Below are 72089 nucleotides of genomic sequence, written 5' to 3' on the forward strand. Positions count from 1 at the left end.
AATAATTGTTTATTCTCACACTAGAGTTCGCTGCCCCCACTGACATACAATCCCTTTACAGGCTAAAAATTCAGTGTATTATAGGCTGTTTTTGATTTTGCACACTCAGTGTTAAGGAAGGAAGGAAGGAAGGAAATCAACTTTATTCGAGGTCCTGCAGGCCATGAGAGCTTTGGGCTCTCATGGAGTGGGCGTCTCCCACGACGGAACCGGGAGGTTGAGTTTCCTGGCGGCGTCGTGGGCCTGCTGGAAGGCCCAGAGTTGGGGAGCGACTTCTTCGCTCCGGATTGCTTCTTCAAACTTACGCTTGTCCTGTTCGTAGTTTACGTGAGCTTGCGAGCATGGCCAGAGTAAATGATATACGTTAAGATATCTATTGCAATTGGTGCAATAAGACTTGTCGTAGAGCTCAGGCATTTAATGGTGTAGTCTGTTTTGCGTGGGGTATGTGTCTGTTTGTAGCATTCTGAGTGTAACTGCTTGAGCTCGAGTGAGCGTGCGGTGTGGCGTGGTATACTCTCTACGTTGTAGGTAGTAGTGTTTAGTGATTTCATTGTATGTACTGGGGGCGTCCTTGTTCTCCGAGTGGTCGAGTGAAGCAGCGTGGTCTGTAAGCGCGCGCGCAGTCTCGTGTGCCGCCTCGTTAAGGTTGGCGACGTCGCCGATCTTTGGTCCTAAGTGTGCCGGAAAGCAGTATATGACGTGTTTCTTAATCTCGTCCTTCGTAACGATTCTTAGAGCCTGTGCGCAGACCGTGCCCTTTTCGAAAGCTCTGATAGCGGCTATGGAGTCGCTGTAGATATGGCAAGGATTGTCGTCGGTGAGCGCAACAGCGATCGCAACCTGTTCGGCCTGTTCAGGCTTCCTTGCGATTACCGTGGCTGCATGTTTTGTGGGTACGCGGCCGTCAACAACCGCCACTGCGAAAGCTTTGTTTCCTGCGTATGCAGCCGCGTCCACAAAAGCTGAGCGTCCGCGGTTTGCCAAGGCTTGGTTAAGGAGGAATTGTCCTCTCGCTTGTCGTCTGCCCTTGTTGTTTTCGGGGTATACGTTTCTGGGTACAGGTCGTACCGGGGTGTTGGCACGGATGTCCCGTGGGAGGTCCGCAAACTCTTTTTCTATGTTTCCTTGAGCGAAGCCTAGCTTCCCTAGGATCGTGCGCCCCGGAGATGTCGTCGAAAGTCTAGCAAGCTTGGCGCGCTGCTCGGCTTCGGCAATTTCTTCCAGGGTATTCTGCATGCCCAGGTGCTCCAGCTTCTCGTTGCTGGTCCTGGTTGGAATGCCGAAGGGCTTGCTTGGTGACCTTTCTGATTTGGGCATAAAGTCTGTCTCTTTCGGATCGTGACCAATTGAGCATTGCCGCAACGTATGCGAAGTGACAGGTGACGAACGCGTGCTTGAGTTTGATGAGATTATGTTCGTTGAGGCCCTTGTGTCTACTTGCAATTCTTGTGATGAGCCCCATACCCACGATCATACCCAGGACTCTGATTTTGTCGACTCAGTGTTAAGGGAGGCAAACGGTGACATACAACAGAATGCGAAAAATAACTAAGGAATGCAAGCAGGGCGTGGGGCTATTTAGGCAGATGCGTGCATGTGCTATTTATAAAACTCCCTATGGTATGCCTCAAGGCATTTTCTAAGCCTTTGGTAGAAACACTAACACCCACTTATTAAGGGAAAGTGCTCCTCGAAACACCTTTTTTTTAGTTTTTTGTACTAGAGACTTTAATATACTGCCATTCATATGTAATTTTATGTACATTTTAATTGTCATTGGTTTTTGTGTAGCTGGTGTTCTTTATTTATGTCCTACATAGTGGCAAAATATTTTTGTAGGCACTTTCTTGTGTGTAAAGTTTTCACAAATGGTTTCATGCTGTATTCTATTTAGCTGGTTGTATACCGCAAAGTGGCGATACCTATCCAAACAGCTTGTACAATTACTGGAACTATGCAAAAAATATTAGGCCAGTTTTAAGGGGGTATGGTAGGTAAGCTGCCCAAAAAATAGAATTTGCAATTTTTGCGCAAATAAATCGACTGTACTCGCACTGCATAGGGTTAGTTGTAACCCTGGCATCGCCATTTACAGCAATGAGGCCAACATTGGTCGTACACACGCCACCGGTAGCTTTCGCGAGTCTCATTCTGCCTCCCGCCACCTACCGAGCCTAGGCCGATTGTACTATGAGGAAGAAACCTGCGGAAGCGCGACCTCGAGCGCCCGCTCAAAGCGGTTCAAGTGTCGTGCCGAAGTTTGCCACGAGCCTTGGCTTTAAAGATGGTGGACGGAGGCCGGTTTGTTTATCATTGTTGTTCGCGGTTTCCTTCGTTATGGTTGGTTTTTATTTTTTTTTTTGCTTGTGTGTGTGTGGTAAGTAAATGATTTGTACTAAAATATAATGTATTAATTAAAATAAAATGAGACATCTACCCAATCGTAGCAATTGCCGCAAAGGAATGCCATACGGGTTCCTTGAAAGAAAAGCATCGGAGTTGAAAAATGTGTCCTGCTCCGGGGCTCGAACCCGAAACCACCGCCTTTTTGGGACAGCCGCTTTACCATCTGAGCTAACCAGGTTGCTAGCAGATGTCAGGGTGAAGCCGAATTTGTTGACAACTCGCAGCAGGAGTTTGACAAATTAGTCCTTTGTAGAAATGAACTATTTCGTCAAACTCTTTGTTTGGTTCCGTGGTTGTGGTCGTCTCTGTTTCGAGTTTCACACGTTATACTTGACCAGGAGATCACACGATCGTCCAGCAAATGGAACAGAAAGTGAACTTGAAAGGTTATCGGTCTTTTGAGCAAATGTATTCATGGGGCAAACACAGAACACCAAAGAGTCTCTCGACCAACTCTTCTGTGTCGCTGCCCTATGAAAAATTTGTCAGTGCTAACACAATTAAGACAGCAACTAACAATGCTGTAGTCTGCTACAGTGACAGTAATTCTGCAGGAAAAGCTGTTCTGGAGGCCCATGGAACTTTTCTAGATCTGTTTTGTAATATTGCCCTCGACAAGATGGACAAAAAGCTTGTTGACAGGGCATAATTCTATGACTCTGCCGAGAGCAAGGAAGGACGACGGATAAAAATGAGCACTAAGAAGGCTTTTGAAAACACCTGCAAGGAAGTCAGCAGTGAAATGCAGTCTCCTGGGGCAATTTGAGCTTCCACAACCAGTATTGGAACAAAAAACTTCATTTTTCTCAAATTGCATTTTTTATGAATTTTTCAAATTCAATGTACCTTGTCTCAGAAAGTGTTCATCGCATTCCAGTGAAGCTTTGTACACGTGTACTACAACCAGTCGTAAATATTCCGAACTAAAAATCTCTGATGATATGAATGATAACACTGGAACAATTTACGCTGCAGGAAAGCCCCCTTGTGGTTTTGTGCAAGCAGAGATATTATATTTTATTGGGTGGGAACCCCAAAGTCGATGTGATATCTCTTTAGTTCAGATATAACCTATCGGTATTTATAATAAAACTGTGTAATACCATCCCATTCCTCTGCGTGGTTGCGGAGAAAGGGCACATCAAATAATTAAACACACCCGAAATTTGGGACTGGGCCAAAGGAAAAGTAAACCATCTAGACACAAACAAAGTGCCTCGTGTTGTACCCAAGAACCTCTTTTGTTAGCGCAAGAAATTGGGTGCGAATATCTGCAGCCATTTCTAAAATATTACGTTAAAGCTAATATGTACCATTTACCCTACCATACCTACGTAAATAATTTTTACAGATTGCAATGTCAATTATATATCAGTATTCTGCATATCTTGAAGCGTATGTATGACAAATTTCATTTGTATAGGACAATTATAAGTGCACAAGGTTATTCTCATGCTATTGTGAGAACAAATTATTGAAATATTCTCAATAATGTTTTTTTTTCACAACACATGAGAAGTATGCAAGATTAGTAGGCAGGCCTGCCTGCCAACTAATCTTGCATACTTCTAACTTTACATGCTCTTTGAATAGATATCGGCACTTTGCAGTCTACAAAGAGCTGAGTTAGTTACAGCACACTGATTTTGTGAAAATTTAGTACACAAGTGCCCGCAAATATCACTATGTATTTTGCCGTTGTGTAGGACGTATCTCAAGAAGCAGCTAAACAAAAACTATTCGCATATATGAAATCTGCATGAAGGACTCTACAATTGGCTATCTTTTCAAACCTCTAGTACAAGTAATAGAAATATTTCGAGTAGTATTAAATCAGCAAAACGTTGCCCTGCTACAGTGACCTACAACATAGAGACGCAAAGTTTAAGGCAACTCGTCTTGTCGAAGCGACTCTGGGCTGTCTTCCCAAAGGCTTCTGTTAAACACTCAATTTTCCTGCATTTGCCAGAAGTGCAATACTAAAATGTTTGTTAATGTGTAATTGGTATTGGCACACTAACAAAAAACGACTGTTTTGTGACATGTAGAATCGACTATAAATTTGTTCGACATTTACATTTTGACTCCATATATTTATTTTGTGTTTTGTACTGAGTGTTTCAGCGGTGACTGCCGCTAATTATTGAACATAACTGCTTCATGACTGCGACGATTTTCACTAACACAACTTTATAGCACTGGCAGGCATTCGAATCACAGCACTCAATAACGTCTTCTCAATAACCTGTTCTTGCTTTCTGCCCTGCTCTGGTGTTTTCGTAACCTAGCATTGGTGCAATGGCCGGTCTGCACCTGCAGAAAAGTAGTGAAGTGGCTAAAGTTAAAAGTCGACAACATTATGAAGATACAAAGCAACACTATAAGTTTGCAATTGTCCCCTATAACCAGAGTTTCACTTAGAATTTGAAAAAAAAATGACATCATGCTATGGTGTGAAAGTTGCTTTGGGCGCCAAGTGAACTGCGTAGCACCTGTGCTAAGTTAAGCGCAGATGTTTTATTTCACGCACCATTATTGTGGCTTATCCTCTGCTCCTGTTTTGTGGGAACGCATACATTGGGAAGACAATTTTTTTTGCGCCAATGTTACCTTAGAGGGACACCAGAGAAAGGTAGAAATCAAGAACTGGTATTCACACTTGGTTGCCCCCAGTGTATTATCTAGATGTGTTTCACTCTACAAAGGCTACTGTGGTAGATAATCATAAAGACAAAGACAAACGTATTAAAAGTGGTACGCGTCAGTAATCCTTTCGTGGCCTCCAGTGTTTATAGAAACACTTCTTTCTGTATATGTGCCAAGCCGTACGGATGCTTTACGTAACTCAGTCATGCTTTCTAAGTTAAAAATCGGAATAAGGACAATCACAAGAACATTGTAAGAGTGATTTGTAAATTTGGCACCTAATGTAACTTATTCATGTATGTGTCGAGGGTAGATTACCGCAAGTGCATAATCTTCTCTTACAGGATGACTTGTGATGAGTAAAAGAAGCCTTCCTCACATCTTCCTCTTTGTTTCTTTTGGATCTTGGTGCACCATGTGTATTGTTACAGCCGCGTGCATGCAGCTGACGTTAGTTTATGTGTTCTGCTTCTTTCCTTGTCCTCAAGTGCTATCTTTGCCGTAACAAAATACAGTTACCTGTGCTACATATTTTGTTAGCGTGGTAATTATGGCAAGGTTTGTATTAGTGGTTATTGCAATCTGTGAAATTGTCTGTGCCAGCTATTATACTTTGTCTTGGAAAATAATGTTTGTCAACATAAATAAACGATTAGTAGAAATGTCGCTGTACTTATTTCTTCAATATTGTCAGTTATTAAGTTTTTATACACTGTTGGATGTTGTATGACAGAATAAAATTGATGCACAACTTTTTATTGTGGTATTTTTCATATCACTTTTCAACTGACGTTAACATGCACAAGTTGTGTGGGAAAAGTGCCAACAAGAGTACCATAAGCTAAGACAGCTCTTTTTACTGTTAGATTGGATTATAAATTGCCAACCAGTTGTTTTAGCAAGCATAGTATAACGCATAGATTATGTAACCTAAGTTGGAATATTGTTTTTATTGCACTTCATTATCTGGATCTCCTTCGTACATAAGTGCAGCCTGTTTTATTTGTTATGTGTAGCTTACTTGTTTTGGATGTTAAATCATTTGTTGTAAATAAAAACACGTCTCGCAGAACAGTGAAATAGGTTTAACTTATAAATGTTTTGACATAGTATAAGAGACTTGTGCAGTGGTTAATTAAACTTCTGCATTAATTACATAATATTTTGGGGTGCTATTATGGTTCTGAGTGGCATTGCAGTGTCACGCATATGCACCTGCAGGCTACATATTGGATGTTTATTTAAGACTGTTTTGCTTGGTTGGCTATTGATTCCAGTTTAATAGTAATGAGGACTGTCTTGCTTTCATGGTGATTCTTTGCTGACTGATACATTTGAATTTTCTAGAAGACAATAAGAAAGGGTGATGAAATATTAACTTTTTTGTTTCTAACCTGCCATGTCCATTTTGGCAAGTTTGCTATGGATTCTTTCTTATCATATGTTGTCTTTTCACAGTAGTCATCTTGAGAACTAGCCGTAGTCGTGTGTACTTACAGCGACAGTTGGTGACACATTTTGAAACGCGGCTCGACACTGCCATCCGAGAGTGAAAGGACTTAAATGGATTAGTTATTTTACCCTATTTGCAAGAGTCCTGCACCACGCACTAAGGGTAACTTGACACACACTGCTGGAGTCACCAGACTCATGAAGAATTGTTACCCGAATCCTTCATCAGTGGTCATGGGGTCATCTTTAGTCGTCTGACTCATATAGAATAGTTAACGGACTCTCTCAGCACTAGTCTTGTAACCCTTTTGAGAGGGTTAGGAGACTGCTACAACAGAGTGTGCATGACTATTGTGTGTGAAGTCACGTAACCACCTTGTATCGAGCACAGATAGTCTCGGGACTCTCTGCTGAAAGAGAGTTCGGGTGTCTCCCACAAAGAGTGTCCTATACGTGGGGAGCCCAGACTCTCCGAAAAAAGTAAGAGATACTCTTTTTTTTTTCGTAGTGTGGACGACTTTCGGGCGAAACTGTGACTTTTTACAGACGTGATGTCAATACGAGAGAAATTCAGAATATTCAGAATTTTATTGACCAAATTAACATGTAGAAATGTGGCCAGGGCCAATTACCGATTCAGACCCACCCAAAGGTAAATGCTGCTTTCGGCCCGTACGCTATGGCGTCATCCATGGTTTCCGGCAGCACAGACGCACTCTTTACCATCTTGCGAGCACAATTCTGCAGAATAGCAAAGAAAACACGGCAATGACCACAGTGTTTATGCTTTCCTGAAATTGATTCTTGTCCACCACTAGCAGCGCTGTAAACCTTCAGATCAATGCGTATTCTTATGTTCACACGTTACTCTACTGTTTTTCATCATTTACGCTTCCATATAGAATTTGGCTGCTTAAGCATTCTTTATATATCAACGAAAGGACAGTGCGCAGGAGGGCTAATATTTAAATGTCGAAGTTAACTTTTACGATTACAACCACAGAAATAAATAAATTTAAGTTGTGGATTTTGTACCAAGTCCACTTTTAGGCATTAATATGAATATATCGTGCAAGAAAATGATATGGGCATGTATTTTTATAGGCCTGTCTTTATCAGAAATTATTTTAGTCACCCATACGGTGTGAAGAATAGTTTCATAAGTATGAAAAAAATTAAAAACTTGAACACAGTTCAAATCAAACTTTCTGAATTCGCAGGTAAGGCTTTTATCGCGAGTTATCGCTTTGACGCCCTATGACGTACTTCTGTATCAACATGTATGCGTAAATGAATAAATATAGCATTGCAACATAACATTGAAACCAATAATGTGGACTTTCTTATGATCCGATAATATGGAATTACCTGATGACGAAGTTATCTAAAACTCGTTTTCTGGCTTAAGCGCAATATTAGGAAATGCACTTCTTAAACGTCAAATCGGCAATCAAGAATTCTGAAAGAGGGCACCTTCGGTGTGGCGACTCTGATATTGTGTAGGATTTAACAGTGCTAGGTTGGGAATCGCGAAGAGATATTTTGCGACCAGCACATCGCACCTCCGATCCATCACTTGAAATGCGGGAGCATTCGGCAGATTGCACTACAGAACAATCAGTATAGAACGAACGCTGAATGGGGGCTTGCCATGGTAGTTGCAAAGAAAAGTGTACAATGACTACACTTTACCGTTGCTAAGATACAGTGTAGAAACTTTAAAGTTAACGAAGAAATTAATAACAAGGGCCGCACAAGAAGCGATGGAATGACAAATGTTAGGAAGAGGCAGGAATAAAGCTGTGTGGGGTCTGACAGCGAACGGTGACATTCAATATTCTAGTTGGCGATAGTGCAAAATAAAATGGAACTGGGCATGCCATGTAATGGGTAGCGCCGATATCCAATGCACCTTAAGTATTACACAATAGGTGCTAAGGGAAGGGAAGCGTTGTCGAGGATGGCAGAAAATAATATGTGGTGATGAAGTTGAGAAATTTTCAGGCGCACGTTTCAATCAGCTATTGAAAGACACGGACAATTGGAGACCGCTGGGAGGGCCCCTCGTACTTGAATGAACATAAAATAGGCTGGCGATTAAGAATGGGCCAGAAGCCGACCTGTTGTGCTTCCTGCTATGCTGCTATTTCAAACAGAGGCATTCGAAAAATATGGAAATGTCTGAACAAACCAGGCCACACAAAAGAACAAAGCAAACGAATTCTGTCGGACATAAGTGCTAAAATTGCTTCTGGCCACTTCATAGAAACCACAATTGTTAAAGAATGCTTCTCTTACTTCCACTGTTTCTTAACGGCATGTTTGAACCGGCACGCAGCTGGTGCAAGGCGCTAAACATCTGCTTGAGTATTTTGTCGAAGTCTTAGTCTAGCGTGAAGTGTTTCAGTCAGCTTTAGCAGGTGCCGGAACGCTAACGCTATCGTACCCTGCAGATCACGGTACAAACTAGTCTCCCTTTCAACTTTAGCGTACAATGTTGTAGAAGCTGCGCAGGAAGTTTTGTCAGTAAGGGGGGACACTCCGCTTCTTTCACTGCACACCAACAGCATATGCCTGCGCAAACCAGCTCATTATTCTGTCACGAAAGCTAGAAATCCAAAAAACAAACAAAAAACCCCGCAAACTTGCAGTAGAAAACAACGAAGAGCAAGCTTATCTGAAAAAAAAAAGCCTCTTAGTAGCGCCATAACGTTGTTCCTTCGTATTTGAGCAATATTGGTTGATTAATTCAGTTGTCATATTATTTAGGAGAAATACATAACAGCGTGCGCAAAGCACGCAAATATTCTTTTCTTCGTGTAAACGCAGCCAATGGAATAAGTATTGCTATCCTCCACAGTTTTGTACGCGATGTGCGAAAGGAAGCGTAGTTTTCTAGAATGTAACAGGGAACATCTTAAGCATGCCATTCTAGCATTGAGGCCATGCTAAGATTTTTCCTCAAATAGGAGGAATACCACGCTTCCGAGTCAAGGCTGTTGCATTTCGCACAATGGAGAGGGTACAAAAACAATGCTTAGTCTTTCAGCCTCTTCCATGAAATTGATACGAAGTGACGGGCAGGCTTAAAATTTGTAGGTGTATTCTACGCTCATAATGAATGGGAGTGTGGGCGAAATGCGAAAACACCCATGTAATTAGATTCAGGTGCACGTTAAGCCCAGGCGGACAAAATTTCCGGAGTCCTCCTCTGTAGCGTGCCTCATAATAAGAGCGTGGTTTTAGCACGTAAAAACCACATAATCTAATCTTAATCTAATGGTAATGCGTTTCCTTCACCACACACTGAAGCTGCTACTCGGTATGAGAATACTTTTACTTCGCCAAACAGTTTTTTTACCAGCTTCGGGCATTCTCTCAGGTCATTATGGTGTTATTTTTTTTTTGTTTCTATCACGTCACGCTTGGTCACGGCTAGCACCACAGCCAGGGCCAGTGGCCTGGCCTGTGCAGACTGCTCTGACGTGACCATGCTTCCAGCATTGGCAGGGGTCGCGTTACATGATACCGCGGTGGGAGTCTTGCATAATTCACCAGTACATATCAAGGCAAGGGGTCATTTTGAAAGGTAATATTTATGCTCGGCAATACGGTGCGCCAACGGAACTCGTGCAACTTAGACAGGGAGGACAACAGCGCTTGTAAATACAATAAAAGGAGTAGCAGTACATTCCTAAAAGTTTGAACCTTTGGGAGATTTTCTTGTCCCACAACAACAATCGTCATCTCCCTTGCTTGCGTATCCTGGAGCATTTGCGCTCGCTATTTCCTGTGGAGAATACTATCGTATGCTCATAACGGTCACGTCGTTCGTGGCTTCAAAGTAGCGGGCTTGTCGCGTAAAAGAAAGGAACTGCAAGGAAGGCAGTTGACAATTACTCTTGTGGGTCACAATAGGGCCGAAGTCGTGCAAACTTTTTAAATAATGTACTACATATATCGACGTCGTAAGTAGCATGAGCCGTAGTGTTAAGTTCTGTACATAGGAAATCGCATGTAAGTGCATTTAATAATCTTCATTGCTGTCGGCGTATTCTGTATAGCCTGCTTGGACAGGTCACGAGTGAGAATGTCGTTCCATGCCCTGTTGGCACCTTTGTAATTTTACTTCCAATAAGTTCGACTTAGATTGCCGGCCCTGCCAAGCGCGTCAGTGTTGATATTCTGAAGCGAAAAGCATCCCGACATCGTCTCATCAACGATGTTCAACAAATTTGGGCAAGCTATCATTAACTGCTAAAGCGGGCGTTATCAGCAAATCATCGCTGCTGCTCCCAAAGGGTGTGCATTGTTGGCCTGAGAGCCTTTACTGCAGCCGCCCAAAGAAGAAATATTTTACATTCAATGAATGAATAACTGCGTTATAAAATTTTGCTGCTTTAGTGCAAGTCTTGCTTTGATTAGCGCACATCAGAAAAAGAGCTTATTGTGTTGTTTAAAGTTCAATTTCTATGTCGGGGACATCAGGTGTACACTCAGGCTGAGGAAATTGTGTCCCCTTTTCTCAATGAGACTGCTGCTTATGCGGTGGTTAGTTCCTGCATATAGCTTTCTGCTATGGATATATTGATATCGGTGTTCAGGATCTCACCATCGCCAAAATTAGAGTAGCGCAGGAGGTGATACTTCCTGACTTTAATTCTCCCGGTGTACTCACCCTAGCACTGACCAATGCGTGCCTATGAATGTTAGTGTTGAAGGCATATTTATTATACTTGAGCGAAGATTAGACAACCTTCATAGACTGAACAGATTTAGCCTGATAACAGCAATGTACGATGTTTTATAGAGGATAACAACGGGACAAGAGAAGTGTTTCGGACAGTGTCGGCCATTGCTCGTCCTTCCAAGCGGATGGTGGGGATCTCCTAAATTAAATGCCTGATATTTTCGTGAAAACAATATCACAGGCTGCCAGTGAAGCAGGAGGTAAGGCACCAAGAGATCAACCAGGCAATTGATTCAAAATAAAATAAAAGGTGCGTTATAAAAAATCAAATCTTGTGAATGTGTCTCACCCAAGAAATAGGGCCTTATCCGTTGACCAGTCAACACTGAGCAAATAAAGTTATGTATAATTTGAATGGAGAGATGATCATCCAAGGACGGTCGAACTTCAATAATCACGGAGACTACATTGCAGGAATGAATGCGTCAAGTAAAACAAAAGTTAGGCAAAACTAAGAGAAATTTGGAGGATATACATTATGCATCGATCAGCATCTTTGATACCAAATGGCACATTGCCTGGAACTATGACGTAAGGAAAATTCTATCTAGTGAAACAGGCAACGAAAACTTCGATGTTTTACTTTGGTATGAAGGTACACGGGCTTGGCCATATATACGTAAGAAAAACAAAAGAGGTGCAACAGTTGTTCTCTTAAATGATGACAAAGGAATTGCACTCGAGAACCTCGCCACCACCATTAAGCAATTATTGGTGACTTCAAGTGTTCGCAATACATATTCAAATGCTCATGATATATAGTAAAGGAGGCTTTAAAATATTCAAGGTTGCGAACCGGTCTTTATTATTTTGGAAGTTTGCCATATGGCGACTACTGCAAAATCGCATGCGCCACCGTTGTCAGAGTCTGCGTTGAAGAGAAAACATTTAACAAACTGTCACTCCCAAATGTGGTGTAGTAACGCAGTCATTGGCGCCTTAACCTCTGTGAGGAGCATTTCAACAGATACATAACTTTAATGCATTGCGGTGATTGATGGGCATTGATTATTTTGAGCGCGTAGGCGCTTATGTGATACCATTTGGAGGTTTCGCTCTTTGGCATGCGGCAAGAAATCTTTTGCGAGAAGAGTTATGGTGTGCTGATATAACGGAGCTTTTGCATATTACGCAAGTCTCACAGGAAGGTTGCCGGTAGAGATGTTACTGTGATATGACTGTCTTGATATGGCAAGTTGGCACTTTATTCCTAAAATGAATAGCACAAGGACAACACAGACAAGACCAAAATGAAAAACATGGCGCTCAAGGGCGCAATGGCGCCCACAGTGTATTGTTCTCGTTGTATACCTCTTAGTTCAAAAAGTGACTTGTAGTTCCTTAAATAGCGTTGCTTTCAAAAGTTCTGCCTTGGTATTTCTATCGAAACTCCATAACATTGATTCAGCTTATGGTCGCATCCTGACTCGAAGCGGTGGCGAGCGCTACATTAAGTTACGACCTATAATTTTCGATTTGAAATCCTGAGGCTGAACTGAAAATTTCAGTCGTCGTGTTAAATGGCATTAGGAACTATAGGGAGCGTTCCCGAGACTCACAGCGCTTTTACTTCTCTAGCCCACGACAATGACCGAGTATTCTGTCTAATGACGACGTTTTACCACAGCTCTATTTCTTTCTCTTAATGTCAATTAGAATATGGGCTATCCCTGTTTGCTCTATGATCCACAGTGCTTTTCATCTGTCTCTGAATGTTACGCCTAAAGTTCTTCGTTCCATCGTTCTTTGCGCGGTGCATAACATGTTTTCGAGCTTCTTTGTCAGGCTCCATACTTCATACCCATATGTCCGCCCCGGTAGGATGCATTTCTAGGGGAGCGCCATTTATTGTTCCAAAGGAAGTGAGATGTGGGAAATCAGATTTCATCAATGAAGACTGCGCGAAGGTATTTCTACTTGTAGGTATTTTTAATCGCACAGCAGCGATGAAAGCTGGCGTAGGTAAAATGGCAATTAGAGTATCATCGTGGGATGCTACTGCGAGTCCGTCTACATATTTGTTTAAGGCTAGACCTTTGTGGCCTGGCACCTGCACTAAAAGAACGAGACGTAAGTGTCTCGGGAGAAGAGAATTGGAAGTTTCTAACGCACCTCACAATTTGGATGCGGTTAGTGAAGAGGAGGCAAACAGGCAATCAGTTAAGATTACGACTCATAGGGATGATGGTAATTTGCCCAAAGTCAAGAAACTGCCATTAATACCACTGGCAACATAAGCGTAAGGCCTGGAAGCAGAATCGAAGAGATCAATTTACATGTGGTGATACATTGCCCAAACGTGTTCTTTCTTCACAGACGGAAGCATCATTTGCTTTAATGGTCTTGGTATCCACACTCTAAAAACTAGGGCAGGTATCGCAGGGGTGAAACGGCCGATTTACTCTTCAAAGCTTTGTTTTACTCTCGCAAAATGTCGAGTGGGGTGAAATGCATTGTTCACTCCATCACCAAGGAGAGAGTAAAATTTACTTTTCACTCTGTCCTTCCGAGAAAGAGTAGAATGCCCGTTCTACTCTTGCGGCAATGGAGAACAAAACGTTACGTAATATTCTGCTTTAACTGTAGGAAGCTGGCCCAGAACATGGCAATGTATCACTCACGCACGCTGAGCATAGAACACACCGTTCTGCTTCTGAGAGAACAGTCAACCACAGCCCAAAGGAACGCGGAGTGAGTGCTCTACTTTTTCACTCGGAGGTGCTCAACTGCGCGCGCCCTCAACATCGCGGAACAGCACAGCACAGGAGAAAGGTGATCCGTCCAGCGAGCAACAATGAAGGCCATCCAAGGAAGATCGTGTGTCAGCCATCTTGCGTCGCCGCGAAAACACGACAGTCGTTCGTCATTCGTTGGATATAACAACAAATCATCCACGGTAAGTGAATTCTGAATTAGGTGCACATTCTGCGTATTTGATATGATATCGCCAGAAAGTCGTCGTGGCGCTTAGCCGACGCGATTGACAACGGACTAGGCAAGCGCGCTGTGTCTCTCGATCTCAGTCGATGAAGCCAGTCGTCGCGATAACTGCATGTGATTTGATCACTTCCCAATATCCGTAAGAGCTTTGAAAATACCAAACGCTGTCAGAACCATGGTATGTTCAATAAGACGTTAGGCGAGAGGACGCTTAAAATGTTTTGTTCACCAGCCCATGATTCCGAACCTATGCGAAGCGTGCTCAGCGTACGTTTTGCGTGTTCGAATTTATTCAGTTTGGCAGTCTACTCTGTACGGAACGCTGTTGAAATAAGGAGTCACATAAGAGTAGGCGTCATTTTCCTGGTGGCATGCTTTCGTTATAGATAAGCCGCGCGCTTGACGGTGTCTCGCCCATGGGTAATCTGCCCCCACTGAAGTTACGTGCAGCACCAGTACTAGTTAGAAACTTAGCCGCAGGCATTCAGCTGCATGCTGCAAGAGGTCAATTGGGCGCGTTATCTTGAACTTGCTGAAAACGCATGAAGAACCCATGTTTTATGCTGAATAAAGCATGAAAACCATATAAGCGATCTTGCGCGCGACAGTTACAAGCGATGCGATTGAGTTGGCCGTCACGTTCGCTCGTCGCCTGCAAGTCGTACTCCGTGCGAGCGATGATTTTGGGCGACGCCTCCCTGGTGTTGCCGCTATGAGGGGTGCAAATACGCGTCGAAACTAGCTTGACGCCGCCTTTAGTAATTTAAGTTGATGTATTTTACTGTAAAGAGTAGCATAACATAATTCGGAGGGTCTTGCAGTAGGTTCTGATCCTTGCACCTATAAAAATTCAGTCGTTTGCTCGTTCAGCGCGACAATCGGTAGTATTCCAGCAATGTACATACATCCATTTCCGGCTTCGCGCTATTGGCTATAGTCTCTCAAAGCACTTCTGGGAGACGAGCGATGATTTCTACATTTCCAGAACCGCGCGATCCGTTCAAGCGACAGCCCGTTTTGACGCTCGAAGCCGTCGCTCGACGCCGTCGGGCACTAAATCGCTCTCATTAAAAAAAAAATTAAATTATGGGGTTTTGCGTGCCAAAAGCACTTTCTGATTATGAGGCACGCCGTAGTGGAGGACTCCGGAAATTTCGACCACCTGGGGTTCTTCTTTAACGTGCACCTAAATCTAAGTACACGAGTGTTTTCGCATTTCGCCCCCATCGAAATGCGGCCGCCGTGGCCGGGATTTGATCCCGCGACCTCGTGCTCAGCAGCCTAACACTACAGCCACTTAGCAACCAAGGCGGGTAAATCGCTCTCATGGTGTTTAGCCCTAAGACTGAACTGTTCTTGCTCATGTATTGAAATGGTGTGATTATGTGTCTGATTTTTATGTCTCCAGTTGTGGTTTTCGAGCCCGGTGCGAATCTAAAAAGGTGCTTATTTCTACGAATTCGGTGAATTGTCAAGCAGCGAGTAATGCATGGGCATCGAATATAAAGGCTGCTGTGTAGAATTACAATTGCAGGGGCGCTTTGCGTACGCTTATTGTTTTGGACATGCCTGTGCATTTGCTAATATGAGTTGGCGTTTCAGAGTTATGTCATAGGAACAGCTAAAACACCCTTCCTCATGGGGTTACAAAGCGTTATGTGTGCATCTTGCTACAGCATGGCAGATCAAACTGCGTTTATCGCTTTATTATTTTTAGTAGAGATAGAAAGCGTAAAAATAAAACATTGCTTTAATTCCGTGTTAGCAGTCGTCTGTCGTACACAAAACAAAGAGTTGCTCCAATAAACTATTACCTGCGGTCTAAGTGCAACTTTTACATGCCTTCAAGAATGTAAAATGCTAGATTTCAAACTCCAGCAGTAGTCGAGTCTGTCAAAAATGAACTCCACTGCGCACCACATAAAGGAAAATAAGTTCATGCCTTTTAGTAAGTTTAGATGCAGGCCGCAGTGAACTTTCTTGTTATTATTGAAATGTGGGTAAGCTTGCCATAACAAGCCTTGTTGCCCTTTCTTATAGGCACTGGAGGGCCATATTTTCATCCCTACTGAACATCATGTTTGCAGATATGATCCTTAAAGTATGGCTTGAGCAGTGGCACAACCAGGTATGGTGTGGGGGGCACACTAGGCACGTGCTTTGAATGCGTCACAAGTAGTGTTTGCGGCACACCGGACTAATGACAGACCTGTAACATCTGACATTGACCAATATTCTGTTTATTAGCAGGAGTGTTTTAACATTGGTGCCGAACGAGGACGAACTGTCGTTTATTTGATTTTTGTTTGAATACGAAAGTGGAAGTTAGTTTAGCAATTGATTGTTGCAGTCATTTGGATGTCTCGAATGCATTTCAGTAGGAAGACTAAGAGCTAAGACTTTCATTTAGTGCCATGACCTTGACTGTCTTGATGTTGTTTTACACCATGTCCTCGTGTTGACTTTTGCACACGATGTTTTTCAGGCACCCGCTTTATATAACGCAAGAAGGCAGCTGCAAGGACACAAGGATATCAAAGAGCCAGCCCAGCGCGACTTCACGTAGTGAAGAGGAGCGCACGCCAAGGAATCAAAATACATTGCCATGCAATTTGGACAGGAAAACTAGAATATGGTTATAATGGGTGTACCATTTGACTAAATGTCAACAAAATCAAAATACAGTATGTCACACCAAGATGAAAATTATCATGTGCTCTAGGCAGTCATCTTAACATGCTCTACTTATGTAACGTCTCCGATGAGAAAGTCAAAATCAAGTATGCTCTGTGGAAACAAACACATAGGAGCAAGTGTGATTGAACGGTTAGAAATGTGTTAAGAAAAGCTGATTAGTTTTTTGTCTCGCCTCTCAACATATATATCCATGTGATAAAAAAATAGTGGTACAATGAAATTGCATACTTGTTTAGTGAAATGATACATACTTGCGATGAGCACGGTGCCTGTGTTCACTATAAAAGCAACAGCTCATGCTTGCTTAGGTGCTTACATACATTTAACAGCTTTAATAGCTAACATTTAACAGCACGTGAATGCAAGGGTGCAAGTACAAACCACTGATTCTGTATGTTAAATGCTGACATGAAGCAGGCAGATTTTCATGTCTTCCTTTGTATGTATATTTTACAACTGATGTTAGAACTATGGCTTCTTTTAGGTACCAGAAACGGGAAGCATTGGGGGAGGAGAATCCCATGTTTAAGAAGTCCTTAACGCTTACGTGCATGCTCACGAAACCAGTTCATTGGAACCGCTCGGGCCTCCCGAAGCGAAAGCAAGGATCAATTAGGGCCTTTAACTGTGTACACCGTGGTTGAAGCCTTACGTCGTTAAACCGGAGAGTCACTTGGAATTGAAAATTATTTTAAAATATAAAATTGTGGTTTATCTAATTTACTTACCAACCAAATATACTAGTAGAGGTAGAGATGCATTCAATGCAAAGAACTGAGAGCATCTGAGTAGGAGACTTGTTCATCCATTGGCGGATGTGAACATATAGGGTTAAGCAATATCACCTTAGTTTAATGGCTTCTGTAGACATTATTCTTTTGGAATTAAGATAGAGTGCACAGTGAGGCGAGGCATTAATCTTCCTACACACATATGCACTTCTTTGAGACGAAGATTCTGTGAAGTGCAATAATTTTTTTTTTACTTTCACGCATCTTAACCACATCAGTAGAAAAAAAAAACGCTTTGGTTTCAGGTAGTTGGTTCATTGTACAAGTCTATCCATTGTCGCATGCAAAATCCACGTGCATGGAAGGCATATGTGAAACAGGATGGTGCCATTCTCAATTTCTGTCTTGCTTCTTTGTTTGTCTTTTTCGTGCACTTCCCTGCCTGTATGCTTATGTCACATTTGATGCATCATATTCATCAAATCTGATTTTTGGTTCACATCTGAAGCCATGCTGTACTTTAGTTAGATTTCATATTCGATGAGTCACAATAATTGATCATGTACTTATGAAAGCTGCTCCTCAGAAGTATTGCATTCTTACCCTAATGGGAATCAAAAGCTACCGTATATGACGGGAAATTTGATGCGCAGGATTTTAATGCCAATGCTCCTTGCAGTTCTATACTCATTTGCTACACGCTAGATAATATGGTAAATTTTATTTTATTTACTTGTGAGAAAGTGTAACGGATGAATCCCAACAGCACGAGGAACCTCCTTTCGTTAGGAGGCCAACCGAATAAGAAATATGATATGCCTCTGTACCGGTTTGAGACCGGGCCGGATATTACTGCAGAACAACGACAACACACACTTAAAAACAATAGGGTGCAGCCCATACATGAATAACTTTATGTCAAATATAAGCAAAGCTAGCTAGACCTGCAGAATCACATGAGAATATACAAAACAGTTCTAAATGCACTGTACTCTCGGTCAGGAACATCCATACGCTGTACAGGACGTTATCAAATGAGCTGCTGTCTTAGAATATGGCACACAAAAAATGTTTCTTGCACAATGTATCTACATGACGAGCCCCGTGCTTAGCAGCTCAACTGGTAACCTCTGCCATGTAAGTGCACGCGTTTTGTGGCAGAAATGATTTTGCTGGCCAGTAATGTGCCCTATATTTCTCTTCGATCGCAGTGTCAATTTTTTGAGTTTGCACATGTTTGTTCTATGCTTAACTTTCAATTGTATTCTTTATTTTTGAAAAGAAGGAGCCAATTGAAATTAGAGGATATTGATACAGTGTAATACTGAAGACACTTTAGAGAATGTGCGTATGTTTTATTACAAGATGTGTTCTAAATTTCATGGGCATCATTTTAATCTGATGTAAGTATTGTACATCAATGTACAATGGTTACATCAATATGTAAGTATTGCGAATCCCTTCAAACGTGACCATGGATCTACATCGTGCTTTCACACTCTTGGGAAGAGTACTAGCACTCTGTTCTGAAGGAGTACAAGCACTCTGTTTGAGGGAGTAGAAACACTCGGCTTGGAGGAGTAGAAGTACTCGGTTTGGAGGAGTAGAAGCACTCTGTCTGTAGGAGTACTATTACCCCTGTGGGGACAGTATTAGCACTCAGCGGAAGTGTACTAGCACTCCATGTCAGGATAGTATTAGCACTCCTTTGCGGTGGAGTAACAAAGCTCTGTCGGGAGGAGTTGACCTATTCTCTCTCAAAAAGGCTCGATCTACTCTCGAAAAGAGAATGAAATATGGGACAAGCAGATACTTCCTCAAAGAGAGTGCCCGGAACTCTGTTTTTTACAGTGCAGGTGTGCAAGGTGGTCTTCCAAAATACTATTGAGATAGTGGTAGGGAAGAAGTTTTGCATTATTTGGAAATATATCATCAAATTCAAATTTAGGGACTCAAACCGAGGAATTTAGTAAGGCCACCTTACATAGGCCAACATAAAATATGTCCAATAGGTTTTGTACGAAAACAACATGAGAGCAACGTGAGCCATACCATGGATGGTTCAAAAATGAGGCCGGTTGATTAAAGAAAATTTCTTGTGATCTCATATGTGGTGACGCATATTTCTTTAGAAAAGTTTGTACGCTTAGGATATGAAATAGCATGAAAAGAGAAGGCAGGCGTGCTTCTTGAAGTAGGATATCGTTAGCGTCAAATTTTGGAAGCCTAAGACAAAAACGTAATGCCTCTCGTTCTTATAGAATCATAGCCCGAATTTTTTATACCGGTCAGCCAGAAAACAAAGCGCAACCGAACTCTATTATCGGGCGAACATTCATGCCAGTAGATCAACATGAGAGCACGCAGACGCAACCCAGATCAATTGCTGCTACGTCTAGGCAGCATTCCTACTGCGCACGCTAACTTTGAGGCTACATATGTTCTATATTCGGACTGCAGGGAAGCTTTTCGGTGTACATTACACCTAAATATTTAAGTGAATTAGCCTGTGCGATACTACCTTGTCAATGAGGAACGATAATTTGCTCAGGAACGCTTTGAGGGAAATCTAGGACGGCGCTTTTTCTGATATTGGTAGAGAGCTTAATGCCATCAAGCCTCATTTCGAGGGGGCTCATATAAGACTGTAGAATTTCGTACAACGCGTGAAAGTCTGCCAAATCAGCAAAGAATACAATGTCGTCGGGATATAAGGACGCATGCATATCCTTTTGCAAAGGTCCACTACTCAGTAAAATATTAACAAGCAATGGTGATAGGACTCATCGCTGCGGTATACCTCTTGACTGTTGATACGTTAATGAGGACAATCCGCATAGAGAGCAGTAAAATTCCCTGCCGTTAGAAATTGTTCTGAGCAGGAATAAGGTATCAAGGAATCATGGCAGAAGGCACTTGGGCAACACCTGCAAAGCAAGCTCAAATTTGTGGACGCACATGACTGAAAACTAACAGCTCGATGGACTTGGTTGCAGTTCTACAAGAAAGACTGCCGGCGGGAACCAGTGCTGTGTCAATTTGCATTTAAGATCTATACTATTCGGCTGCTCACGCCGAATTGTTCATTGCCATTGGATAATTGATTGTTAAAATAGCATAGTCAAATTTCAGAACGAGTGCTTTGTCAACGCCGAAGTGTTTCTTGAGTTGCCAACTATATATTTATCGTCCACTATATTTCAAATTCGATATCGCCACTTTATACAGAAGCAAGGCATCTCTATAGGTTGCACTGTGGGGCCTGTGCAACCTACAGTGAGACCAATCTGTGCAAGATTTTTCAGTGCAAGTTTGACAGAAGGCTAATGGAGGTCACAGCTAATGACGATAGAGTGCTTTATGAATTCAGATACGTGGACGATTTTTTTGATCATTTGAAGGTTGGAACCCTCTTACTGTTTCAAATCTGTGGCTAAACTCATGTTAATGTACCTCGAAGGGTGTTCAAAGGCGGTTGAGAATTATATACGCGTGAACCTTGACATGCTGCTTATGTGAGGGGGTTTTCCACCGATAAAACCTGAGCGTTCCCACTGAGTTCAACCTTTCAATTTCTCTGTATTGTAGTCTATGTCTGTGCAAAATGCATGGTTTCATGACGGACACCATTTTTCGCCTAGCCAAAGGATAATAAAAAATGAGTGCTGCCTAATAGTATACAACTCAATAAAGTAAGAAGATCATACTGTTTTATGAATAACTATTCAACTTTAAACGATCAAGCGTTCTTACCGTGAAATTTTCGTAAACACATTAGTGTTTTTTTACTGAATTCATCATAGATAATTCTAAAATAGGAGCATATCCAAAGACATCAATCGTACTGTACCCAAACATTCATGTCTAGAACACTCTGAAACGAGTAGTCTCGCGTCGTACTGAAACAGCACGCTCACATTTTCCTACAGTAACTTGTGTTGCAGTTTCCTTGGCTGCAACCCCGACGCGGTTGCGTGACATCTGTTGTGGAGTTGCAATGAATCTCGTGGAGAAGCGTTCGCACGTCTTTAAAGTGGAGTATAGCGTGTAAGTTTCGCCGGTAGAAAAGTCGTGTGAAAATTTCAGGTCTCCAGGACCCTGCACAGCGCTTTGACAAGTGTGCTCTGTTGTAATATTTGGTTCGAAGACGTGGTCAAAAAATAATGCTACCGAGTCATGCAGATGTGCGATAGCATGCTGTATCACTACTAGGGGTGGCTTGGCAATTTCCTTGACAAATTTTTCATATTGTAAACTTTGGGTGCATAGAAGGCAGCAATGAAATTTATATTGCAAGCACGTAGCTAAGCATGTAGCGAGGCCACCTTTAAATAGGCAAGCAACTTTACTCACTCTGTAGTAAATAATTAGACAAATGCTCTTAGGGCGAAAATGTCAAGTTGCTACTTTCTGGCTTCCTGTTTGCAACTGCAATCGGCACTGTACACTAGGCGTATTACTAGGACTTGTTCAAACTATGATGTTTTATGGAAAATTTCACTTGTTTTTATGAATGATCACAGCTTACCTTGAGGTTCGTACTCAGTATGATATATTTTATGGCATCACTCTATATGTGGCATGCTGGATTTTTTTTCTAAAACAGCTTGTGTTATGAAGAAATGCATCGCATTCAGGTTATCAACTCTCAGACGTGGATATGCCGAATCCCTCTATGCCGTTTTTTTCTAGGTATATGTGTACATACAGCAATTTACACATCAACATATTCTTTGTATACATACCATATATTTTGCTGACATAAGTCTAAATTCTTCTGACATATGTAGATCTGTATAAAACATCGAACTCTGTGGACGAAAGAAAATTTTACAAACCTCAGTAACAATCACACTGTGGAGCGTGAACAATGACCCGTAAAATACGTTAAAGACTGCTGAGGACGTATTCTAGATCTGTCCCAGAGTAGTGTCGATACTTGATTGTTAATGTTTACTTATACATCGAGTGACAACGCTTTATCTTCACAACAGCAATTTGTCTAGTTTAAAGCTTTAACCATACTTTTATTTTACTTCTATTTACTGTCTTTCATACATGAATGGAAACTACATACCTGCTTGGTACTTCCACTTGAATTTGCCTAGAACGTATGTTCTTAGTTGATTGTGACGTTGCTTTCTAATTTTTTCTGGTTTAGATCTATGCAACGCAAATAAATTAGAAAGAAAATACCCTCATCAGTAGTTAAAAGAAAAAGACCACACGGAGCACTGTTTGTTGAAAAACAACATAAATTGTGTACTTTTTGTGCATGTAGGTGAGACGAATTTTGTATAGGGATCTGAACGCCGCATACTTCCTTCAAACTTTACACTGTACACCTCAGTCATATATTGTAGTGCTAGAAACATTTAGCGCAGCATGGATGTGCTTTTTCATACCGTATTTTGGGTAGCATCCGTTAAACATTCAAGGATCTGAAATAAAAGAAATAATGGCAGTTCTAGTCCCCATTAAGAATAAGTAAGACAGTCGTCAGACATAAAGAGGGTTGATCGAGGGGCTGATTCTTAATATTCATATCATAAGCCAACAAACAAAGACACAAATGACAACACAGGGGATATTACTTGTAATTACTAATTGAATTGAACGTACGATAAACTTAAAGAATTGAAAGTGCATCAAAAAACAACGTGCCAGAAGTGGTGAACAATCCCACGTCTTTGCATGGCGCGTGCGATGTTCTAACCAATTGAGCTAGCTCCGACGCCTTCTTCCTATCCACTTTCTGGGGTATTTACGTTTCACTGCTAGAACTAACCCTGGCAGTGTTAGCTAGTGCCGCCACTCAAAAACCTTGGTGGCGGGAGTCAAGCATCCCTACTGCTGCAGGTGTCACGAGTACGTGAACTGTCTTGCGTGAAGGCAAGTGCTCAATAAACTCACACATGCTACACCTGAAGGCATCAATGTTGGCAGATTCGATGCCCTCGTGGGGTAATGAACGAGCATAAAGGGGGTTAGCGGGCGGGCCTGATTTTTGTTAATAAAATCAGACATGTGTTTCTTAGAGACATGAATTAATATGATCGAGTCATGATGGGAGGTTTATCCATTAGGTAAATATAAAAACAGGTCGAACAATAAAAAAAATTTCTGAATCACACTGGTTTTTTCTTAAGTGGCTGAGACCAAGAAGGTAAGTCATAGTTTGTTTTTATACAAGGACGATCACATAGGTTAACGAAATCATGCCCACAACTGAAAGCGGGGGCAGAATCCCGAAAAAGGCATTAGACATTTTTTACATAGGCAATTGTGTTTCTACAGGAACCTTCTTGAGAAACAGGCCTCATTGAGCTACACCATCCTTATCGCTCTTTATAAAGCAGTTTCATGCCGGCCCACACCAGATGTGCGCAAACCGACAATGCGTATTTGTCTGAGACACCGACAAATTGGAGGTAGCAGACGAAGAATGTGAACATCGTGTTTAAGATAATAGTTGCTTTGCAACTAGATTATTTTGGAGCATGCAATGCAGATATTCAAGAGTACATAATTTACCTTTCTACTGGTGGCCGTATTTCATATGAAGCAGACTTCAATATGAAGCAGCATTCAAGTAAACGAATCATGTATATATCTACATTCGGAACACGCATACAGATCCATGTTGCTTCATAGCCTCGTGCATAAATGTACATGGCTGCTACACAAGTCAGTTTTATGGTATTCGCATCGCAACAGTCATTTTATGTATCTGGCTGAGTATGAATGAATAAGAGTTATGCATTGCCATTGCAGAGTGAAGTGCATCCACTGTAGTGCTGCGTCCCCACAGTATTTATTAGCGCTATTGCGCCGAACCTTCACGTTTATGGTGCCCGCGCAAATGAGGCCACATGTGCTGTTCAGTATTATCCATGACCTGCTGTCGAATCACGAACACTACCCCAAGTATACGTTCGCTTAGTATTTTAGGAACAACACTTCCACATTGCAGCTGCGAATATGCAAGGCGCAGAAATGCAGTTGTCACAGTTTTGTTCGGGCTTGAATATCAAGTCGCTGTATGGGGGAATATATAAATATTAGTTATGTAAAAGACACGCGTGCAGACACGATGAACAGTTGTTTACCGCAACATTCTTCAGGACCTTAGTTTGAATATATAAGATCTTCCGTTATAGGAATGCTATAACATAAAAGCCTCTTCAATGACCGAATTGATATTTTATGAGCAGACGTCAATCGCTCGTGTTCCTTTTTTATTACGAATGAGAAAATATATTGTTGGTTTTGTGATCGTAGTCGTGCCGTGGAGAAGGCACATTTACTGTTTTGCGTCGTTCGTCCCCAGGTACAGATTTTGCTCAGGGCTACTGAAATAACGCTAAATTTCGATGGCTAAGCATGGTTATCGTAAATTATATAAAAATAATTTTTTCCCCACGACACTAGTCGTAAGAGCAATTTCTTCGACACTACATTGAATATTGGCAGCAAACATGGTGTGTTGTAGCAAATGAGGCTGTAGGATAATGTGCCGGATAAATGACAGGCCAAAAACATATCGTGCCGGATCTAGGTATTCCGCTTGAGTCATATCCTTGGATGCGGTGCGTAAGTGCCATGGAAGAAGGGAGTTTAGCAATGAAAGAAAAAAGACAACGTCAGCAAACTTGCACAGACAGTAAAATGATGGCAATATAAAGCGCCAAATTGGTTACGCCTATGCAAATGTTGAAAATATAGACAAAGCCTAAGTCAGGAACATTACTACAAAAAAGATATATTGTGTTGTGTCATTATTGTGATAGCAATTATATGGATACTCCAAGGGCATTATTGTTGCCGCCGCGGCCGTCACTGTCGGAGTCACCGTCGCCTTGATGTTCCGTATGAAGTCTAAGGGCGGGAACACCGTCGCAGCGCCTCCTATGCTGTATGAACGAGTGAAAGTATGCGATGGAAGACGGCCATCGGAGGTCAAACTGGTGCGCGCGAAGAAGGAAGCGGAGAGGAAACGCGCCGTCATCCGCGCGAACGGCCGTTGAGGGATGGGGGGGGGCGTAAGTGGGGGGAGACGGCGTTGTCCTACGGCAACACATGCTGCGCATGTCGCTACCGGGCCTAAGGGGAACTGACGATCTTGGCTCAATCTCGAGCGCCATATATGAATGAATGCGGGGACGCAGCGGGGAAAGGAGAGGGGGCGGCTTCCACTCCGCGAGCAAGTGTGTATTTTGCAGGGCAGCGCGTGGTCGTGCGCGCCGTATCTTGAAACGGATCGGCAGAAACATGTACGACGGACATGTTCCTCTTTTAGTCCGCGTCTTCATAGCGCTCTTTTCTTCAAGTATGCAAGACCAACTGGCCCACATCAAGCTTCTGCTGCACAATTAATACAAATTGTACGCTGGAAAAGCATTGCTACCAGCTTATTCGTGCCACAAGAGCAACAGGTGTCAGAGCGACGATTTCTAATACCATTCACGCCGAAGTGGGTGACTGCAGAACGCGAGCACGAACACCAAGAGTGAGCAATGACAGGCACTGTTGTCTAGCTCGGCCCTCGATGATCAGCTAAAGCTGATCAGAGAGCTGAGAAGATAGCAAGAGCCAGGAGAGCCCTGGACTAGGGGCCCCAACAATTAGCGATTATTCTGATTATTTTAATAATGTTTATTTATATATCTATCTATCTATATATCTCGCTATCTATCTATCGGGAATAGATTTCTCAACCTAGGTTTCCTAACCGCACAACTAACCCTGAATACTGTAATGCAGAAGTAATGACTGGCTCTCATCTTATGAACGCGTCGGTGTGAACAAAAAGTAGGAGGATGTCATAAAATAACTACCGTCCCATTTTACTTCACCAGTATTGCCTACTTGTAGTTCCGGAACCACGAAAGCGAAAAACCAAGCTGCACTATGCTCAAGACAAAGTTCAGTGAGGTTTTTGGCCGCCCTGCTGATGCCGCCCAATACGAAAAGTCACGGCGCCTTTCTTCGGTCCTTTACACCCAAACGGCCACAGCACAGCGCGTCCAGTCGGTGGCTGTGTGTACCACCAGACTTCACCAGACTATGTTTTAGGTGGGGATTTTCTCTCCTGTAATTAAGCTGTCATTTATTGATCCCGTGCAGAAGTCGCCTTCTCTTCGCTTGGCAATGCCATATCTGACCACGTTTCGCTTTCCTGCGCCAAGTTATCCCTCACTGACGACACCCAGATGCCTCCACATACGGCCACTGTGGCACCTATATCCTGTTCCGTTATCTGCGACTCTACCGCACTCTTCACGCCTTTCGCTGCTTTCGTCCATCGCTACCTCTCACCACTCACAACCGCAATGATTAGATTTCAAGCTGCTGCAACTCACCGTCCTGTATACGACCACCTATATTTCCCGATTATTGCTTCACTGCAAGTCTCTCGGCACTGTTGAGCCTTACGACACCCTTACCACGTTGGAACTTCCAGTTGAATTGTCAGAAGTCAACACCCTTTACTGTACTCCCGTACCTGCCAAATCGCCTCAAGACGTTTTCAGCTACGTCATCAACATTGCTTAAACCCCAGTCAACGCAGTGACTTTCTCCGCTCCCTTCACAAATTTCGCCCTGCTTTGGCAGCCATAGCACTTCTCTGGGCCCAACGATGACTGCATGTCACCAGATTAACACCAGTGCTCATTCACCGCTACGGCACCGTCCATGCCGTGTATCGTCGATAGAACGCCGCGTCATTGATGAACAACTAGGTGAAATGCTAAAGCGTGGCTTCATTGAACCGTCGCACAGACCATGGACACCACCAGTTGCTTTAGTTAAAAGAAAGAATGGCTCAGTCCGCTTCTGCGTGCCTTAGCGTTGCCTGAACAAAACAACCCGAAAAGGTGTTTTCTTATTGCCAGGGTCGACGAAGCCCTAGACTGGTTGTAAGGTACAGTGTTCTTTTCCTCCCGCGATCTACGCTCCGGCTATTGGTAAGTGGCTATGGCTGTAGGCGATAAGCCGCAAACTGTTTTCATCACACCAGATGGCTTATACGAATTTCATGTGATGCCATTCGGCCTTTGCAACGCGCCCGCGAAAATTTGAGCGCTTGATGGATGCCCTCCTCCGAGGCCTCAAATGGAACACGCGCTTGTGTTATTTGGATGATAAAGTGTTGTGTACACCAGATTTTCCTACTCACCTTCATCTCTTGGAGTCGGCTTTACGCTATCTCAGTGACGCTGGCCTTCAAGTAAATTTGAAAAAAAAAATGTCACTTTGTGGTACGCAAGCTGACCGTTCTCTCCTATGTCATGTCGAAGGATGACATTCTCATGATTCCGCTAAGCTACGTGTTGTTATAGAAGCCCCGAGACCCACGTTTAGAAAAGACTTGCGCAGTTTATTTGACCTATGTTGCTATTCCCGCCACTGCATTCGAAATATCGCTTCGATTATGGCATCGCTGCAGAGCTTCTGCAAGGAGTCCCGAATCTTTCCGCCTGATCCTCGGCTTGCAATGATGCCTTTGCGACCTTACATTGCCTGCTCACAACACCACTGATACTGCCCCATTTGGATCAAACAGCTCCCACGGAAATTCATACGGGTGCTAGCGATGTTGGTCTTGGCGCTGTGCTTCGCCAGCGAAAGCCCGGCTACCGAAAGTATGTTATTGCTTACGCGAGCTGCACCCTTACGAGAGCTGAAGCAATTATTCGGTCACGGGAAAAAAATAGTTAGTGATCACCTGGAGCAAAACAAAATTTCGTCCATACCTGTATGGCTGCTCATTCGATATTGTTACCAATCACCACGCCCTTTGCTGGTTCTCATCTCTCAAATATCCCTGCGGCTGCCTAGCCAGGAGAGCATTCAGGTTCCAAGAGTACGACATCCGGGTTGCCAACTGCTCAGGCAAGAAGGACGCCGATGCCTCTGCTTTTTCGCGCTCACCTATGCGCGCCGGTGTGAATATAAATTCGTAGGCTAATTTTTGATTCAATATAACACGGGAGAAGATTATGAGCAAAACGCAGACAAGGTGAAAGCGGGAGCCAACGTTTAGACAGGTGTACATTTTTCAAGGCCTTAAAAAAGACAAGACCACTTGTCGAAACTTTGGCTCCCGCTTCCACCTTGTACTCGTTTTGCGCAACGTCTTGAATTTCCATCTCCCGCATTGCGCTTGTTTCCCCGGGAAAAGATTTCAAGTGCAGACTTTCCTGAGTTTCTCCAGGCGCGCATGCGATCCAGAAACCGAAAATGCCGCTGAGCGGTCCTTCAAGGTGGGAAATCCTCGTGGGCAAACCAGCGCATAAAGGCGCTTGGCCGACACCTCCTAGATAACACAAGGGCCATGCACTTCGATCCCTGACACCGTGCTACCTTGCCCGAGTGCAACGGAAAGTAAGGGAGCGCTTCCGATTAAGCCGCGGTGATTTTGACGTCAGAGCCTTTTTCCACGTCGTGATTGGCAATTGAAATTTTGATCCGCGTAACATGACGTCATAAAGCAAAGTAGATGGGCCTGCAATATAGGAGGCGTTCGTTTCGCCCAGTGGGTAAGACAATCGGCTTCTCAGCATGGGTTCGTTGCTTCAGAACTCGCTGCCAAGAACGGTTCCCTTTCAGAATTTTTTCCGTCTTTATAATTAAATTTTTAGAGATTAGTGAGGCGCAGTTACAGAGCAGGCATGAACTTACGCGTACAAGCAGCACGGCGATAACAAAGGCTTTGAGAGCGAGCGCGACGTGGCTTTACTGCGATGACCTCTCCCTTCACGCAACAACTGGGGTGCTGTCACACCCAAATGCCCAAATGACTTCTTTTGAGCCCGCTGTGCGGCGTCATGACGCAGTTCGTGAAGTGGCCTTGCAGGTAATGGGAGTTTAGGTTCCGTTTCGCTGCTGCGAACGACGGACGCCGGATTTTACTTCGCTCAATATAGCATTTAGCGCTTCTGCTTCGAAAAACGATATCACGTATAGACTTGTTCTATGCAGAGTCTGCATGTTGCATGCGTTAGTAGAGAGATAGGGCACTTGTGATGGATAATGCAGTCTCGTATTTGCGTTCTCTTTCAACGCAGACGTGAGCCGATATGATGAGAAAACGGTTATTCCTACTTGACTTGGAATTTTTTCCAGCGTCGATTCTTTGCAGCTGTTGTAGATGCGGCAGCTCATCTGTACCAACTGGAACAGAAAGGCGGCCATGAGACAGCGCAGGGATCAGCTGGAGAATGCCGACGCTGAATAATGCACGAACAACGCCTCCACCTGCCAAATTTATTACGCTAAAGCATGCACTATAAGTGGAATTTCGCTCCGTTTATCGCGTTTGTTTTTTCATTGTTATTCGCATAAGAATTATTGTGATAACCTGATTTATATAGGTCTTAAAAATCACCCTTGTTGGAACAAGGATACTATTCCTGGCAGACTACATTGAGTTCCTCTAAGCAGCTGATCTAAGAAGGATTATTGGAATCGTTAGACACATTTTTGCAATGGGGACAGTGAGTTTCATAAAAGTGTATAGAGCTATTACACTCCTGAACCGTATTCAGCATTATGGAATGTAAGATGCGATACTTAAGGAAGGCTCAGTAAGTAATCAAAACGTAGCTAGTTAGCGACGCATTCTGAATTACCAGCATCATCCGCAAGTTACCAGCTCCGTCATAGCTTTATTGGGCACATTTGTACCAGCAAACAGGCTAGACAGAATGTCTGTCGGAGGCACCAAGCCTTCTCTCAAATTAATTGCATGCAGAATACCTAGCGGAAGTCAAGCAAAGCATGTGCTTTTCTGTGTATCGTTTTAAAGGCACTTATACTAGGACCTAGAAGCATCTCACAACCCCAATTCGTTCTCGCCATCTATTGCAGAACAATGGCAACCAATGTCTTTATTCAGCGAACGACCATCGCTATACACACCTTGCGCAACATCGTTGAACGGATAATTTTTGCCATTTCCACGAGCTCCTTGTCGCATGCTCGCATGAAGTCTCCGAATAAGGTCTTTGCCCGCAGAAGGCGAGGTCCCAATGCTGAAGTTTAAGCGGTACGGTATCAAAGAAAAAGAAGCGTGGAATCTGGACGAAACAGGAATTCATTGTCAAAAATTTCACTTAGTCTGTGCCAAATTGTCAAAGGTATGCGTTCAAACAAATGGACGGTTGAAATGTGGACGAAATTTTATAGTATTGCCGAAATTTCAGTTACTACTATAGCTTAAATGGTATGGGATCAAAGAAAAGGAAGCATGACATTTGGACGGAAGTTTATTATAGTCTCAAAATTTCACTTAATCAATACTACAGTTTAAACGTTATGAAATCAATGAAAAGGAAGCACGCAATTTGTACGAAAGTTTGCTATATTTTCAAAATGTCATCTAACCAATGCTAGAGCTAAAGTGGTATGGGATAAATCAAATGGAAGCATTAAATTTGCACGAAACTTTCTTTTATGTTCAAATTTTTATTTTACCAGTGCTAGAGTTTAATCGGTATGGGAATTACTTACATAATACTCTCCTCCTCATGTGGTCCAAGCAAGATGGGCAGAATTAAAACATACAATAATGCGATCGCCAAGAACCTGTAGTGCACTTCAATAAATTGTAAGTATGGTCAGTAACGGCAGAGGCTGAGTGTGCAGAACATAATAATAATAATAATAATAATAAATTTCTTTTTATTTCTGCCTCAAAGAGACATGGACAGAGGAGCTGCAGAAATAGCTGTAAAAATACAGCTTGACAAAGCCGCAGCCCCCATAGCCCCCAATAGTAGGATAAGATTACACATAGTTGGCAACGACATTTCCAAAATTTTCATTCTGAAACACTTCTGTGTAAATTAAATGGAAGCATGAGATTTGCTCGAAAAGGTATTTGACTGTCGAAATTTTGTTTAAGCAATGCTATAGTTTAAATGGTATCGCATCAATGAACTAGAAGTGTGAAATTTGAATGAAATTTAATTTTATTGTCAAAAATTCATTTAAATAAGGGCAGAGTATACCGGCGTTGGATCAATGAAATCGATTCACGAATTTCGGAGGGTACATTATTTTATTGTCGAAGTTTCATTTAACTGAAGTGTACTTATATTTAGTAATCAAGGGCAATAGCCGACGCTGCAATGCCTTGATAAATAATAGGGAAATGTTATCCAGTGCGCTTTGTAGAGACTCCCTACAAGAACGGTGTTGTATCTGACAGGAGCGCAAACAAAGATCACTGGAAACTTGCCCATTCTTGAATGGGTTGTCTTGCGGTTAACATAAAGAAATGCGTATGCTTCGCTATATCTCAAGTTTCCTATCTCTAAGACGGGATACCCAATGCTTCTCTTTTCTTATAGCTGAAGTGACGCACCATCTGGAGCCACAATCAGTCTTCTATAATTTGTCCGGCAACCAAGTTTACGTGCATCGAAAGTAGTATAAGCCCAAATTCAAGCGCCAAGGATTCGCTAAAGAAACCCAGTCTGATTCCGATATGTGATCACTATCGAAGCTGTGTACCTGGACCCCTTAAGGGCGAACTGCACCTCCACTGCGAATCGGCCCGGTATTACACCATCTTCGGGATCGGTCCACGTATAAAAAATTGGTAAACTCGCTGACGCGATTCGCAGAACTAGCCATAAATAGCTTCTCTATAAACATATATAACGATTGTTGTGCTTACAGGATCGCCTGGGTTTGTAAGAGTGCTATTGTTTGACTGCACATTGCTCGTGTGGAATTAGATCCTGGTTAGAAACAAGCTATAGGGCGACTTCGTGTTTTACTATGGTATAGAAACGAGGAAGAGGATGTATGGATGGGTTTGCTTATCCGCATTTATTTTGACATCGGTGGTGCGCAGTTATTGTTCATGTACGACTTGATCATATTTTTCCATAAAAGATCACTCGCTAAAGGAGCGTATTGTAATGTACTCAACGCGAGCATGGAATTACTACTTACGTGGCAGGTGCGTATTACAGGATGAACCAGGGTTCACGAAACATTCCATGAACGCAATTACGATCAGGGTACGCACAAATTTTGCATACATTCTTCACTAGCGTTGCCAAAATCGTTGATAAACAATATCCGGAAGTGGCTCCAACTGTATTGACGATGATAGGAGTAGTCTTTACTGAAATATAATAAAAGGATTAGGTTCCACAGTCAAGTATCAGTGTCAAGTGCCCTAATGGGTCCTGCAACCTTTGATATACAACATCGGCCCTAGAATATCTGATATTCCTGGCCGTTGAGGAAAGCTGAAAAGCTACTTCAGTATTACCTGCATAAATTTAAGCTATCTTTCTTTCCACATTGAAATGTTTATTTGAGGCTTCCGACCTATTGGTGAACCACATGACGCCTCTGTAGCGGTATACGCGGCAAAGAAAGTGAGAAATGCAATAAAATAATTGCAGAGTGTTAAACAAACAACACCATTTCCTTTTTGTGCTCTTCACGGCTAGAATATTCCCCAACCAGGCCGAAACCAACGTTCGCCGCAATCAAGTCAGCCAGCTACAATTAGCCAGGTGTCCCTGTTAGCAGTAGGCAGTACTTGCATCATAGTAATGCCCGTTGTATTAGAAAATGTATGGCATAGTCGCACACATAATGATTACATCAGTAAATTTACAACCATCCAATACGAACATATGAATTTAGCAGCTCAAAAAAAGCCAGGGAGGGGGCTACAGTGTTAGGGCAGCATTTACCGCCGTAAATACGCTTTCACATTTGTGCCTGCGTGGAAGGAAGACAAAAGAAGCCCCACTTGTGCTCAGTAGAAACGACTGTCGAATGAGGAACATGAGGGCTGCACTTCCTGCAAGCCTTGTTTTCTGTACTTTGAGCCATACCTCAGGAACGTTGTAAGTTATCAAAAGCGGTAGGTGGGTGAAAAAAATTTCAGGATCTCTTAAGATCTCTCTTTATAGGTGAACGGCGAAAGCCTACTCTTCCTCCTGTTATCATTGACCTCTTTCTCTTTTCCTCTTCTCTTTCTCTTCTTCCTTTTAGTCATTACTGCTCACAACTAAGGATTTTTAGTCATTTTTAGTCAATTGTGGTCTTGAGACATATGGATATCATAGTAATGATTAGTCATTACAAGTGATTTAAGTAATTGTTAGTCATTAGTGGTCATTACTAAGCACAGTAAGTCATACTTAGTCAAGCACACTGTAATGAATTGTCGTTACAAGTTTTCATTAGACATATTGGTTATTTCGTAGTTATTACTAGTCATTTCAGCCATTATTATTCATTACTGTGCGCTACTAAGGTTTAGTCCTATGTAATCAATTGGGGTAACTACAAGCTGTCGTTAGACATGTTGGTATATCACAGTCATCAGTAGTCATTACAAGTCATCTGAGTCATTATTAGTCATTTATCATCATTACTAAGCATTCTTAGCCATTTCTAATCAATAGTAGTCGTTACAATTCGTCGGTAGACATATTGGTCACTTCGTAGTGATTAGTATTCCATTACAAGTTATTATTACCTCTACCAATCTCTATTATAACGTTACCATTCACTAACTGTCACAATCAATCATTTTCATTTTCTTGTCCGTCTTTGATCTGTCTTCATATGACGTGATGACGCTTCGGTGGACACTCCGGCGATAAGGTCTCCTAACACAAACTTCACCGTGAGCCTAGAAAGGCTTTCGACTTCATAAACTCGGGGAGCATCTTTTGGCCCTGTCTTAGTCGGCATGCTCCCATTTTGCAGATTATTGAAGCTCTTGTGGTTATGGGCAAACCTTCACACATTCCCACTTTTTAGCAAGAGAAAGTAAATGTAGAGCCGTTCCACTTTAGCAAGACGAAAGACGCCTTTCTCAGACGGCTGTCTACGTTACTTACTGTAAAGTATTCAAGTCTATATACAATACATTCCACAGGACTCAGTGAAGGTTTCTTTCAGCCACCTTTTCTCTCGCACGGCTTCGGTAATTCGATATTTTCAAACCAATGGCTTCATTGCCTATATTCCTGACCACATGCTTCTCTACAGTAAATGAAATCTCATTTTGTGACAAAATTTCAAAGTGCGTACTTCAGCGTACCACTACAATGCTCTACAAATGTGACAACAGCCATAGCCAGGAAAATTTCTCATTGCACATAGTGGTACCACCATCGTCGACTGGGCAAGAAGGCAACGTGATGATGATATATTGGCACCCCTTTTCAGATCAGGTAGCGACAAATATTCAAGTAGCATGCTTGGGCTTGTCACGTATGCTATACATGCTGTTCAGTCTTGCATTTTCTATATATAAGTTCCTATATCTCAAATTGTGCGCAAGAATTTAGTTACCTACTACTGCAGGAATTAAACGGCTACTATAGAATACAGGAGACCTTTCACTGCCATTGAGAATCGCTTAATTCTATGCGGTTTTAGATACCTTCAACAAAAGATTTTGGTCGACGTAGTTGTTGTCACTGATCTGTACTTCATAGCCTTAATTTGCGCTTGAGCTCTTCTCATTATCAAGCTGCTGTATGGCGAATTTTCTAAATCATGTGCAAATATATATACGCAACACCAACTTACAGATGCACCCTTTGGCTATCACAATATCACGATATTCCTTTCGCTTCTCCACACGTGGCACGTTTTGAGAATACCTGTAAAACTGGCAGTTCTTTTGCACACTTACTCTTCGATGTCATTATTCAACGACCTGTACACAGAGAAACTCCAAAATTCTGAAAGTGTCGCCTCATGAGTGCTATTTGCGTTTCCTGTACCGTTTCCTGTCTCACTTTTAATGAACAAGCAATCAGGTGGTCAAACAGCCTTAGTACGCGCGGATATCTTTCTAGTGCTATGTTTCACTGCTCACACGCAAACACTGCAATGAATAATGAACATGGACTACTACGTACACTTTATGGCCACATTTTACCAGTGAGGCCGGAGGCAATCCTGGCTGCACTTTGTCATAAAATAGTTAGGAGAGGATAGCAATAAAGTTTATTTGTCCAACGGTTATTGATGTTGGTGCCAGGGGCTAGACTGCCAGGGTTCCATCGCCGGAGGAAAATCTTTTGAGATCCTCGGCAACGGCCCTGGCCCACTGGATGGCCCACTCCTGGTCTTCGGGTGCCTCACTGATGAGGGCGGCTTGCCATCTCTCAACGAGGCGCCCCGCTTCAGAGGGTCTTGCTGTTGTCTTCCCCCTTCCTCCTTGTCCTTCTTCCTCGTGGCGTTGGCATTCCCAAAGCACATGGGCCATATTGGCCCATTTGTGCTCGCACCACGGGTAGCCGGGCGACGGATGCAGCGCGGGCCACAGGCGGTGCAGGTGGTAGGGGTTCGTGAAAGTGCCCGTCTGCAACCGTCTCAGGTCGACCGCCTGGGACCTGTCTAGGCGCCCGTGGGGTTGCGGATATTTTCTTCGTTCTTTCCTATAGTGGCCAAGCACCTCTCTGTACGTTGCCGGAAACTCCTCGACATCGCAGTCGGCCTCCGCGCGATACCCAGCTCCGTCCGCCGCGATTTGTGTTATGTTGGTAACGACAGCGGCCGCGCCAGACGGGGTGGCTGCCACCGTCGCCGTCACTCCCCCGCTGGGGTTCCGCACAACAACGTGAGCGGCTGCCCCCTGGGTGACCGCGTCGCGGCGGGTAAGCTGCCTCGCGACGAGATGGGCGGGTAACTCCGTACTAATAGCAAAAGAAGTCACATTATATGGCTGTCGTTATTTTCGGCAAATGTGAAGGCTCACTACAACCAAATTTTATGTGATGCACAACGCCCAAGTAGAAATGGGTTACAACTAGAGCACCCTCCGTGCAAAATTTAGCTTTTGTACATGAATGTGGGAATGAGAACGACTGGCACGAATAGACGTTCTTAACACAGAAATAAAAATAAATGCTGGCTCTCTCCTATTCGAGAGTATATGTAAGCATGAAATGGCTATCGGCAAATCAGATTGGTCGGAGTGATTACGAAGATTCCTCACGACCAGCTCACAATCATTGCGACCATCTCATAAACATTCGCGGCGCGCCGGACGTTGTCAGCATGGTCATGCAGCGTTGCGCCATCTCTCGAAGAAGGCGACGCAAAACCCACGCCGCCGAACTCACGGACCGCTGGCGTTTACAAGAGTAAAGCCAGCCCTGTCTTAGCACCAAAAGATGAAAATCAAGTGTACGGTGAAATGTTACTGCCTTTTGAATGTCGCTATTGGAAATGAGAAATGAAACTTCAGCATGCTGGAAGTTACCGTCAGAGGGATATGGTGAACAAACAATAGGAAGAATTAGGAAGCAATCTTTTTTTAATCTTGTTTGCGCAGTACCTATCGCATGTAATGTGGTCATGCACAAAGGGTTGGGGGCCAGAGGCCACATTCTCGCTGTGCTCTCGCAATACTACCTCGATTATCTTCTCTGTTACATGAAGGTCGCCGGCAACGGGAGATAAAAGCATATCATGCTTTAAACACACGGGGACATTGGGCTCCCTGGAGAGGCCGCACCACCTGTGAGGGTTGCCGGCTTATGAAGGCACAGGTTTGCCAAATAAAACGCTGGTTTCACCATTCACAGTTTTGATGTTTTCTTCACATTCACTACCATGTGACAATATTTTACAATACTTAGATGATAAAAAAAGCGTTCCGGGCATTTTTCGTGACCTTATTCACCCCTTCGGCAAAGTTATTCATTGTATTTTTTAACAACACCTATACAGTGTTTAGGGCACGCGCTTAACGTGCTCATTAGTTGACCCTCTAAGACCGAATCGCTCCAAGTAAGCGACCTTACCTAGAAAGAAATACATCTACTTAGGGCAGGTAGTGACCGCGGATCCGGATCGTTAGCTTGAAATAATCAGAGGAACAAGAATGGGCTGGAGTGCGTTTGGCAGGCATTGTCAGATCATGAACAGCAGATATCCGCTATCCCTCAAGACAAAAGTGTATACCAGCTGTGTCTTACCGCAACGCACCTACGGGGCAAAACCTGGAGACTTACGAAAAGTGTTTTATTTAAACTGACAACGACTCAACGAGCCATGGAAAGGAGAAGGATGGGTGTAACGTTAAAAAATAAGAAGAGAGCAGATTGGGGAAGGGAACAAATGCGAGGTAATGACATCTTAGTATAAATCAAGAAAAGTAAATGGGCATGGGTAGGGCATGTAATGAGGAGGGAAGATAACCGATGGTCAGTAATGGGGACGGACTGGGCTCTATGGGAAGGGAAGCGTAGCATGGGGCGGTAGAGAGTTAGGTTTGCGGACGAGATTAAGAACTTTGCAGGGCTAACATGGCCACAATTAGCACATGACCGGGGTAGTTGGAGAAGTATGGGAGAGGCCTTTGCCCTGCAGTGGGCTTAGTCAGGCTGATGATATATATTATTACGATATCATTGAGCGATGCGCAAGGGACGAGCCGCCGCGAGAACGACGAAGAAGTTGGTCGGTATATATATATATATATGAAATGGTACGTGTGGAAAGACACAGACGAAAGATGCTATTTACACGCTATTTACACTGGAGCCCGGCAGCCACGCTGACACTCGCTCGTGCCAAGGGCACCGACCAACTTCTTCGTCGTTCTCGCGGCGGCTCGTCTCTTGAGCATCGCTCAATGATATCGCACTAATATATACATATATATATATATATATATATATATATATATATATATATATATATATACGTGGGAATCGACCCCACAACCTTCGCATTTCGCGTGCGATGCTCTACTAATTGAGCCACCGCGGCGCCGTTTCCGCATCCACTTTCTTGGGTATTTATGTGTCCTAGTAGAACCCTGGGGGTGCTAGCCAGCGCCACAACTCACAGACCTTGGCGGGCGACGTGGAACGTCCGTTTCGCCACAGGCATCACGAGAATGTGATCTTTTTGCGTGAAGGCAACTGGTAAATAAACACCACCACGCTACCTGAAGGCATCAATGTCTCGAGTGACTTCCACCAGCAGCTCCTTGATAATTTTGCGAGTGTCGACCAACGGGACAGTTCCAAGCAGCTAATTGAGTTACGCATTGAAAAACCTAACGAAGCCGTCACGATGTTCGCCAAGGACCTGCCCTGTCGATGTCGTAGCGCCGACGCAAACATGAGAGAGATGACCTTATGCACGGCCTGGAAGAGAGATTGTACTCTGGACTGGTGTGCAATTCATCAAGTACCGTGAGTGATTTTATTAAGGATGCTACTGCTATTAAGCGAGCACTTCATCAGCGATGCAGGAAGTACGATTGTTTGTCCAGAAGAAACGGTGTCAACGCCGCCGCCATAACTGATGACACTAAGAGCTCTCTGCGTAATCTGATTAGGCAGATTCTCCGCGGAAAATTGCAAAAGCTCGAGATTCCGACCGGGTAACTGCCCGTGGCGGCAGTCGCTGTAGTCATAGGTGAAGAATTCAGGCAAGCATTGTTTCGAAACCTTAGTCTTGAACCACATTCCACGAACCACGCCGCCGTGGTTCGACGTCCACCACCTTTTGTATCGATACCGCCGTACCGCCAGCCGTCGACTGCCGCCCCTTGGTTATCCCAGGAAGGACCTCCGAAACAACATCAGCAGTTTCTGAAACATCCACAGTTTCGAAAAACGGACATATGGCGGACTGCAGATGGGGGCCCACTTTGTTTCAACTGTGGTGGCGCCGGCCACATTTCACGCGATTGCTCGCATCACGAAGTGCAGTTTCACCCTCTACGGCCATGGCTTGAAGGTCGATGGGCCAACTGAGACTGCTCGCTACGCCGCCAAGCTCTTTTTCAAGGTCCTCCAGCCGCCCGACCTTATTTTGACGAACTCCGAGCAAATTACTAGGAATCACTGCCGACATGGGCCATCGGTCACGATCTCCGTTTCCAACACATTGATCTGCAGCAATATGCCACTTTTTCACCAACCTCAGGGGCGGGAGAGCGCCTCGCCCACGCTGGGGAAATTAAAGGCGGCGACCTCTGGGGGTAACCTTGCAAGCCGTCATGACGATAAAAAGCCCTATTTGCTTCTGTCGAGAGACGCTATACGGCGGAATATCAGTAACAGCGAATATGTTGTAAACACAGACCTTATTGTTTTTGTTGATGGGTAACAAGTGACAGCTTTAGTCGACACTGGTGCTGACATAAAGGTCTCGCAGTGTGTCTCAAAAAAGTAAAGACGGCGTAGACAAGGCCCCCTATAGGGACTGCAGGACGCCAGTTGCCGATGCCTCCCGGACGATGTACGGTGAGAGTGAACATAGGAGGTGCGCTTTTCGTCACCACTTTTGTCATTCTGGTCGCGTGCTGTAAACGCTTGATTATTGGTAGTGACATTCTGATGGAGTATGGTGCGGTCATCAACATCCCAGACCGATTCGTAACATTTTATCATAACCTTGATGCAATTCATTGCTTAGAACCACCACCCAACTCATTACGCCTCAGTGGTGGCGACGTTGTCATTCCCCCTCGGCCCTGCACCCTTGTTTCTGTGGCATGCAACGCCCCGCGAAGTAGTTGCAGACCAAAGAACTTCGCGGTTGTTTACTCAAGGTATTCCAGTTGCACGAGGTATTGTCAATATTTTTAATGGGCGCACTTATTCATTGCTGACAAATTTCAGTATGGAGCGTCGGCACCTTCTAAGGGGCACAGCTGCGGCCTCTTTCGGCCGTGTTGCAGAGGTTCAGAGCTGCTTTTCAATGCTCTAAGTAACATCTGCACACGATCCGGTTCCTATTCTTGACATCAATACTACCATACCATAAGAAGAAAGACATAATCTCTTCGCAATACTCGCCGACTTCCAGGACTGCTTTGCTTCGACATCAGCAGTGGGTCCCACGCCCTTAACCAAGCACCGCATAATCACGGAAAAAATGGAGAGACCAGTTCCCCAGAACACTTATCGTGTGGCTCTAGAATAGCGTGAAGCGATACAGGAGCAAGTAACTAGATTGCTCGAAGACGACGCAATCGAACCATCATAGAGCCCCTACGCTTGTAGTTTTAGTCAAGAAGACCGAAGATTGCCAGCGTTTTTTTTTCTGCCTACTACCGCGAGTTGAATCAAGTTACAAAGAGAGATCTCTACCCAATCCCACTCATAGATGACTCACTCGATAGGCTTTAGCACTTTCCTTACTTTTCTTCAATGAAATTGAAAAGTTGGTATCGGCAAATCGAGGTGAACTCGAGAGACTCACCATACCGCTTTAGGGATGCCAGATAGACTGTACATATTTAAAGTTTTGCCCTTCGGTTTGTGCTCTGCGCCCGACACTTTCCAACGGCTTATGGACACCACGCTTTCGGGGCTGAAATTGAAAACTTGTTTAGCCTACCTCGACGATGTCATAGGGTTTTCCGCAACTTTTTAAGAGCACCTTGACCGGCTTAATGCGGTTCTGCAGTCAAGACAGTCCACCGGCATCGCCCTAACGCCGGAGAAATAAAAATTAAAAATAAGATTTTTGCTTTATAGAGCTAGAATTTCTTGCCCATGACGTCGGTCTCGCGAGTGTCCGCCTGGATCCTAACAAAATTCCTGCGGTCACACTGTTCCTTGTATCGACAGATAAAGAGGCTTTCTGGCGCTTTCTGCGCTTCGGCAGATATTAACGGCGCATTATTGCAAACATTGTTCGCATTCCGTAGCCGTTAAATCAACTCACGAAGGATGACGTTGCTTTTATATGGAGCGCCGATAAGCAAAATACATTCACCGATTTGCGGAACCGTTTCCAAACGCTGCCTGTGCTTGCCCACTTTGACGAGACAGCTGCTACAATGCTTCCCACTGATGCCAGCAATGTTTGTCTCGGAGCCGTACTTGTGCAATACGAGGATGATGATGACGATGTATGGGGTTTTATGGCGCAAGGGCCAGGAATGGCCAAAGAGCGCCATGTCTGTGGTAGTGGGTGTGCAGTGTAACTATGATTACTATGAAATTGGTGTGACGTGGCTGCAGAGGGGCCTTAAAATATACGCTCTAAAGTGCGTAAAATCTGTGTAATAAAATTATGGCGATGACGTATGACTTGTACTATGAACATTTCGATGCATTTAAAAAGAATGATGCGATAGGTAAAATATATCAGAATATAAGAAATGCTAGAGATCTACTGCCTCCTTAGAGCCCTTAAAAACACAAGGGCCTGGAGTCATGTGCTATGCAAAACAATTATCGCAGTGGCACCCTCTGGAGAGAGGAGGCGCTACGAATGCATGGGACTAATAACATGTAAGACCACATCTCTCAGAAAACCTAGGACTGTGTCTGTATTAAAAAGCGGTTCTGGACCAAGAAACATCGCAGGATGAAGGGGAATGTGATGTCGGTATGCTAAAGAAAAATGGCTCTTTCTCTCAGATTCGGCTTCCCGACACTCCAGGAGGACGTGGAGTACGGTCAGCCTCTACCCGCATCTACCACAGGTTGGAGGCTCACTTCCGGTGAGTAGAAAGGTATGGGTGCCAAATGTGTGTCCTATTCTTAGACGACAGAATAGGACATCTGTTCGGCGCGATTTTGTAGTAGAGGGTCAGAATCCTAACTGTGGCTTTATCAGGTGGAGCTTATTATCCGTTTCTGCGTCCCACATGTGTTGCCAGTGGGTTCGCAGCTTCCTTCGCAAGAAAGGCCTCAGATCTGTGACAGGCACCTCAGCGGTAGGGTTAGCGGCTCGCGATGCGATCGACGTGGTCATCTCGTCCGCCAGAACGTTGCCTTCAATTCCCCTATCTTTCACCCAGCATATTATGATATGCTGCTTAGATGAGTACGCTTTGCACAAGACGGAATAGAGCTCATTAAATGCGGAATTTTTATGTTTGCTGAATGTGATTAAGGCCTTCACGACGCTTAGGGAGTCTGTATAGATCGCTGCTTTTGGAAGTTTCGATTTTCTTATATGCTTCACAGCAGAGAGTAATGCGTAGGCCTCGGCCGTAAACATGCTTGTTTACGGATGCAGTACGTCGGATTCCGAGAAGGATGGGCCGACGGCTGCATAGGATACCCTGGCATTTGACTTCGAAGCGTCTGTGTAGAACTCTGCACAGGAATGCTTGTGCTGGAGTTCTAGGAAATGCATTCTGATTTCGGCCTCAGGAGCGTGCTTTGTAACTTGAATGAAAGATGTGTCGCATTGTATCAGCTGCCACTCCCAAGGAGGTAGCAGCTTGGCTGGATGCATTAGGCGAAGCTCGAGGAGTGGAACATGAATTTCTTCACTAAGCTCCCTCACACGCAGCGAGAAAGGCTGTCTTACGGAGGGACGATTGCGAAGGAGTGTAGCATATGTCATGTCAGTAACGGTATTAAAACACGGATGTTGAGGATTTGAGCGGACTTTCAGAAAATATGTTTGGCTGATGTATGTTCTCTGCAGATGAAGTGACCACTCATTTGATTCTACATATAGACTTTGTATGTGACTGGTTCTGAAAGCACCAGTGGCCAGTCGGATTCCTAGATGGTGGACTGGGTCTAGCATCTTTAGCGCGCTCGGGGCGGCAGAGTTATATACTACGGCACCATAATCCAATTGAGATCGAATTAGGCTCTTGTATAGGTTGATTAAACACTTCTTGTCACTACCCCATATAGTCTGGGATAGAAGTTTCATTAAGTTTATTGTTTTTAGACATTTTTCTTTCAGATATTTAATGTGTGGAATGAAAGTGAGTCTGCAGTCAAGTATGATATTTAGGAATTTGTGCTCTTGGCTGATAGGTATTCGTTGTCCACACAGTTCTAAGGAAGGATCCGGAACCAGGCCTGTCTTTCTTGTAAAAAGAACACAAGAGCTTTTGTTAGGATTGATCTTAAATCCATTCCTGCCTGCCCACATTGAGACTTTGTTCAGACCATGCTGTACCTGTCTCTCGCACACTGCGAGGTTACAGGATTTGAAAGCTATTTGTATGTCGTCCACGTAGACAGAATAAAAGATTGCCGGTGGTAATGAAGCGCGGAGCGTGTTCATCTTCACGATGAAGAGTGTGCAGCTGAGCTCGCCTCCTTGGGGTACACCTGTTTCTTGCGTAAAAGGATGCGAAAATACATTACCGACTTTTACCCGGAAGGTACGACTGGACAGATAGCTTTCTATTAGGTTTCGCATATTACCATGGATGCAAATTTCTGACAAGTCTCTTAAGATTCCGTAACGCCACGTCGTATCGTACGCCTTCTCCATATCGAGGAATATGGATAAGAAGAATTGTTTGTGTACAAATGCGTCCCAGATATTTGCTTCTACACGTACAAGATGGTCAGTTGTGGAGCGCCCTTCTCGGAAGCCGCATTGATAGGGATCAAGGATTTTGCTTAGTTCAAGGAAATGAATGAGTCGCCGATTAATCATTTTTTGAAACACCTTACAAATGGAACTTGTGAGGGCTATCGGGCGGTAACTTGCCACTGAGGAAGGAGCTTTGCCTTGTTTCAAAACAGGGACCACAATGGCTTCCTTCCATGCGGTTGGAAGGTACCCTGCATCCTAAATGGTGTTGAAAAGTGTGAGTAGTGTAACCTGCGTGTCATTGTGCAAGTTTTTGAGCATTTCATACATGATTCTGTCAGATCCTGGTGCGGAGCTGTTGCATGCGCTCAAGGCAGCTCTCAATTCGGCAATACAAAAAGGACGGTTCTAAGGTTCATTCTCTCGACCTTTTCTTGTTAATCGCTTACATTCTTCTGTTTGTTTGTATTTGAGAAAGGATTGTGTATAATTTGTTGGACTTGACACGCTCTCAAAATATTCCGCAAGTGAGTCCGCCTGGTCTTGCAGTGTATCGCCCTGTGTGCTTACCAGGGGGAGTGAATATGTTTGCCGCCCTCTAATCCTGTTAACTCTGTTCCAGGCTTTGGCCTCATCCCTAAACGAGTTAATACTCGATAAAAACTTGTGCCAGCTTTCTCTTCTGGCCTGTCGGCGGGTTCGCCTGCCTTGGGACTTTATTTTTTTAAAGTTCATAAGATTCTCTGCAGTGGGAGAAGCGCGTAGCAACCCCCACGCTTTGTTCTGATTCTTACGGGCGATCCTACATTCGCTGTTCCACCACGGTACACGTCGTTTGCATGCCAGACCACTCACTTCGGATATGCAATTTGATGCGGCATCTATTATGAATGATGTAATATACTCCACAGCAGCATCAATTTCTAGAGAAGACATGTCGGCCCATGAGATGTTAGTGAGAGTTCAAAATTTCTCCCAGTCGGCTGTGTCTATCTTCCACCTAGGAGCTTGTGGAGGATATTCGTTTTCTTTAGATGTTCTTATAAGTATAGGGAAGTGGTCGCTCCCGTAAGGATTGTTCGTAACTTCCCATTCGAGTTCGGGCAGTATGGACGGGGAAGCTATGCTAAGATCTAATGAAGAAAAGGTTCTGTTTGCTAGGTAGTAATACGTGGGTTCCTTCTTATTCAGCAAGCACGCACCTGAAGAAAAAAGGAACTGTCCAACAAGACGATCTCGTGCGTCTGTACGAGAGTCGCCCCACAGGGAGCTGTGCGCATTGAAATCGCCAAGAACAAGATAAAGTTCTGGCAATTCGTCTATAAATGACTGAAATTCATGTTTGTTTAATTTGAAGTGTGGGGGGTACATAAAGCGAGTAAATAGTGACGAGTTTATTTAACAAAAACAGCTCGAACCGCCACTGCTTCAAGGGGCGTTTGTAGCTGTAAACGCTGACAGGAAATACATTTATGAACCAAAATGGCAACACCGCCTGACAATACGACTGCATCATCGCGATCTTTGCGAAACTTGGCATACGGTCGGAGAAAGTTTGTATGTTGTGGTTTTAGGTGTGTTTCCTGTAGACACAGCACTGTTGGATTGTGTTTTTGGATAAGCTCTTGCACATCATCAAGGTTCCTAAGAAGACCTCTGATGTTCCATTGAATTATTTGTGTATCCATATTGGAGGTCAGTATGTGCTGTGTGTACAGAAACAGAAGTAGTGATTATGAAAATTACAGAGATTAAATTACAGAGCCCTTTCGAGGCCCTGTAACTTGAGTTTTGCCCTTTCTGGAGCGTTCGAGGGAGCCTCGCCGCTCCTTAGGCGCTTGGTGTGCCTTGAGGATAGGTGTTGTGTCCATTGCCTCTACTGAGGCTCCGGACACGTGCTCTTGCGAGCGAGACGTTTGCAGAGGGAGTCCCGCCTTGGAGGACAAGACCCCTGTGCCCACCAGCCCGGAGGTCGATGGGGCTCCCTGAGGGATTTGGCTGCGCCGGCTGTGGCCAGCGCTGGAAGGGGCCGGGGAGGTTTTGGCAGCCTCGGCTGCGCCCACCATCGGGGTCGATGGTCCCTTCTGCTCAGTTAGCGGAGCAGCGCTAGCTGCAACCACTGTGGGGGCAGATGGCGTAACTGCCGACTCACTGCGTGTGGGTCGGACAGCCGCCGGAGGCCGTTGTGACGCTGCCCCCTGACGCGCCACTTCGGCAAAGCTTTTCTTTGGCAGGTATGCTACCCACCTGCGTGCCTCTTTGAACGATATATTTTCCTTAACTTTGATTGTGACTATTTCTTTTCCTTTTTTCCAGGATGGACAGGACCGCGAGTACGCGGCGTGTTCCCCATCACAGTTCACACAGTGTGGAGCATTCTCGCAATTGTCAGATGGGTGTTCTTGGGCACTACATTTTGCGCAAGTCTGGCGGCCTTGGCAGTTCTGTGAACTGTGGCCAAATCTTTCACACTTAAAGCATCGCAGAGGATTGGGGATGTACGGTCTGACTCGGATCTTTATGTAGCCAGCCTCAATGGTCTCAGGTAGCATACTTGATGCAAAAGTTAGAATTAAGTGCTTTGTCTCAATCTCCTTGCCATCGCGCCTGATCTTTATTCGCCTAACATTGGTCACATTTTGATCGCTCCAGCCCTCCAGTAGTTCGGCTTCAGTCAGTTCCATGAGATCGGCATCGGAAATGACTCCGCGGGTGGTGTTCATTGTGCGGTGTGGTGTGACCGTCACTGGAAGATTCCCAAAGGATACTAGATTAGAGAGTTTCTCGTACTGTGTCTTATCACGCAGTTCTAAGACGAGGTCGCCACTAGCCAACTTAGAGACTTTATAGCCTGGGCCAAAAGCTTGACTAAGTGTCTTTGCAACAAGAAAAGGTGAGATCATTCTCGCTGCCTTTTCTTTTTTCTCTGAATGTACATGAAATCTTGGAAAATTGTCATTATTTCGGCCAGAAAACTTGAAAACTTCTTCGGTGCGCCCTCGTTTATGAGGGCGATCAGGAAGTGTCGGAAGAGAACTTGCCATAGATATGTGTCAAAATTCGGCAGCACCGCCACCCACCCACCATGGAGCCCAACAAGGGGACGCTGCAGGACCGTGAAAAGACGGCCGGCGCGCGCCAGCTGTACGACACTACAATAACCAAATCCGTTATAACCAAGGTTGGCTATCCCACACAAGGTTAACCCTTGCCGCCGAGGAGAATGAAGTAAATGAAAGAGAATAGAAGACAGGAAAGGTCAAAAAGTTAGAGATAAGGACGAAGATTCGAGAGGAAGAGACAGGAAAAGGCGACTGCCGATTTCCCCCGGGTGGGTCAGTCCGGGGGTGCCGTCTATATGAAGCAGAGGCCAAAGGGGTGTGTTGCCTCCGCCGGGGGGCCTTAAAGTTCCAAACACCCAGCATCAGCTCAACCCCCAGAATCCCCCTTTCCCCAGACACGGCTAAGCCGCGCACGGCTACACGCGGGAGGGTCCAACCCTCGTGTGCTCGGGTACGTGGTGTCGCAACACACCAAACGCCTGCTGACGCAGACGCCCCTGCGGGGTGCAGTACCAGGAGTACACAGAGTGATCGCTTATGCAAGCAGAATACTCTCACCCACAGAAGCAAACTACTCTACAACTGAGAAGGAGTGCATCGCCGTCGTATGGACGGTTACCAAATTTCGGCCATATTTGTTTGGTCACCCCTTCAAAGTTATCAACGACCATCATTTGCTCTGCTGGCTCACAAATCTTAAAGATCCTTTCAGGCAATTAGCACGTTGGAGCCTTAGAATGCAAGAGTATGGTATGACGCCTATGGTACAAGTCGGCAAGACGCCATACCGATGCCGAATGGCTGTCTCGGTAGCTCATAGTGTCGGCGCCTTTTTCCGATGAAGAGACAGCGTGCCTCGGTCTTCTCAACACGTCTACCATTGCACAACAACATCCAGACGACCATGAGCTGCTTGGCCTTATTAATTTCTCGGACGGACACAGTCAGACCACACCTAAGGCTTTCGCAAGAGGATTGTCACCGTTTAGCTTAAGGAACAATGTTCTATAACAAATGAACTTCTGTTCGAGTGGATCCACCTATTTGATGCTCATTCGTACTGCTCTTCGTTTTGAAGTACTCGAAGCATGTCACGATGAGATCACTTCTGGGCATCTAGGATACATGCGAAACCTGAACAGAGTGTGACGAAAATGCTATTAGGCAGGACTGTCCATCCAGTGAAACTCCACGTTCGAACCTGTGAGATTGTCAGAGGCGCAGGTTATCTCCAACGAAACCAGCCGGCTTGCTACAACCCGTTCAAGTACCGCAAACGCCATTCGACCAGATCGGAATGGACCTCTTGGGTCCTCTTTTCTTCCTCTACGACGGCTAACCGCTGGGTTATTGTACCAGCTGATTATCTTACTATGTACGCCAAACCAAAAGCTATTCAGAGGAACAGCAGCAGAGGTGGCCCGATCTTTCATTGATAATGTTGTCCTGACACATCGCGCACCTACCATTGTCATAACAGACCGAGGCACCGTATTCACAGCCGCGCATTTAGATAACGTCCTGATGCTCAGTGGCACGACCCATTGAAAGACAAGAGACTACCATCCACAAACAAATAGACTAAAAGAGCGCCTGAATAAAACAATCGAAGGCATGCTTTCATTGTACGTGAATATAGAGCACGAAGATTGGGACAAGATTCTGCCTTATATCACGTCTGCTTCTAACACGGATACACAAGAAACTACGCGGATGACTCCATTCAACCTTTTTCGTGGACAGGAAGTAAGGACGTTGCTCGACTCCATGCAACCACACGAACCTGACGACATTGACAATGTTGCCGATGCATTTACGTAACGTGCAGATGAAGCAAGGCAGCTCGCACGGGTGCGAATACACTGGCAGCAAGAGTAAGACACAGGTCGGTATGATGCCCATCATAGACCTGTAATTTACAAACCTGGTGACCGAGTATGTGTCTGAACGCCTATACGAAAACGGGCGCTATTCGATAAGCTCCTGAGATTATATTTCGGACCCCATAAAATGCATCGACGGGTTAGTGATATAACATCAGGCCATTCCAGATGGTCCTCACTGCACAAGGTGCCGCCAACACCGTTCCGAACTTGATCATGTAATGTGCATGAAGCCCGTTGTCAACGAGGGACTGTACGACGATCTTTCCTTTTCACTAAGCGAACTTTATTGTTTAGCATAGGGGCAATGCTCTTTTAGGGAAAGTGCCGATGCGTGCTGTATGTAGACATGCCGACGACTGCGAGTATACAGTTTTAACGGACTTTCTCTAGTGAGACTGGTGAAATGCAGATACGAAGGAGACGTCTTTGTTGTAGTGGTTTTTCAACAGGCTATTCCGCCGTCTTGCCCAACGTGTTGCCTCTTGTTCGCATTGAACTGCGACAATATGTAGCGTAGAACCAGACCAGCCTCGACGCAATATTGTGCGTTTAGGGCACAAATGAATTCGTCAGCATAATTCTCAAAAAGAAATTTATGATAGCGAAACTAAAAAAAAGGCAGTGGCATTAGTGTCCCCTTGAATTGACGCGTGACCTCGAGGATAGAAAAACTACCATCGTTCTTCAGTATCTGCTTCTTGATTAGGTGGTTAATTCACTTCCTGTTTGGTCTCACATGTATTGGTGGATCGTAATTTCCTGTTAAAAGGCTGCTTATCAGAAAATGTCACAATAACAGCACTGAACTTTGCCGAAAAATTCATGATGGTATACGTGTCGATTAGAGCCGGCTTAGCACAAGTGGGAATTTGTTTTAGTCGGCATTTGACGTCATCACGAAAAGAATGTTGCTGCGAAGTTAAAAATATGGGGTACCTTGGTGCTACAACCTGAAGTCCGTTGAATTTAAATTGCATATATGGCCTACAGGGGCAAAATTACATATTAGTTTTTGAGAAATGCTTAACAGCGTGCTCTTCATTGTGAGGCAGTGTTTAGTCTTGCTTAGAGAAAAAGGGAGTCAACTTCAAAACATGGCACAGTTCGAACAAAGTAATGCAGTGTGTGACATTACCATCTACTGTGTTATTTTTCCTCAGTGTCGCTCAGCTCTCGAAGAAAGAACCGCGCTCGTGACACTGTGTAAGACACCCTTCGCTCGTATTCGGCTGCTCCCTCGAGTTCTTCCTCGTAAGCGTCGTCGTATATAGCGTCGAAAACTTGCTAGTGTCGAGGCTGACGAGCTGATGGCAGGCATCGAGATGGAGGCCTGCAGTTCGTCGGTCAGGAGCGTATTTTTTTTTTCCAGACCCTGGCCCTGAGGACGACATGGTTCTTGTGCAGCCGCTCTACGCATGCCATTTAAGCTAGAAGACTGGCAACGGCGATGTCTGCGATATATCGGCACGAAAAAAAATGTTCGTCTTAGACATCGAAGCCCTACCCCAAGCACTCTTTTTATCCTGCTTTTAGAGTCTGCCGCTTCTTCCTTCTCTCCATCTCCCCATCACCACCTGTCAAAAACAATATTCAACAAAGGCTGCGACATTAATAAACATCGTCGCCAAGGTTTCATTCCTACGTTTGCGAGCGCTGACGAACGCTTGTACTGGATAGCCAGTGTTAGAGCGCTAGTACTTGATAGTTGGTGGTAGTACAATTGTTGTCTGTCCGGATGTACGAAATCTGAATTTGCAACGCAGATTTTCGCTTTCTTCAGCCAGTTTATGAGTGTGCGCCAAGAAATATGCGCAATTTCAGTTGGAATAAATGGAACGATTCATATACCCTTCTCTATTGATGTTGTTGGTCACTAGAATCCATGTCTGAGAATCAGCTACATGAAGAAATATATCAGCCAGAAAAGTACGAGGAGAGCGCTTCTTTTGAAAAGAGAGTGTTTGAGGAAAAAGTAACTTCGCGCACTGCTTGCGAGCTGCGCGCCTCGCGCACGACGGCAAAATTTTCTGCGATGTTCTATGCAGCGTAGACTTTCCGTGGACCCTGTTTTTTCACCAAGCCCAAGCGGTTATTCAGGACCCCCTTAAAGAGAATTAGGTGTTGTAGTAGGAGGACGGTATTTCAAGTGCGCGGGCTTGATTCACTGTGGAGGGCACAAAAGCGCGAGTGAGCGCGTGATGGGTGCGTGGTTCCCACAATATCGAACCCCACATGGGTTGATCGGAGTGGGACAGCAGAAGCTCTCGCCGGGCAGTGCGGTTCCAGCGGCGGGCCAAGTCCCGATGTCACCTATCCTGAACCTCGGCTTCCGATTCACCACGGCTTCCAGTATTGTACTCTGACGCTGTGCTACTTGGTTGATGGTGTCGCCGTCAGCCTTCGTCACGCCTCCTGACAATCCCAAGACAGGCTGCATTGGGTGTTTATCGCCGCTCCTCACCGGTCGAGGCGGGGCTGTGGCCTGGGTCCCGTCACTGCCGCAGCCACTTGCGGCTGAGCTACGCCCCAGCCTGCACTACCACACCGCTGGGGCTCGTCATCCATGGCTACGGTTGGAACTGCCATTGCTACAGAACCTGAACTAACCGTAGCGCCCAAAGCAGCAAACCTATCAGATGTACTGTCCATATTTATTCTTATGCGTATTTGTCTTGTCCCATGTCTACCTGCCACGTGTGTGAATTCGTTCGTCTCTGCCTTGTGCGATTCTTTAATACGACTGGATGACGTGCGCCCACACATTTACCAACAATTTACGGAGCGTACCAGGATTCACTTTGACATCTTGCCAGAACCTAGACGTACGGGACGAGCCATGGATATTCAGGAGCTACAAGATATTGACAAAGAGATGGGCCTTGTTGGGCCCACACTCCACGAGTGGGTTGACGCGGAACGCGTGGTCGCATGGGACCTTCGCGATTGAGCTCCTAACGATAAGCGCGCGAATTTGGAGCTACAGGAAAAGAAACTACAAGCCGAATAACGTGATTGCCTGCTGAAAGCGAAGCTTCATGCTAGGAAAGCTCATTTTAACGCTAATTATAGTGGTCAGTTAGCGAGCGATGGCACGACTGCGCGGGCTGCGCTGGAAGGCTGTAGTTAACACAAGTGATTACGATTCTTTAATGAGGCAAGGAATGAACTCGACGCCTACTCACAACAATTTGATCACTTTGCAGTGTCTCAAGAGTGGCCACCATACAATTGGGCACTATTGCTCAGAGAAGAAATAAGCGCGTTCTACAACGTTCGGCGATTCTCTTAAGGAAAGTTTCATGGCATTGTTGATGCAGAGGTAGGGATCAATATTGAATGAAAACCTTAGCAAACAGCACATAAGCTATTATCGCATCCTTGAACGGGCTGTGGAACACACACGAAGTATGGCTATTGGTATTCCAAAGCACATGAACATGCGTATGTTATGCAGAATCCTATACACACCTTGGAGATGTAGCAGCTTCCCCGACCAAGGCACCTCTATTAGAGGCACAAATATAACATAAGGTTAGTAGCAGTCCCTGACCCATCATTATACTGAGTCCGACAGCACGGCCACGCTTTCGCTTAGTTTTGTTCATAGGCATTTACACTTCAACTGGAAACGGAGGTTCTTTACATTAACTGTATTATGTCGACGTCTTTACTGTCAAGCCTGCTACGCCTCCAGGGGCAAGAGTATTTACAGCAATGATGCCGGTACGATGCTTTTTCACTGTCCTGGTTATTTTAAACGGCTTTAAAGAACCAGCTCTTCGACGTTGTAAACGTGGCATGATGGAAATATTAGTTTTAATTCAGGTAGCGCTACGAAAAAAAAAGGAAGAGCGGTCGACCATCGCAATTTCAAACATCCTGTCAAAACATTCCTGACCATGCTGATTTGTTTCAAAAGCGAGCATCGCACTGATACACGCACTAGTCGTAAAATTTGTCGGCGCAGTCGCCATTTGCTTGTTTCAAACATAACATTCCATACCGGTCGGCTCATGATCTTGGCAGCAACGCCTCAAGAAACGCCAAAATGCCCGTGAGCCTTGAGGAAATTGACGCCTATCGATCAAATACCGATCAAGTTACACACGAGCAACGGCCAGCCGATCCGCTGAGTGGACACAATAAGAATCCCGGGACTGCTAATTGCGGATAAAGGTGGTATCACGCAAACGTTCATGAAACTCACGTCCATAACGAAGAACACGCTCCCGCTGATCCTCAGGATAACCTACCGCAGGGGAGAGCTCAGTGAGAGCAATCTCATCAGACTTTACCACGCCTTCCTCATGAGTCACGTAAAATACGTAGCCTCGGCGCAAAAATGGACCAAGAGAGACGCGGCCAAGATAGAGACACTGACGCGCAAGAGCATCAAAAGTGTGCTACGTCTTCCGATCACTACAAGCACGGAGCGGCTCGATAGGTTAGGGGACCACAATTCGCTAGCAGAAATCACCGACGCACAGACCAAGGCACAGGTCGTGCGGCTGTCGGCCACCAGGGCCGGCAGACGCATCCAAGAAGAAGCAGAGGCAATGCAGAGGCAAAGTGCAACGCATGCAGAGGCATCAATGCAGAGGCAAAGTGCAACGTATGCAAGGTCGCGCTCAGCGCGGTGGTCAGGGGCACTTTCAAGGTAGAACTGATTCCGAGAAACGTCCACCCGCAATTCAACGAGGGGCACCGAAAAGCGAGGGCCCGAGCGCTGCTGAAATCAACCGCCATCTGGTCGGGACTCGCGGCATTCGTAGATGCGGCCCAGTGCGGGTGCAGCAACCGGTACACGGCCGTCTCAATACGCTGAGATGGGACGATCATTAACGCGGCATCGGTCAAGGGTGTAACGCCCGAAGTGGCCGAACAGGTGGCAATAGCCATGGCAATGAGGGACCCCGAACGGCCTTACGTGTACACAGATTCGCAATCGGCGGCCAGCGCATTCGCCTCGGGCTTGATATCGCGGGAAGCGACGGCCGTCCTCGGCAACGAGGGAGCGGCGGGTCATCACATTGTCAAATGGTTTCTGGCCCACATGGGGGCCGACGTGCACAACGACTTTCCCAACGCCAACGAGCTGGCGCACGGCCGCGCGCGAGGCCTCACGCACCGCGGCTATCGTGGCGGGCTAAGTGGCGGGGAGGGAGGAAAGCACCGACACCCACTGCTCATCTTCAACGAAATAACAACGCACTTTCAGCTGTCGAGGAGGACCTCACCGCTCCCCCTTGCTAAACTCACTAGACCACAGTCGTTCCCCTCGAAAGGCAGACTGAGCCTTTATTCACCAGAGGTAGAGCCGCAATGTCCGGATTGTGGCGAATCGTACTGCTCGCTAGCGCACATGCTCCGACAATTGTCCGTGTTAAGCAGCACCGTGTTTAGTAAAGAAGAACGCTGTGTGGACGCTCTGTGAAGCGACGACCACCATACCCAGCTCCAGGCCGTCCAGAGGGCTCACGTAAGGGCGGAGGCTCACGGGCTTCCCGCCCTAACGTGGGTTCGGCCCGCGACCCCTGCCGATCACTAAACGAAGAGTGGGTGGGGAGGGGTTCCTCAAGACTCGAAGTTACTTCCTCCTTCTGCTCCTCCGTGAGGTGGCTCTTTCTGATTACTGACTACGGCCCTTACCAATGGGCATGGGGCCTTTAAGGTAATGGGCAAGGAATAGGGAGGCGCTTGTGATAACTCGGGAATACCACGTGTGTAACAAACTTTCACCAGAGTGGATGATGCGCTTGTAGACTCCCGAATATTAGAGAGCTTTAGCATAGCGCACGTTCCTTGCATTAGCGTTAGCGTGTTCCGCACGCTAAAGCTTTGCGGGACGCCATTCTGTAGAGACTTGGTATAGCGTAAGATAACGAAGCGCCGCAGAGCGCAAAACTTCACCACGCCATCTAGGTGCGAATACTCAAAGGTCTTGAGCTGATTGCTTCCCCATATACTTAAGAGTAGTCAAAGCAGCATTTTTTGATAGTAGGCCGTATTAGGGTAGCGTCTGTCGCCTTAAGTACGTAAAGGCAAGCACTTTCGCGGTACGTTACATTAACAGACAATTCCCCGTCTGGTGCCTCTTGACAAACGTATCCAATCCAAGACAGTTAGCAATCATTTTTTTGTTGCTATGCGGACGCGTTTTCTCAGGCCTACGGACGCCAGAATCGCCGAACGATCTCAGAAATTCGATGGGCTATGCCCTTATAACTAGTGTTTTAGGCTAGCATGAAGAAGTGAAAAGTCATTTGAATAGTTATTGGCGATCGACGAGAGAGAGTGCGTAGCCGTCAAGGGAATTCGCTGTGAAGCAGGAGCCATGTGTGCTGCCATGTTTGACAACGCTATTTCTTAGCGTCTGTGCTTTGCGAGCGTTAGCGTCTCCCACAAACTAGAGAAAATTGTGTGCGGCCGCAAAACGCAAACTCTCCTTTTGAGTACAGCGCATGCACTCCAGGGCGCACGCAATGAAGTTCCTACGCTAAACGCTAGCGCGCGCTAGGCAGAAACTCTATGTTACAGACTTTGCGGTGCACTGGAACCCTGGCACTTCCAAAGGCTGAAATACGAGCCTTTGAAAACTTTCGTTGCAGGACTTCGTACAATTTTAGTGGTTTGCATGCCCCACGAAGGAACTTTTTTTTATTGTGATGGCAATTATGTGGACACTCATTGCGCATTTTTGTCGTTGCCGTGATGTTCCCTATAAAGTCCAAGGAGATTACAGCGTCGTCGCAGGTCATACGCTTATGTGCGACTGAAAGCACGCGAGAGAAACCGACAATCGAGGCTCAATCTGGTTTGCGCGCAGGAAGAAAGAGAACAAACGCGCCGTGTTCCGTCGCGTGAGACGCCGTGAGGGGATGGGAGGGAGGGGGTGGCGACGTTGTCTTCTCGGAGCAACTGCGCATTTCGCGACCCGACGCAAACGGAACTCACGATGGCGGCTCACTCTGGCGCCCGGTATACGGAGGAACGCAGGAACAAAACGTCAGAGGGAGGCTTCGACTCCGCCAACAAGCGCATACTTTGCATGGCCGCGCACTGACACGCACGCCGTATCTTAAAAAAGGATCGAGAGATGCTTCATACCTTTGTGGGCTCTGTGTTGTCGCCGCTCTTGCGGTGAAGCGACGTACCGCACGAAGGACACTTCGCTTGTTGCTACTGTCACGTTTGCTCACACCAGCGTTTTGACAGCGCTTGTCCGCGCTGAGCGCATGCTTGTAAAATCACTTAGTAAGGGAATGTTTTCAGATTTATACAACTGACAAAACTACTATCGTTACTTCGTATGGTTGTGTACCATTCTGCTATCGCAGTGGATGCTTCGTCTTTTGCATGAAACTGCAACATTTTACGCACGTGTTCACAGTACGAGAGACAGTCGGAAGATTTAAAATTTTATTGAACCAATAAACATGGAAAATCTCTTCGGGGCCAATTACCGATTCAGACCCACCAAAACATAAATATTGCTTTGTGCCCGTAAGCTAGGGCGTCATCTGCGGTTTCCGGCAGAACAGAGACATTCTTTACCATCTTGCGAACACAATCCTGCAGAATAGCAAAGAAACCACGCTAATGATAACAGTTTTTAAGCTTTGCTTCAATTGGTTCTTGCTCATCATTAGCAACGCTGTAAGATTTTCAGATCAATGCGTATACTTTATTTATGATAGACGCGTGCATTCACATTTTGGCAGCTTAGGCATTCTATATACATCCACAAAAGGACAGTGCACCGGAGCGCTGATTTTTAAATGTGGAGCTTAACTTTTATGATTACCTCCCAGAAAAGTGTCGATACTGTAGCAAGTCCACTTTTACGCATGAATACGAAAATAGCATGGAAGAAAATGCTATGAGTCCATATGTCTAAAGAGCCGTTTTTATCATAAATGCATTTCAGTCACCTATACGGTCTGATGGTTAGCTTAAAAAACAGGAAAAAAAATAAAACTTCTAACACAGATCAAAGCAAACTTTCGATTTTGCAGTCATGGTTCTTATCGCAAGTAATCGCGCTAACACCCTGTGGCTCCTTTCAATGTCGACATGTGTGCCAAGATGAAGAAATATAGTATTGCAACATAATACACCAAACTAAAATGTACACTTCCTGATGGTTTCATAATCATAAATAAATAAAAATAAAATAAAATATAGAAGCTTACGTTCCGAAACCACTTTCTGATTATGAGATACGCTGTAGTGCGCGACTCCAGAATCTTAGAGCACCTGGGGTGCTTCAAAGTGCACCTAAATCTAAGTACACGGACGTTTTCGCATTTCGCACCCATCGAAATGCGGTCGTCATGGCCGGGATTCGATCCAACAACTTCGTGTTTATGAGCCCAACACCGCAGCCACTAAGGAACCACGACGGGTCAGGAATAACTAAATGTCGGGGTTATATAAAAGGCGTTTTTTGCTCCTGGTGCAATAATAGGAAATGCACCGGCAAAAGCTCAAATGAAGACAGCATCTTCGGTGTGGCCACTCTGATATTGCGCAGGATGCAGGGCTAGGTAGGGAATCGCGAAGATATATTTTGCGGCAAGCACATCCACCTAGGATCCATTAGTTCAAAAAGGGGAGCATTCGGCAGACCTTAGCTATAGAATACAGCCTGACTGGGCGCATACCGCTGTAGTTCGAAAGAAAAGTGTACAATCATTGGATTTTGCCGTTGCTAACATACGGGGCAGATACTTTGAAGATAACGAAGAACTGAATAACAAGTTCAGGGCCGCCCGAAAAGCCATGTATATATAATATGCATGATCCTTGGCATGCAGGTAATGTGATGGCGCAGGGCCCCCATTCAACATGAGGGTGCCCACCGTGTAAAACGCTTGCTTTTCTCTGTATTGTAGGCTAGGACTCTGTATAATGCATGGACTTATGAAGGAAAGCATTGGTCGTCTAGACAAAAGATGATCGAAAATATGTTGTGTCTAATAATATAGAGCTCTGTAAAGTAAGGAGATCTTAGTCTTGTATGGATAACTATGAAACTTTAAACGTTCATCCAAGCTTTCTGTGAACTATCTGAACAGGGGTCTGACGTTGACATTACTGTTTTGTTACTGAACTCATGATAGCAGATTCTAACAATAGGAGCAAATCCAAAGATACCAGCCATTCTATGCCAAGCATTCATGTCTGGAACACTCTGAAACGAGTAGTCTCGAGTCGTAATAAAACAGCACATTCGCATTTTCCCCAATAATGAGTATTGCAGTTTCCTTGGCCGCAGTCTCGACACATTTTCGCGACGACTGTTGTGTACTTTCATTCACTGTCGTGGCGAAGCGCTCGCACTTGTTTCAAACGGAGTATAGCATGAAAGTTCCACAGGTAGAAAAGTGTGAAAATGTTAGCTCTCCGGGACCACACACAGCGCTTTGGCATGTGTGCTCTGGCTCTGCTGTATTATTATATTATTATTAGAATCAAAACAATCATGATAGCCAGCCATGCTACTACTAGCGGCGGCTTAGCAATTTTCTGGACATATTTTTTCATATTGTAAACTTTCAGTGCATAGAATGTTGTAGTGATAACTTATATTGCAAGCACGTAGCTTTTAGCGAAGTCACCTTCAAGTAGGAAAGCAACTTTACTCACTGCGGAATAAAGACCTAAGCAAATGTAGAGAAGGCAAACACCTGAAGTTGTAACTTTCTGGCCTTCTGTTAGCAACTGCAATTGCACTACGAGCCATTCAAGGTAGCAATGAAATTTTATTGTTCATGGAAAGTTTTCTTTGTTTTTTTTTAAACCGTCATCTTACCTGGAAGCACGTACACCCCCTGATATGGTACATTATGTATCATCACACTTTCTGTCGCCTTCTGCGTTTTTTCAAAAGCAGCTGGTGTTTAGAAGAAAGGCATCGCATTTAGATGATCATGTCATAGACGTGGATACGCTGAATCGCTGTGTACCATTTCTTTAACATATATGTAAGTAGGGCACTTCGCGCATCGACATCAAGACCTTCGTATACATACCAGATATTTTGCTGTGCCAACTCTAAATTCTTCTGAAAATTTCAGGTCTGTATAGAACACCGAACTCTGTGGGCGAAAGAAAATTCGACAACCCTCATTAATATTCAGTGTCGAGTGTGGACAGTAAAACACGTTAGAGACTCCTGAAGATGTATTCTAGATCTGTCCCCGAATACTGCCGATACTTGATTCTTAATGTTTACTCATCGATCGAGTGACAACGCTTCATCGCCATAACAGCAATTCCTCTGGTTTAGAGCTTTTACCATACTTTTATTTTACTTCTATTTACTGTCTTTCATAGATGAATGAAAAATGTATATATGCATGTTATTTGCCTTCAACATCTGTCTAGAATATGTGTTGTTTAGTCGATTATGATGTTACTTTCAGATCTTTTTATTTAAATCTACGCAACGCAAATAAATTTCAAGTATGATAGCCCAAATGAGCAGTTATTAGACAAAGAGCACATGGAGCACTGTTTTGAAAAAGAGCATAATTTGCACACTTTCTGTGCGTGTGAGACGAATTCTCTTCAGTGATCTGAAGCGCGCAAACTTTCTTAAAAATTTACACGGTACTCCTCAGTCATATATTGTGATTCTAAGCTCACGAAACATTTAGCGCTGCATGGATGTTCTTATTCATACCGTATTTTGGGTAGCAGCCCATAAGCAGTCAATCACCTGAAATTAAACAAATAATAGCTGATATAGTTCACATAAACAATAAAAAAGACCTTCGTCAGACACAAACGGGTTAATCGAGGGCCCCAATTTTTAATAATCTTATTAAAAGAAGCCAACAAACAAAGAGACCGATGACAACACAGGGGAAAGAACTTGCACACACAGATTGAAATGAAGAATTGATCAATTTGATATGAAAGTGGATGAAAAAAACAACTTGCTGCAGGTGGGGAACGATCCCGCGTCTTCGCATTGGGCGTGCCATTGTCTAACCAATAGATTATCTAACCAATCTAACCAAACCGTGGCGCGTTCCCCATCCACTTTTCGGGGTATTTACGTGTTACTGATAGAACTAAGCCCGGGAGTGTTAATCAGCGCCACCACTCACAAACCTTGGCGGCGGATGTCGAACATCTTTACTGCTGAAGGCGTCACGAGTACGTGAGCATTTTCGGTGGCGAAAACTAGTCAATAAACCCGGACATGCTTCCTGAAGGCTACAATGTTGCCAGATTCAAGACCCCCTTTACGTATTTAACGAGAATAAAGGGGATGAGCCGAAGGGCCTGATATATATAATCATATCATAGATGTGTTTCTGGGAGACATAAAATAAAATGTTGGCGTCAGGATGGGAGCTTTACGAGACACGTGAATATATACACTGGTACAACAATGACAAAAATATTCTGAATGAGACACGTTTTTGTGAAGTCGCTGAGACCACGAAGGTAAGGCATAATTTGTTTTTCTTTAAGGACGATCACATAGGTTAACAAAATCATACCTACAACTGAAACCAATTTCAGACTCAGTTAAAATACATTGGCCATTTTTCATATAGGCGATTGTGCTCGTACCGGAATTTTTTCAGGAACACGCGTACTTCAGGTACACAAAGATTGTACATGTAGGAAAAATGACAATGCGAATTCGTCTGAAACACCTGAAAGTTGAAGGATGCAAACGCATAATATGCACATCGTGTTTAAAAGAATATTTGCTTTGCAAGTAGATAATTTTGGAGCACGTAATGCACATATTCAAGAGTGCATCATTTACTTTATACTAGTGGCCGTGTTTTATCGGGACGTCAATGCTCTTAGGATACCCCTCGGTACACGAGGGTAGTGTACTGCATCTGAGGTATGCTGAATGTTGTCGCCAATTATCAAACGCAGACTACAAGAGTATGGTTTAATGAAATTATTGCGTGGCATACATAGTGCTGTACGTACTCGACTGCTCGTGAATATCAGCGATTCCTATGTATGGACAGTGATACCTGTATAATTAGTGGGTTAACTTGACACATGATAGAATTTGTGGTTGGGCAAGCGTCCGCAAATTCAGCTTGAATTCACTGAGTACGAAGCTTCATACCTGCCACCTATTCCCGCTGTATGTCTTCGTCGTCACACAATGACTCAACCATATTATCCATTTACTCAATCTTTGGAAAAGAGATAAAGTGCGTGTGACTTGAGCATGAAGTAGCATTCAAGTAAACAAAGCAATTAACAAAGGGGAAACGGTGCAATTTACCCAAACCTAGCTAAGGGCTACAAAGAAAAGCATACTGGTGCCTCGAGGGCAAAGCTTCGCAGTTGGAGAAAAATTCGTCCCGGTGAGGCACCCGAGCTTGGGACCGCTGCCTTTCCTTGGCAGCCCCTCTACCATCTTTTCATTCGAGGAAGCTTTTCTTTAGAGGAACCCGCATGTATTTTCTTTGTAGCACTTAGCTACGTTTGGTTGGATGTCTCATATTCCCTTAACAATTACTTCTCTTTACCTTGGGGGTTTTTGCAGAACCAATACGTCAAGTAAACAAAGCATGTAGTACATATCTACATTGGGAGCATGCATACGGATCTATGTTGTTTCATAGCCTCCTGCATCAATGTGCATGGCTGCTACATAGTTAAGTTTTATTGTAATCGCATCGCTACATGCATTTCATGCAGCTGGCTTTGTATAAATTAATGAGAAGGTTACACTGCCATTGCAGGTTGAAATGCGTGCGCTGTAGTGTTGTATGCCCACCGTAATTATTGGTACTAATGTGCTTAAATATCGCGATTATGGTGCATACGCAAGTGAAGCCACACTGTGGTGGTTAGTATTTTACATAACCTGCTCTAGAATCACCAACACCACTTCAACTACAAGTTCTCTCAGTACTTTAGGAACAACACATCCACGTTGCAGCGGCGAATCTGCAAGACGTATAAATGCACTTATCACACGATTTGGTTCATGCCCGAAAAATAAATCACTGCTGTATGGTTGAACATATAAAAATCAGTTTATATATATAACACGCGTACTGGTAAGATGAGCAGGTGTTTAGTGGAACGTTTTTTTCGGACCTTAGTTTGAAGATATAAAATCTTCGGGTATAGGATTGTTATAAAATAAAATATCTTCACTGATCTAATCGATATATTACGAGCAGACATTAATCGCTTGTCTTTCTTATTTATTACAAAAGAGAATCTGTGTTGTTGGTCTTATGTTTGTAGTCGTGCAGCGCAGAAGTTCTTCTATTTATCAGACACAATTATTGATCCTCTCCACGTTTCTTTCGCGTTCCTAACATTTTAAAAAGTAATGCACAAATATCAGAAGAAAACAGCTGATTGCCAATCAGGAAGTGCTGCATTTATACTGGTAATTGTGCTGGTTTTATCATAGTGGTTCTAACGCTTTTCACTATTCACTAGCTCACTCATTTTTGTCTTATCTATAACATACCAATCTATCCAGATTGGAACTGAGCCTAATGGTCATTTATTTTGTCCGTACAATTCTCTGCCTGTTTCCCATAGTGCTCCATTCCATGTGATGAAAGAAAAACGAATGAATGTTGCGCATTGCCTTTATTGTTTGACGTCTTTTGTCTTCGGGTATAGATTTTGGTTGGAGCTACTGAAATAGCACTGTACTTAAATGAGCTGATTACGGTTATCGTAGGTTACCCAAAAATTCATTTTTCCCGTCAACTATAACAGAAAAAGCAATTAATTCACCACTACATTGAATGTTGGCAACAGAATTGGTAGATTGGAGGAAATATCGCTGCAGATAATCTACTGGATAAAGTATAAGCAAAAATGATATCATACCTGTTCTACCAAATCCACTTCAGTCATGCTCTTGGATGTGGGGCGCCAATGTCATGGAAAAAGTGTGTTTAGCATTGAAAGAAATAAGACAACGTCAGCAAATTTGCCAATGCACTATATGTTATGACAATATAAAATGCCAAATTCTGTACGCCTATGCAAATGTTGCAAAGATAAATAATGCCAAAGTCCGCAACATTACCAGAAAAGCGTAAATGGTGAAATCTTATTATTGCAACAGCAATAATATGGACACTCCAGGGGCATTTTCGTCGCGTAGCTCACTGAGCAGCACTTTGTAAAAACTCTACTTCAAATGATCGGCCCAATTTCTAGAACTTTCAGGTAACAACGTCATGAGGCTACTCTCTTTTGGAAATATAGACCTTTAAAGTACTTAGTCTAAACTTCTCTGCTGCGTTATAGCTGGGCATTTGTCAAGGTTAAAACACTGATATGCGTGAGCAGGAAATTAGGACTTAGGGCCGTAAAAGCGCATGTTATTGGAAATAAGTATACCTTAGACATTCGGCAATGGAAGGTTGAATTTCAGCCATTCTTCTGAAATACAATTTTTGAAAGCACGTTTGAATGAGTTACTCTATTAAACTGTAGGGAAGTACTATGGATGGCCGAAGGAACACTGTCGAAAATTCTTGGGCATGCGGAGAAGGACGAGCGTTTGAAGACGTGCAAGATTATATGCTTATAGGAAAGAGTACAAAAGTAAGGTTCATAGGTATGGCCAGAGGATGTATGGCCCAAATTTCTGTATACGACTCATCGTCTAACATAATAAATATCCATGTCTTAAAGGGAGCGACAGCCGATTGTTATGGTAACTATTTTTTTAATGAAATAGGCTTGCCGATCAGACTGTCTAATCATGAAGTGGTAACGTGGAAAACGGCGTGAAACATTTTTTATCAGAATTTCTCGATCTGAAATGACGAAGTAGTCGTTCACTGAACGCATCCTCAAAACGGGGATAGGTGAGTGCGATAGCGATTACATGGCGGCGTGTGTGGGAGTTAGACAAGTGTGGCTGTAACTGACAGAAAGAAATATTGTCGTATGGCTAAATTCAGAGCGCGAACTACAGGGACACAAGCTCAATAAAAAAAAACAGGACACAGCGCTACTTGCAACTGAAAGTACATTCGGAAAGTTAGACTTAATAAGCCCGACGTGTCCAATGTCATAAAACGTGATTATGATATAGGACGCCTTGATGACGTTTGATGACAAAGGAAATATCGGTTTATGAAGTCGATAACCTTCCGAATAAACTTTCAGTTGCAAGCGGCGCCGTGTCCTGTCTTTTTTGCGATTTAGCTTGTGTCCCGGTAGTTGGCGCTCTGAATTTAGCCGCGCTTCCATACCAACTGGCCCATTTTTTTGCTTTTGAGGTATTATTTTGGCTATGAAGTCGATGTTCCAGTGGTTCATGTTTTACGAAGTGTTAAAGTAGTTCCGCGATAATAGGCACGTGTTTTCGTGATGCTTTCTCCAACTGTTTCACATTTAACCAGTCAAAGCGAAACCAATCGCATCGAAAACGAAACAACGCTTTTACACGTTATACGCAGTTCAGGTGGTGCCGTAGCCTCGTGTGCGTGATAGACTACATCCGACGTACCAACATTTCACCATCATGTCTCGCCCGTTTAAAATTATAATTCCTACTTAAATATTGAACAGCGTGCTGGATTCTATCTATATAGATCATGGTTTTTTCGTATCCATCAACATCTAACACGTATTGACCAGCTGTCAGTCCCTTTAAGACAGACTGACATTTTGCTGTGAAAGCTTCATAGCGGCGATACATCAAAATTTGCGTGGTATTCAAAATTTAACTAATTAGCTTTTTCTTATTTCTTTACTGGAAATGTCATTGCATGATGAAAGCAGCAATTATTGAAAGCATACCAATTTGGCATAAATTGTTTCTGGCACCAGTTTCGATAAATAGAGAGTGAGAGTCTACAATGAACTTCGTTGCTGTTTTAGATATTGTTTCAGCACTCCACGCAACAAAATTATGTAAGTAAATATCTCACCGGGAACAACATTGCATTTCACGGCATGTTGGCAGTATGTGTTATAGAGGCTATACTGCAGCACAATGCTTCCATCCAACGGATACACAGTGCTGATTGGCGCATGATAGCCTTAGTTGCTTATGCGCCATTAAACTCAACATCCTACATCCTACACAGTGCTGATTGACCAGGTCTTCCGTTAACCACAACTGCATATTTACATGCCTATCAGTCAAATAACGCTAATATCTGCACTAAAAAATATGCAGAAAATTCTGTTCCCATTGCTAGAAAACTTGTTCAGCCGAAACCAACATTTCGGCACAAATCCTCAATTTTTAATATTCAAAGACACTCCGGATGAAAGCCTATAAATCACCTCTGCCGCCTTGCTATTTTGCAGCGCAGGTCATTTACACAAGGCAGCTTAGAGCAATTAGCATAGAAGGCACGGTGCATAAAAAATGTGTACCTTTTGAAGTATGTTGACACATACTTGGTAATTTTAGGATTAAATGTTCGAAATACAGAATAATTGATGAAGGACAGTATGGGCGCTTTTGTAGGGGCGAATGCCTTGTATACAGGTTCGACCCACCAAATATTTATTTGTTGTGGGCCATGTTGAAAGTGCTTTTTTCCGACCAGTGACATGTCATCATCACATTATAGAGATATTTCTAATAATTATATTGTCACGTAGTGGTAACGGCAAACAACAGAGTAGCAAAGTCATACTATGAATTGCGAAGCTAACATTTATTGGGAGAGCCTGTGGTCACTGAACAGGCAACACTCAAAGCACAACGAAAGCGGCGAACACATTCGGCGATCGGTGAAATATTATATGCGGGTCAAGCGCGTCGGCTCTCATACATGAGTCGTTGAAGGCTCCAGAGCAAGCGCTAGTGCCCGCTCGCCTTCCAGCAACTCCTACACAATTCGCGTCGAGCATGCAATCAGGTTACACAACCTTCGGTACAACAGACAGCAGATAGAACCATCGATAATATTCGAGACACTTCAGGTATATACAAGCGCGTCCTACGCTGTGCAATAACATTCTTTAAAAGGTGAAACGCGGTCACCTGGTCAAGATAAACAAGCACACGTGTCGATACCCCCTCCTAATAAGTATCATTCCGATGCTGCAAATAGGAGAGGGAAAAACAAAAGCGTAGTTACTGAAGATAAAATTTCAAGGTAGGGCCGTTCCACGTGAGCTGGTCTAACCGTGGCACTCGAGAAAAATATTTTAATTCAACAGATTAGGGTAAAATTGCACGTATATGAGCATTACATGAACAGTATTCCCCCAAAATATTGTTACGGGGTTAACAACAGTCAGACATATATTTACAAGATATTTACAATAATTGTAGCTGCTGACAACGTGGTAGGCAGCGCGCAAAGTCCAGAGCGTGGTCTTCTTCCGACCAGGATTAAAACATATTCTTAGTCAGCGTGTCACATGACCCCCGGCCGCTGAAGCACCGGCTCGGTGCTGGTTGGGGGGCGGGCGAATGATACAACTTAAGACTCGCGACGTAGACCAGGTCGGAGCGTTGCTGAGCCACGGTTGGCTCAAGAGGGGTGATTTCGTACGTGACGTCAGTTACTTGACGCAAGACACGGTAAGGGCCAGATTAGCGTGAAAGTAACTTCTGCGAGAGGCTAACGCGTCGCGTCGGCGATCAAAGGAGAACCAGGGCACCCGGTGTTTAATGCACGTCACGATGGCGGGCGTCATATAAGCACCGCTGATTGTCCTGAGACCCCACAAGTCGACGTCGGGCAATATGGCGTGCTTCTTGTGCTTTGAGTATGGCTTCACGGGCCTACTCGGATGTGGAATTGAGACTAGTAGGTAGAATGGTGTCGAAAGGTGTCGCGGCAAAACAAGAGGAAGAATAGAGAGAAGGCTGCGATACCATGGCGAGACGATTTATAGGCGAAAGTAACGAACGGCAGCACAAGGTCCCAGTCGCGATGGTCAGCGGAGACATACATGGACAGCATGTCAGTAAGGGTGCGGTTAAGGCGCTCGGTTAGACCGTTCGTTTGTGAATGGTAAGCAGTAGCAAGTTTGTGTTTAGTCGCGCACGAGTGTAGAATGTCATTGACAACTTTAGAAAGATAGTAACGGGCTCGGTCGGTGAGGAGCTGTTGAGGGGTGCCGTGGTGAAGGATGACGTTCTCTAGGAGGAAGTCGGCGACATCGGTTGCACAGCTTGTCGGAAGATCCCGCGTGATTGCATATCGGATGGCGTAGTCTGTTGCTACAGCAATCCATTTGCTTCCCGAAGCAGACGTAGGAAAAGGGCCTAAAAGATCAACACCTACCGGGAAGAATGGTTCTGATGGTACGTCGAGTGATTCAAGGCGACCAACAGGGAGTGTGGTCGGCTTGTTGCGTCGTTAACAAAGGTCACACGCAGCGACATAACGGCAGACGTCCCGGTATAGACTAGGTCAAAAGAAGCGCCGACGAACGCGGTAATAAGTCCGTGACACGCCAAGGTGACCTGCAGTCGGTTCATCATGAAGCTGGGCGAGACCAGTCTGACACAGATGCTCAGGCACAACGAAGAGTCGGTCAGGGCCCTCCGGGCGCATGTTAGAGCGGTACAATATACCATCCTGAAGTTCAAACACGCGAAGGGAAGCATCGGGCGTCGTTGAAGTGAGCCGTTGAATAAGGTGTTGCAAGGAGGCTTCCCGATGTGTTCGGCTCCAATATCGCGTAGAGCAGCCAGAGAGAGAACGGTGACAGGTACACCGGCCGCAGAAACGTCAGGAGGGTCGACAGTATGGCGCGACAAGCAGTCCGCATCTTGATGTAACCGGCCGGTCGTGTACACAACTGAATAGTTGTATTCTTGAGTCCAGCGGCCAAGGCGCCCTGAAGGATCTTTGAGGAACGAAAGCCAACACAGAGCCTAGTGATCAGTGATGACTGTGCATTGGCGGCCGTACAAATAGGGGCGGAATTTACCCACTGCCCAAACGAGAGCCAGACACTTGCGTTCAGTGATGGAATAATTGCGCTCTGCGGAGGAAAGAAGGCGGCTGGCGTAGGCAATAAGACGTTCTCGCCCTTGTTGTTTCTGTGCCAAGATAGCGCCAATACCGTGTGCACTGCCATCGGTACGTACTTCTGTTGGAGCTGACTCATCAAAGTGAGCGAGAATGGCTGCAGACATAAGCAGCCGAATTAGCTCGGTGAAAGCAGTAGCTTGCTCAGGGCTCCAAATGATTGCAGCGTCTTTGTTAAGGAGCTGATTTAGAGGGCGCGCAACGTTCGCAATATTTCGGACAATCCGACGAAAGTAGGAGCAAAGGCTGAAGAAGCTGCGAACATCCTTGGCACATGTTGGCATGGGTAAGTCTTTCACTTCCCGCATTTTATCGTGATCAGTGCGTGCACCAGAAAAATCGACGACATTCCCGAGCACAGAAATTTCCCGACGACCGATGTGGCACTTGGACGAATTTAGTTGTAGCGCCGCCTGACGGAAAACAGATAGGGTCGTCGATAGTCGTTCGAGGTGTCTCGCAAAAGTCGGCGAAAAAACGATCACGTCGTCCAGGTAACAGAGGCATATGGACCACTTAAAACCATGTAGGAGGGCGTCCATCATTCGTTAAAATGTGGCCAGGACATCACATAAACCGAAAGGCATCACTTTGAACTGATACAGGCCATCGGGAGTAATAAAAGCTGTGTTATCGCGGCCCATGTCATCGGCGGCAATTTGCCAGTAGCCGGAGCGAAGGTCGATGGATATTTCTCTCTTGTAACATATTATTTTACGGCACTTAGTCGTAATTTCAATGCTTAGTTATAAAACAGCACTTTAATCTTGACCACAGCGCTGATATAACGCAGCAGAGAAGTTAAGAGTAGCCGGCTTGAATGCCTACATTTTGAGAAGAGCGTATCGTCCTCACGTTGGTAACTGAAAGTTGTTAACATTCGGCCGATCTCTTGAAATCGAATTTTTATAAAGTGCTGCTCAGTAAGTTACTCTAGGGCATTGTATTGAAGTTTGACGGATGGCTGATGAGTCAGTTGTCCTAAACTCACGGGTATGGGCGGAAGGGTGCGCGGGTGGAGACTTGCAAGACTGTATGCGCATACGAAAGTTACAATACAAAAAACGTTACGTGTACCTATACTAAAAATTACTCTATACCTTTTAATTGAGAGGTGCACAGTGGTTTGAGAATATGCCCTTTAATTAAGCGTTACATGAATAAAGCTTACCAGTTCATTTCTAGTTTATAAACGCACAACCTTTTTAAAATGTGCCCCGTTATGAGGTTACTTGAATATTAGGTAATGTGTAATTTCTAATAGTAGGTGCACGAAATTGTTAGAGTAGGCTCTATTATTAAACATTACCGTGTTATGTGTGTATCGCGGAGTGATGTAAGAATGGTTCAAGCTGCTAATAAGAACGTTATGTGTGTGGGGCGCGGAACTCTCTGCATCGTTTTTGCTATCAAAGGGTATTACAGAAATTATTTAAGAAATGACGCGGAGACTGCGTATCAATCAAATCCCCTGGGGTGCAGACGCGAGCATGGTATTTAACCAGTTGAAAGAAGCATTGTTCAGGCGGTTGATATTGGTTATTCTGGATTCCTATAAGCCATAGTGGATGTTCATAGATTCTTCTGGAAGCGTTGCAGCCGCTTGCTTGGCTCAAATGGCGGAATCGAGTGAATTGCGGCGCATATAATTTGCAAGCCATCGCTTTAACGGCACTCGGATGAGATGAGCCCCTATTGTAGGGGATGCGTCAGCTGTAATCTGGGCCCTCCGTAAGTTGGACATGCGGGTCTATGGAGCCCTAATAACTATCGTGCCTAACCACAACTGTATAACTTATTTAACTATGACGCACCCTGCGGGCGCGAAACTTCTTCGGTGGGCGCTGACACTAATGCTATACATCGGATATTCTTAGTTCGTTAACGTCCCTTTCGTTCCTAATACTCCTATTTATTCATCTCTCTATGCTCTCACAGAGCAAAGCACATTGCGCGGGACCATCAGCCAAGCTCCAAAGGCTGGCTGTACGGGTCTGTACGCTGCTGCCACGCGTAAGCCTGACGTCACGCCTGCCGGCGTGCTGACCCACGTGGTATGGCTTCCGGCCGGCCCACGCTCATAAACCTCCTAAAACTCGGCCATTTTTGACATGTGTGAGCTATGCGCATTGTGCATCGAAATATTCGGCTTTTTTGCTTCGAAATTTTGATGGCTTTTCTATTATTCAAACTTTTATGCAGTATCGTTAACTATCGTGAGCAGCATTCGCTTGCGTATCTTTAGAACAGCACGAGCTGAATATATTGCTCTTGCGTGACGAATATAATTTGGCAGCCTGATTATTGATTGAATGTAACACGGGAAAAGATCGCATGCGCACACTGTCCTGAAGATCTTCCAGAGCGCACTTGACCAAAAAAATAAATAAATAAATAAATAAATTCCGAGGACCCCTGAGCGATTCCTAGGAGTTGCGAATGCGAAAACATAAAGGCCCTATTCAACGCCACTGAGCTGTCCTTCGAGTTACGGAGGCCTCGAGGGCAAACGAGCGCATTAAGGCCGAGACCTCCTAGATAGCATAAGGCCCGTGCACTTAGATCCGTGACGCCATGCTACCTTACCCGACTGCCACAGAAAATATAGGAGTGCTTCCGAGTTAGCAGTGGCAATTTTTACGTCACCGCTTTAATCACGCCATGATTGGCAATGGAAATTTCGATCAATCTATCATGACGTCATAAAGCAGCGAACACAGGCCCGCAGTGTATGAGGCGTCGGTTTCGCCCAGTGGTTAAGAAAAGCGTGGGGTCATTGCTTTGAAACTCACTGCCAACAACGTTTTTTTTTTTTCCTTTCGAATTTACTCTTTCTTTACAAATTACTTTTTTAGACATTAGCGAGGCACAGGTATAGAGCAGGCGAGAACTTACGCGGACAAGGAACGCGTGGATAACAGAGCTTTTGGAAAGCAAGTGTGGCGTGGCGTTACTGCGATGTCCTCTCCCCTCACGCAACAACTGGCGCGAGATCGCGCCCAAATGTGCTCTTTTTCTTCTTGGCCCGCTGTGCGCCATCCAGACGCAGTTCGTCAAGTGGCGTTGCTCTTAATGGGAAGTCCTTCAAGACGCGCTATTGACCTGGTGTCACTGCCAATGAGAATTTAGGTCCAGTTTCTCTGCTCCCGACGACAAACACCGGCTTTTTTTCGCTCAATGTGCCATTTGACGCTTCCTCTTCGAAAAACCATCTCACGTATAGACCGGCCCTGTGCTGAATCTGCATGGGACCTGCATTAGTAGAGAGATAATGCATTTGTTGTGGCGGCTAATGCAGTCTCCCATGTGCGTTTTCTTTCAGTTCAACATAGACTGGAGCCGACGTGTTCAGGGAACGCTTATTCCTACCAGATGTGGCATTTTTTCCAGCGTCGATTCTTTGCACGTGTTGTACACGCCGCAGAAGACCGGTACCATCTGGAAAAGAAATGTGGCTGTGAGATAGCGCAAGGACCTTCTTGAGAATGGCAATAATGAATAATGCATGAGTAGCACCACTACCTGTCAAATTTATTACGCTCATGCATGCATTATAAGTGACATTTCGATCTGCTTCTCACGTTTTTTTTTCGTTGCTATTCGCATAGGAGTTATTCTGATAAGCTGATTTATATAGGTCTTAAATATCACCCTTGCTGCAACATGTATGCTATTCCTGGCAGATTGCTTTGAGTTGCACTAAGCAGCGCATGAAGAGGGGTTAACGAAATTGTTAGACATAAATTGTTGCAATGGGGACAGTGAGTTTCATAATAGTGTATTGATACATTACACTGCTGAAGCGTATTCAGCACTATTGAATATTAGATGCGATTTTTAAGGAGAGCTCAGTAAGTAATTAAAACGTAGTAGGCGAGATATTCTTAATTAGCAGCAGCATCTCCAAGAGACAGGCCTCGTCATAGCTTTATTGAGCACTGTACCAGCCAAGAGGCTAGACAGAATGTCCGTCGGAGCCACGAAGCATTCTCTCATATTAATAGCGTTGAGAGTACCTAGCGGAAGTCAAGCAAAACATGCGCTCTTCAATGCTTCGCCTTAAATGCATCTATACTGTCGCCTCGAAAAAATTTCGCAGCGGCAATTTGTTTTCGCCTGTTATGCGGGATGAATGACAACCTATTTATTTATTCGTGTACCGACCATTTCGGATCGCTATACGCACCTTCTGGATTCTTGTTGAACGGAGAATTTTCATCATTACTGCGACCTCCTTGTTGCAT

General features: G+C 44.5%; 1 protein-coding gene across 1 annotated transcript; it reads right to left on the reverse strand.

Moving 5' to 3' along the window:
* Positions 1 to 7080: 7080 nt before the first annotated feature.
* Positions 7081 to 31520, reverse strand: LOC140213523 (uncharacterized). The gene is made up of 6 exons (XM_072284778.1): positions 31141 to 31520; positions 30550 to 30662; positions 29734 to 29802; positions 23031 to 23066; positions 22371 to 22436; positions 7081 to 7248 (listed from the first exon to the last, which is right to left on the reverse strand). The coding sequence occupies exons 1-6, from the start codon at positions 31157 to 31159 to the stop codon at positions 7144 to 7146; spliced, it is 408 nt and encodes a 135-aa protein (XP_072140879.1). The 5' UTR covers positions 31160 to 31520; the 3' UTR covers positions 7081 to 7143.
* Positions 31521 to 72089: the final 40569 nt, after the last annotated feature.

The sequence above is a fragment of the Dermacentor andersoni genome, chromosome 10 (genome assembly GCF_023375885.2).
Source record: "Dermacentor andersoni chromosome 10, qqDerAnde1_hic_scaffold, whole genome shotgun sequence".
In the NCBI taxonomy this organism is placed as follows: domain Eukaryota; kingdom Metazoa; phylum Arthropoda; class Arachnida; order Ixodida; family Ixodidae; genus Dermacentor; species Dermacentor andersoni.

Excerpts from the sequence above, each read along its gene's own strand:
- LOC140213523 (XM_072284778.1), bottom strand. Across the intron at positions 29,803-30,549 it reads GTTCAACGATGTTGCGCAAG|TTGGTACAGATGAGCTGCCG; the intron begins GTGTGTATAGCG and ends TTTCTGTTCCAG. Across the intron at positions 7,249-22,370 it reads TTATGTCAGCAAAATATATG|AATTGTGCTCGCAAGATGGT; the intron begins GTATGTATACAA and ends GCTATTCTGCAG.